Source organism: Pararge aegeria, chromosome 3, assembly GCF_905163445.1.
Source record: "Pararge aegeria chromosome 3, ilParAegt1.1, whole genome shotgun sequence".
Taxonomy (NCBI): Eukaryota; Metazoa; Arthropoda; class Insecta; order Lepidoptera; family Nymphalidae; genus Pararge; species Pararge aegeria.
The window spans coordinates 12,285,335-12,357,423 of record NC_053182.1 but is presented as its reverse complement, the minus strand read 5'-3'; the positions used below and the strand labels follow the sequence as shown (position 1 = coordinate 12,357,423).

Below are 72,089 nucleotides of genomic sequence, written 5' to 3'. Positions count from 1 at the left end.
AGAGAATTAATACGCAAAATACTTCTTTATTTTTCGTAAAATTATAAACGACATTTCAATTTTCACAATCGGCACAGCTAATGGCCAGTCGGTGCCAATGGCCTCGAACAGGCATTCGTGTATTTTTGTTTAAAATGGACAATTAGTTATTGTAAACGGAGTAGAGCGATATCGTTTTCATATCATATTTCAGTGGAGGGGAAGTATAAAGTAAACAAATATGATTACCCGTATGTACATAGTTACTGAAACAATCAAAACTCGCTTTAACTGTAGAGTAATTTTGAGCTACTCCTTACTTAATTTCGTTACATAATAATATGAAAAGCATGTAGAATGATTTAATAAGTTAATAACTGTAAGCTCACTATATTATGATGAAATTTTTTATACATCTGAGAAGAGTTTATTGGGCAAGGACTAATGCGGTAATTTTTTATTATAATACTGAGACAATTCAATCCATACTCAGCTTGTTTGTTCTTACTTTACGCCCTAACTAAGCAAACAATCGACCTTATCTTTGAAACAGTTAGTTGAAAGGCCGGAGAACAACATTTATCGCAAGATAACAATTGGGATACTACGTTTGTAAAAAAACCCAACGTGCTTGCCATCATTCTAACCAATAACTCCTGTGCTTTAAAAAATTAGCAACTGAAGCGATACTAAATTTAGAATATCTTTGTATTAAGTAGAGTAAGACAGTGGAATAGAGAGAAGTGGAAGAAATTCAATCTGTCGCCTATATTGATTTTGATCACCATCATGAACCTATTTACGTCCCCAGCATGGCTAGCGTGGACAGGAGACATTTTGTCCAACAGAAAAGAACAACATTTATCTTCTCCCAAAGTTTTATCCACTCTTGGAGCATGGGCGTACTGGTAGAACTAATATACAAATAATATACTTGTTTTTTGAACGGTGGTAAACGTTTCCTTTTCCCTGTTGCCGTGCTTTGGCAGGTGGACAAATTTTATTCCTTATCAGTGGGTATAATCGAGGGATACAATTTTGGTCTCTTGCATATGCTAGCCGTGGCATAGGGCCCCTCACATAAAGTAGGAAGGACTTTTGAAGCATCGAATCACAACGCTGCTTTAATCCGGGTTGGCGGGCTTTCACGATTATTATCAGAGATTTCGAGAAAGAGCTGGACACATCCAATTTCACACCTCGAGGCTGGTACTGTTGTCTTTTTGAATAAAAAAATAATTGGCCCGTTCCCGAAATTGAACTTAGCACCGCGTGAAAATTAAAAAGTTTTAAAAATATGTATGATATTAACTGCATCTGCATGAATAGCGCATTTCATTTAAAATACTTATAATTAAACTAAAAGTCAGTAATATTCCGAATGATTAATTTTAAACGTCATTCATTGTTTTATATAAGTATACTAGAATAATGCAAAATGATTTTATTTTTAGTTCGCCCGGCAATTTATTTCGGTGTACAAAAGTTCATTTATATTCATGGTGAAACATATCCACAAATTCATTTTTTCGACATTGATATATGAGAGGGCCTTGTACGCACAATTATAGAGGCGTGCTCCGATGATCCATTATACATTTTATACAGTGTATATACAAAATAACTCCAATTAAAATTCTCTGCATGGAAGCAATTACAGTTGGTAGATAAGTTTTTTATAAGTGAAATTCTTGTATATCGAAATAAAAGCCAACTCGATTTAAATATTCAGCAGTGTATTGTTTCTACCTTTGTTAGGGCTCCGTACAAAAACAACTATCCCCTATATTTTCCATTTCCATTGCTGCAGGATTACAACACAATACTTTTATTTAAGGCAAGCAAACGACAAATGTTGAGGTTTTGCATACTGTAAGCTATTATCCTGGGGACAGGCGTAGAATACTTTTTATCCCTGGAAAATAAACGATTAACATTAAAAAACTAACCGAAATGCGATGAAGTAAAAAGCTAGAAATATGAGGTCGGATTGTATTGGAAAATAAATGATCTTAAGTAAAGTGTATTTCAATATGTATGCTACAAGCTGTTGCCCGCGATTTCGTCCGCAAATTTTGTATTGCCCTGATATAAGAAGAAATTCTGGGACCACCTAAACCTATCAACAAAAAAACCTCAAAAGCGAGCTTGAGAAAATACCCTGTGGTGCCTAAGCCGAAAAGAAACCTACGTGTACTTTTCAAATTTCATTAAGGTCAGCTAAATCGTTCATACCAAACGATTGCTTAAAACAGACGGAAAGAGACACTTTGGCGTTAATTTTTATATTAATATATTGCTGATTATTACTATACGCGAAGTGCTGCTCTCCTAAATTGACCACCTTAACTCATCCTTCCCTCTTCCTCCTCCCACTGGGCTGGTTTATGAATTTAAAAGTTGTCGTCTACTGTCCCTGTTTAATTAGCTCACTTGTTTATAATAACTATCCTACATGCAAATTTCCGTGTCTGTAAAATGAAAAAAAAACCTCAAAAATGAGGACTTTCATACAAACTTCAAAACCCTGTTTTACCTCTTTACCCCATATTTGGATTAAATATTTTCTAAACTAAACTGACTATGTTTTAAAAGAAACCAATGTTCAAAATTTCAGGTTTGTAGACTTAATAATTAAAAAAAACTGTCAATTTTACCACCCGAAAGGGGAGATTTTCAAAAATAATTTACCAAGATTTTTATGATTTAAAGCTGATAACTTATATGCCGATCTACATGTTTCAAAATTCAAATATATAGGGCTTTCATACAAACTTTCATCCCCTATTTCACCCCCTTCAAGATTATTTTTTGAAGCAAAAGATAGTCTATGTCCAACTCCAGGATATAATCTATCTCCATGCTTGTTTTATTAACATCCGTTTAGTCGTGAAAATGTAACAAACAGAGTTACTTTCGCTTTTATAATATTAGTATGAATAACACATCAATAGCCTATAACAGTTCACTGCTGGACTAAAGGTCTTTTCTTAAGGGAGTGCTTGCCTGGTGAAGGTTGTCACCTCGTACGACACTTGGAAGGTTAGTGACAAATGCATTCTGATCTGCCAGCGCTATAATTACACAATATAAATAATTTCAATAATCGCCTCCTCGGCATTCGAATATGAGAAAGATCATACATACTAAAATTGAGTTTGAGTCCTAAATTCGATTTCCTATTCAAACATTCGTATTTACATAATAACCTCTTATAACCCTGTCTGGTTGGATGCCACTACGATATCCCCGAGCAAATATACACTAGTTTGCTTAGATATTGCTACGATATTTGAATTATGTAAATACCGGCAATAATGTCCGGCTTTACAAGATATTCGTTGTAAATGGGTACCTGTGAAACAAGCTTGTATCTAAATAACGATTTGTTTTCATACAAAAGTATAATTTATTCATGTACTTGTTATAAATCAGCAAAAATAAGGAACATCAACAGGAGAAGAATGAGGCCACAAACGACTATCGCTTAGTATATTTTATCTGCCAGAAACTATATGATTAGCGATACTAAAAATAATACAGAAAGGTGCAGGGATGCATTATTAGTAAATCACACGAATAACTACATATTATACATAAATAAAACAATTCCAATAATAAAGATAAAAATAAATGTACTAATAATATACAAATTTATTATACGAGTACTATAAATCTATACTTATTATAAAACTGTAACGCTCGAATTCTGAACATTGAAGATGTTTTAAAATTTTTTTGGATAGCCGAACTCTATACTGAACCCAAAACTGCAATGTAATCGTTCGTGTCTGTCTGTCTGTTTTTTTCCAGGCGGCGCATTACACTGTAACTAATGAATGAATTCAAATGAAACTTTGCACGATGTGAATTTCTACTAAGAGGCATGACATATTCGTAGGATACTCTTTATCCTGAAATTTAGCTAAGTTTCTTTGGGAGGGGGGATGAAAGTTTTCGACGATTTATTTGTATAACTCTGTCAAATGTAAACCGATTTAAATAATTATTTTTGTATTAAATAGGTTAAACTATCAGTTTACTTTTCCCCAAACTTCGTGAAGATATGATTGGAAATAGAGGACAGAACTCCTAAGCGGACAGCGGCAAACCCCTCACTTAATATTTAACGATACTGAATATGTAAATTGTTTCCACATTTATGTGGACTTCAGTACTACAACTAAGTAAAAAATGTTAGAAATGTTCTTGGTTAACCTTAAGCATATAAATCAACTAAGAATGCGATTTCAATTCTTCCTGTAACGATTTGTAAGTGATAGGAGCTGAGGCCGATGGATACCAAATTATCTTTCAAATTTCCAAAGATGGGCACCCATTCACTGACACTGACTTCGGTCATTGGGTTGATTATGCACTACTATAGAGAAATATGTAATGTCTAGTGCTCATGCCAAGCAATATAAAAGGTACATACAAAATAAATTAAGGATAAACGTCTGTTTCCTGGTGATATAGTAATAATGGTTATAATTTAAAATCAATAAAAAAATATAAGTTAGATAAAATAATTATATACATTTGATAGTTAAATCCGTCTTCATTGTATATTTAAAATAACTCATCTTTATTGGTTTTACGATCTTCTGGATCTACGTAGGTTGTTTTTTGTTATATGTAACTGAGAAAAGTAGCTCTCTATACTCTCTCTTATTTCAGGTCTTTATATGCAACCTAATTGCGTGTGAAGTGACTCAACTTGTTATTATTACAAGATTAATTAAATAAGAATTAGATACAGTCTTAGTAATAGTGTTCTAATTAATAGAGTTACAAGAATATACCTGTGTAGTTCTGAATGCAACTAGTGGTAAATTTACTGGCAGGATGCACAGCGTACGTAAATTGCCAATTGCAAATTACACGGCTTGTGTCTCACGTTTACTGTTTGATATGTGAGGTGTATCATTACCTAGAAGTTTCGCCGAATTAGGGTGAGTTATTAACTAGGATTGAATGCCATATTCTATGCAATGTTAGACACAAGGTATATTTCGGAATAGTAGAATATAGTTTTAGAAGAATAGCCGATAATGATTATCGACTATGAGTCTCCCTATATCAGAAAAATAGGCTGACAATAGAAACTGAATGTCTCTATTGACTCTTGTACAATAGCAAATACCAGCAACTTCACCCGCGTAGATTTTCTGATATCCCGTGAGATTTTCAGCGTTGCCTATTCCCAACATCAGAAAACAAGCCACAGGCTAAGTTGAAATTGGATAAAAATAAAAATATGAACCCATACCAAAGTATAACTTTAAAAATTAAATACTTTTGCACTTCGGGAGCAGTTAAAAAAAAATTTAACGCGTACTTCCTTATCTTTAACCGAATACCAAAATACCTTAATTGCAAAGATAAGGTATTTTGGCTTTCGGTTAATTAAGTTAATTAGATCTAAAAATTATCGCCAATCTTACTTCCTCTGTTAAACCACTATGAGGTTAGAAAAAAAAACTTTCTTAGTACAACCTAATAAGTAGAAAGCAGTTTCTTAGTAAAAATACTATCGCCATGATTTTTCTGCCGCTCAGCAGCATTGTTGCAATGCTGGGTTCCGGCATCACCCGTGCTATCATCTACATAACAAAGGAAGCTATTATTATAGCATGTCATTGATATGCAGAATAAAAAGCTTGGGTGAGAACACTGAACCCTGCGGAACGCCAGCATAACTGAGCTTACGGCTAAAGTAAAAACCGCGCCATCTAACCCTAACGACTAGAGAAAATTCTTAAATTATAAATTCCCAAATAAGACGTGCGTGTGTAACCGGTGTCCTAACTATAGGGCTATCACCGCTTCATTAAAATAAAACTTATTATATATAAATTAAAAAAATAATGCTTCAAATAAATATAATGATAATCTTGCAATTTGTATTCAAGAATGGAACCATACCCCGCGTTGTTAACTAAGTGATTTTTTCTACTTTGTTTGCGATATGTTAATTTGTGGAAATAATGCAACGTGTTTCGCTAGGTTTAATTTTCTTGAAACTTTTCAACTTGCTCTTTTCTTAATTTAATGCAACACTAAATATTTGCGGAAATATTCGAGACATAAATACGATATAAGAAGTGATTTACAAAATAACAAAAACTTTATCTACTTTCTTTTTAACTGTATTTATGAGCAATGCACAATATAAAAATAATCATGTGTTTATTTTCAGACTTAAGTACCATAACGGTTTCCTTTACTTATCCCACTAGATCAAAGTTTTTTTGGTTTACAATTAACTTTGTTTTTTCTATTAATCTTTGTTCAAAGTATTATTAAAGTAATAACTAATGCTTTTACAGATAGGTAGATAATTTCGCTCAGTTTTAAATGTTTCTTAATGTTTTTACTGTAACAAAAAAATAACAAGAAAACAAACTTTGAGAAACGAAACATAAGATAATAAAGAAAATCTGTTTTTGTGAGTTTAAATAAGTACTGATGCCTTTGATGTTTTCAATAGTTTATAAACAAGCATACTATATGGAAAAAAAATGGTTTTTAATTTCAAAACCGTTTTATTATAATCTACCTACATCTATCTCGCGATATATTTAAATGAGAACCGTAACATGAAGCTTACAAATTAAACACATTATATTTAAGTAGATTATAATGTATGAGGTGGGAGTTAAAGAATCTTCTTTCCTTGCAAATTACACTTTCGTCGAAATAGATCATACACTAACGACATTTACAATTTTACAGAGATATAAAGTTTGTAGAAGAATTACGAAATAATATTGAAGATGCATCCTTCAATATTATACAAACACCCTGTAAAAATATTAAATCAAAAGAAGCATATTTATTTTTCCATACAAACTTATTTTAAACAAGTGTTTACTTATGACAACCCTATTGAAGATAAAATACCGATACGCGGATACTTACATTACTCAACGCGTACCAAATGAAATGATAGGGGTCACATAATTTTCATTTTGCATGTGACATTAGGGCTCTTTCTAATTTCTTTCAGTAGAAACTATGTCAGTGGTTTATTCAAAAACTATTAGGTTTTCGGTTTCAAAGATAAGTGTCAGAGACAGTATATAATGTAGGTACCTCTAAAGCCTGTGAAGTATTATTTCAGTTTTATTATTATTATTTCATTTACATGTTGTATACATTATAAGAAGACTACCATCTTAATCATCAGACCCTATAGACCCAGTTCTTGTGAAAACGAATCAAACGGAACAAACGAACCCTAGTTCGGTATGGTTATGCCGGGTTATAATAATAATAATAAAACTCTTTATTATACAAAATAATAAAAAAAACAATACAGGGAACAGAACTTATGAACTAACATAGATTATGTATATAATTACAGTTTCTATGGCAACCTTTCGACTCATCATCAGATCAACTCTAAGTCATTATAATATTGCATTGTCATCCAATTTACATATACATGTAAAATTTAAGCTCAACCAGAAACTTCGAAATGAAATATGATTTCAGAGAGACATATGCCGGTGAAAAGGCCGAGTTTAGTAAAACTAAACAACTACTCGTAATTAAAGCCCGTGTCTTAAAGATTATTACGTTTATTTTAGCAAGGTTTCCTTTAGATACATCATAAAAGTTTTAAGCACAGAAAAAGGAGTAGAGTTTTAAAATACTTATGATATTTCGAAGTGTCACGTGTTACAAATCCAAGGTACTAAACGAACATGAGAAAGAAGTAGATTCCAATAAAATCCTCTACACTACGTCCTTTGCCGGATAAATCTAAAATCAGTACACCGTGGTAAATTTTTAAAATTGCAGCGGAATTCTATATTGTCAGCTGCCTGTATCGGAAAAATACATTCGTTTAATACCTACCTACTTCACTATTAATTTGTATTAATGCTTATAATCTTTGCCTTAGATCAAACTATTACCTCAAGTAAATAATATAAGTCAAAGAATTTTAATTATAATGAGATAAACGACCTCTTCATAATGGTACCAAGGCGAAAAAAAAATAAACGCTATAACATTCCGTAAATAAGTTAAGCAAACGGTTACTTACGAAAACGAATTTTCCCTACTAGAACTGCTACCTTACTATTTATATTAGGTAATTGTAGACAACTTTCTAAAATAAATTTTACCCAGCTCCCATCAGTAATGTTCGATGGTACCAAATTAGAATTCAGTAGTACTGTAAAAAATCTAGGTGTTACTTTTGACAATACTTTGTCCAGGGCCCCTCAAATTTCTCAATTGAGCCGCAAGACTTTTGGTGTTCTAGGTAAATTGAGGAGATGGAAAAATCTACTACCATTTAAAACTAAAATATCTCTTGCTCACACACTCATCTTACCAATCCTTGACTATGCCGATTCTTGTTACTCAGATTTGTCACAGCTGTTACTTAACAAGCTTGAACGAATTCAAAACCTAATAATAACATTTGTGTTTGGGCTTAGGAAGTTTGACCATATAACTCAACACCGAATTAAACTCCAATGGCTCACTATTAGACACCGACGAAACTATCATATTTTAAGTTTTCACATTACATTACACATATTGTTTTTACATTATTCTGTTTCATCCACATACTCCGACTTATCTTAAAGATCGCTTTACATTTCTTGGTGCTATCTCAATTCTTTCACTTACTCTCCGTTCTCAGAGTGACAATAAGCTGGAAGTGCCAATCAGCCGTACGCACTGTTACAATGAGTCATTTACTATCAAGGCAGTTAAATTGTGGAATGATCTTCCACGTGACATTCGTTACGCTAAATCACACAGTATTTTTAAGACTCGTCTAATGAATTATTATTTAACACTGTAATTTTGATTATTATATTCCACATTTACTTTCTGTCCCGATAACATTATTATATATAGTTTTAATATTAGTTATTTTACCATATAGTATTTTATTTTATTTTATATATGTACTGTTTTTGTAATTTTTGTAATTATTAATAGGTATGTATATTCTTAGAGTTTTGCGCATCTGTGTAAATTCACCAAGATTCGTTTAGCTGTGAAGTCAAGCATAGATAACAAAGCCTATTTTTAAATGCTGCAAGTTGTTTGGGATAGTAAGCATCCCCACATCTCCAGGATGTACTACATACTCGCTTTCGCATTTATATATTTGTTTTCTTTTTATATTAACAATTGACGAACTAAGCAGATGGCCTATCTGATAGTAAATGGGAAACCAGCGCCAGTAAACAGAACACCATTTCGAGGGCAGGCACCGAACACTTCCTGCAACGTGCGCCATATGTCCATCAACCTAAGGCATTGGTGTTAAGCCCTTTAGACCGAATCACAGCATTACAAAAATGCTGCTTGGCGGCAGAAATAAGCTGACGGAATTTCCCAGACGAGCTCTGCCACAAAAAGCTCTACTACTGATAAATGTAACTATCAAGTATTTGCGACGTATCTTAATCCGACGGCTCAACACATTCTCCCAGGCACGAAGCAAATTCAACGCTCAAATTTAATACTATGAAAGTCCGGTTACGCATGCGGTTGCCAAATTGGTTCAACGTCGTTTAACCAACTCAATCGATGGATATACGTTGTGAACGTGAAACCTCGTACCTATATCACACTTATATACATAGGGCTAATTGGGACAGAAACTCTCTATTGCACGTACACAAAGAAAACAAGGTTAAAAACAAAAGGTAATCTATATATATCAATACTTATAATAAATCTGTAACTGGAAGATTTTTGTGCATTTAATATATTTTGAAAATTTTGACTGGGGGATGCTTTATAATCGATACGAGTCCAAAACAGATTTTTATTTAATTTTTGTCTGTCTGTCTTTCTGTCTGGGCATCACGTGAAAACTACTAAACGGATTTAAATAAAATTTGGTGTAGTTATAGCTGATATTCCGGGTCAACATATAGGATATTTTTTATCCCGATAAACAGTAAGTTTCCTCCGGGAAATGAGATGATTTTTTTTTATAAATTTTACTTTATACCTCCGTTAAATTTGAATCGATTTTAATAATTCTATTTTTATTTGAAAGTGTATACTATTTAACATGTATTGTTTAATTTTAATGAAGATCTGATAAATATTTTCAGAGATAAAGGACATAACTTTTCACAGATAACAGCACGTCTTAAGGCATATGGGACAACGATCGAATGCATGCGTACCATCCTGGAATAGCTCATAGGCTTCTTTTTATCCCTATTTTATCGTTATTTTTCCAGCATTAGTCTCTCAAAATCCGCGCAACGGAGTTTGATTTTTTTTGTATAGGTAGTATCAATTAAGGTTATATAACATCACGCTACGAATAATGGCTACCATCATCAATGAGAAATGTTGCAAAAACTGCTTGCGGGTTTGCTAGTATGTAATAAAATCTGAAAAGGGTTATGGAATGACCGACTGATTCATCACGAAATCTCAGAAACTTTAAAGCCTGCTAATTTGAAATTTAAAAAGGAGGTTCCTTTTAGGTCGTATGTGTAATTTAAGAAACGGTTTGGGAAATTTCTCTCCCCCTATTTCAACGTAGGCTTACAGTATGATTCCTAACAAAAAATCGGCATATCTTAATGTATATATAAGTATTGCGTATGCGGTTTTAAACAATAATATTGTTACATTATTTTATGACCCTTCATTAACTCTGGTGAAACCACAAGGATCAGCAGTGTCCTTATAAACCATACAAGATGTTAAATGCACAAAATTTACCTTATATAATTTAAAATGCAATTGTGGCTTAGCTAGCGAACGCTTTAAACTGTGGCGCTCAGCAAAATGAATGGTCTTGGCGCTAAATCCTCGCTCGCTCCTTATGTAATCCGGACAACAAGTGATACACGAACAGTCTCGGCCTTAGAACGTGCCCAGGTGAGGTGATTTATGCGCGTAAAGACTTCTAACTTAACTTGCATCGTCACTTCTCAGTGCAGCGCTAACTTGCCATCGATACTGAATATCGCCATTTGAAATTCGGTATTACTGTATTTTAAGTATTTTCATTTTTCGTTGAACACTTTACTTAGGTACTATATGAGGCTATTTAATTTTAAAATTTAACATCGTCATCATCATCATTATGTACCCAGTACCCTCTAACAGGCCACTAGGGTACGGGTCTCATAATATATATTCAAAATGAGAAGAGTTTAGACTGCAGTCCACAAGACTGGCCAAGTTCAGATTGCTAGACTTCACACGTCTCGATGCTTTCCTAACCGTCAAAGCACGTGTTTTTTTTTTCTTTCCGACTTTCTTCTAATAAAGTAACTAAAAACAGACAGACGCGGCGTTTCAATAATTTTTTACTTGAATAAATTTAAACTTTTAGGTTTCACAACTAAAAATACTAAAGCAAAAATCACCTCGTCCGCGGATTAATAAGTGCATCCGTAACATAGGAGATAAGCACACGTTGTATCGTAAGGCGCTTAGTAAAATTAATAGAATCGATGTTAAATCCACGCTTACTCTCCGATAGTGTAATCTGACTCAAGTGATTCAGGAACGAACTCAGCTTTCTAGCTACGGAACGTGAAAACTTTAAGCTCACCTATAAATTTTAAAGCCTTTTCGCCGAGTTGGTAACTGACGTGAACTAATATAAACACATTTTAAATGCAGTTTGATTATTGACAGTAACTTGGTAGGTACATGAGGACCATTTATTGAGGTGAGACTTACTTGAGTATTTTAACTACGGATTTTGACGAACTGCTAAACATGGAGGAAGTTCCATAGGCAGATCTCTCAAATGAATTCATTGGTGTGGGTGTGTGTGTGTGTGTGTATGTGTGTGTGTGTGTGTGCGTGTGTGTGAGTTAAGAGTGTGTGTGTGTGTGTACATTTATTTCCATTTATTGGATATATGTTTATGGTTTCATGGATTTTTTGTAAACTTTAGAGCTAAGGATGTAGTACTGTCTCCCTGACAGCTTACTTCTGTATCTTTCTCTTCTAAGTATGTCTAATCTTTTGTTTACTTTGTTTTTATCATAGGTATGAATTATGTTTGCATTTTAAAACTAGCGATAGGAAGGGTTGACGGACTATACGTTTATATAAATCTGTTGTGAGGTATCTATAATTCTTTTTTGTTATAACTTACTAGGTTGCGAGGTGGTGAAGGGTGAAAAGGTAAGTAATTTTGTTTTATTAACGTTTAGGCTAAGTAAATTTTTTGTCAGCCCGGCCAGACCTTATATTAAGCATATTCAGTATTTTTAAATGTGTTTTCCCATGTATTTCAGTAAGACGGTATCATCTGCGGCTATAACTCGGAACAGGGAACCACCCATCAAATTCAATTTTAGTTACCATTGTCAAGCTTGGTAAGTTTACGATGTACCTGACTAGTCCGGTGCAAAACCGTAAACACGCCTAATACGAAAGCAGAAACGTGTCTCAAGAACACAGTCCCAACTTTACTAAACCTGCAGTCGCACGTCGCTTGGATTATTCAAACCTCCTGGTAATTTATGTTGTTGGATTACTTCAGAGTTTTATGAGAAAAAACATTGTTAACTGTTTAAGTCACTACTTTTTTACTATAATAGTATTATTATCTTATAAATACACGATCAGTTTGCATAAAATGCACTTGCCTAGAATAAAGACAGGGTGCGATAATTGGCATATATCACTAAAGATACTCATTAAAGGCTTTCTATTATAGTATCATTTCATTTCTGAAAACTTTATTTGAACTATTGTGTTAACAATTAGGTGCAAATGTTAGTATATCTTTGTTGATTCGTTTAAAGAATCTAATAGGTTTATTTTATTATTAAGGTGTATAATTAATGTAATGTAAATAATTAATCATCTCAAAATTGAGAATTGTCTTGAGCTTTTTCGGTGTTTTGACAAATATAGATTAATGAAAACTATTCGAGCTTATTATCAGATTGGTCCCATTAAAAGGCCTACACTCATTCATGAATTAATAAAGCTTCGCTGTTGACTATATGTATTTATATGTTTTTTACAGCTTACCTAAATATCAACACGAACGTTCAAAGCGAATTTTTTTATTGTTTATTTGTAAAAACACATTTTATTGTGTTGAGATTATGGCTACATCCGTAACATGGATTCAAAACACGCTCTGGTCTTAAAAGAAGCCCATCTTATATATTACTATTGGAAAATACTGTAGGTACTAGTATATTATGAATACTAAGCCAAATTTGCTGTACTCGCACTTGTAAAGTCAACACCTCCTGTGGATGCTCCGGTTTGGAGCGAAACGTGCGTAGAGAGTACATTGCTGAAGATCTGTTTGGTATGTAGTAAAAAGATTGAAGAAATTATTACCATACAGATTCTTCTGCTTTTCGCGCATATATGTAGCAAATTATGCTTTAAATTTTTATAACATATCATGGAATTCCGCAAAGAAACGCCTGCTTCTATACAATAGGTAAAAGTAATTTGGTTGAATTGCTTTAAAAGAGCTTTTGGCAGGGAACACCACGGGGCGCAGCGAGTACAGTTATTTTCATGAATTTTGCTATAGCAATCCATAAAAAATAGGCTTAAAGATGTTTTTGTGAGAAACCTGTAAATGCTATTAAAGTAACCATTTGCAGCTCCATCATGAAACCATTGATAAAACGTTATCATCATTTGTTTTTATATTTTCTACTGACCTATTCATAAGTTAAAATATGTTTTAGCATCGAAACATATTTCTTCATTATGATAAGAGAGCCGGTTCCGTCAACAAACTGTTCTACAGTTTGATGGAATTTTCGTAAAATATCTTACTGTAGTAATTGTAAAAATAACAGAAGATAGTTATAGATCATAAAAATTATGTATATCACCAATTGCCCCGGAACCACGTAAAGGGTGACCAACATATAAAAAACTTAAGAAATAATAAACTTTCACTTACATAATATTAGGAGGATAGGATGGTGCATGGTGTGCCCAATCCTATGTTTTAATGTGACGAATTATTTTCAAACAAACAGTTGAGATCATAAGATGGACTATCCTAATATCTCGAACAAGCATCCAATAATCCGAACATTCCCCTTAAATTGCTTTTCAACAGTTCAAACATTCTGTGCGGCGGAACAGGATTTATCGTAAACATGCGGTTTCCTCCCGTAATAGAGTCCGTTACCAAATCTAGGACGGTAATTTCACTGTTATAGATTGTAAAAGTTAGTCGTAGAATTACACCCACCTACTTCTTAAATTTTGATGCTTTTGGGCGGCTTGGGTGTAAAATTTTACTTTATTTTACCGCAATTAGATGCTATGACACGAAAGTATTACTTCATTGAAAGGTAGGTACAAAAACAGATTTCACCCTTAAAATTTAGTTACTTTTCTAACTAAGTAAATCCATGCAAATCACATAAATCCTTTACTCTATTTATGCAACACTTTTAAGTACTTATTTTTTTTTTTGTATATATTTATAAATATATATATATATATTTATACGTATATATTTATAAATATATATATATATATTTATAAATATATATATATATATTTATAAATATATATATATAAATATATACTACGACAATACACACATCGCCATCTAGCCCCAAAGTAAGCGTAGCTTGTGTTATGGGTACTAAGATAGCTGTTGAATATTTTTATGAATATAATACACATCAATACTTATAATATACAGATAAATACCCAGACAATGAAAAACAATCATGTTCATCACACAAACATTTTCCAGTTGTGGGAATCGAACCCACGGCCTAGGACTCAGAAAGCAGGGTGGCTGCCCACTGCGCCGATCGGCCGTCTAAATAATTTACGCAAAATCGGTGTTAACGATTAAAATTCAAATGATAAATAAAGACTCATAAAAGATGCAAATATATACTACGAATTGCAAATTTTCCGACATGATTTAACATACACTAACTGTAATTCCTATAACTTGATTTTACTAAAATTTATATTTATATTATAATTACTCAACGCAGACGCAGCGTACTGCTTCATAGTCTACACCTACCTCAATTAATCAGATACCAAACGTAAAATTTTGTTCATTATAAAGTGTGTAGTACCCAACCTGTGATATTAAGAACGGAGTATTTCGACATCTTTAAACAGCCGACTGAGGTGTGGTAGAATAATATACTTGATCTTGATCTTACTCTAGCTTTACCCACTATTTGAAACCTTCAATCACGCAATCATTGCCACTGTCTGATACCCGTCCCGAGGACCTAATTGCGTTTCGCCTTTATTGAAATACTTTGAATCTCCTATATAATATGACTGCATTAATAATGTGTGGCCTAACAGCAGTACTACATATTAGTTGATAGCGCTGGGTACGCAACGTTGACTCAAGACAGTAAATAGATGGGTGCCCGTCTTTGAAAATTTGTAAGATAATTTGGTATCCATCAATCTCAGCTCCTCCAATCACTAACAAAGAATAGTAATCGTTAAAGGATTAACCAAAACATTTCTAAAATTTTTTATTCAGTCCTTGCACTGAAGTCTTCCTCATGTGACAGCACTTTATATTTTTTTGTATTGTTAAGCCTTAAGTAAGAGGTTTGCTGCTGTCCGCTGAGGAGTTCTGTCCTCTAACTCTAATCACATTCATCAGATCTACTAAATTTGAGCCAAACTTAACTGATAGTAAAATCTATCCAGTAGAACAGAATTATTTAAATCGGTAAACATTTGACGGAGCTATGGTGTAAAATCGTCAAACACTTTCGTCCCATCTCCCAAAGGAAGAAATTGAATGAATTGAATGAATTTTGAGATAAAAAGTCAAATCGTGCAAAATTTCATTTTATTTCATTCTGTAGTTTCCGCGTCATGCGCGCCATGATACAGACGGACAAACAGATGCTACGATACGATTGAAAAAATTACAATTTTGGGTACAGTATCGGTTAGTCAGTAAAGAACTGACCAAAAAATTTTTTTTATTTTAATCTTCAATATACAGAATTTGACCTGTTACTATGTAGATGTTACCTTGGCATATTTTCAATGCTGATTTTGAATGACACCTACATGAATGAAAAACATTTACCTTGGAGGTATATATAAAATATTAGGGAAAAACATATGATTTCCTTTAGTATACGTATGATTCATACGTAAAATATTAAGACTGTTATGCTCTTAAAGGCTTTTCTAATAAGGAAGACTCCTTACCTACAATATTGAGGCACTTTCTCTAATAGATAAACATCACCCAGTCCTTGCTGGCAGTTGACGCGGTAATAGTTTTACAGCACACTATATCTATTTTTCATTTTGACAGCGGTAAATTTAATGCGTTTGCCAATATAAATAGTATTCTTATGCTTATAATTATATATTCTTCTCCTACTGCACGAGCCGCTTTTTGCAAAACCAGGGTTTAAATGTTTAAACTATTAAAGGTCATGCTGCTCCCACGCAGGCTCTACACAAAAGTTAGTGAAAAGCAACGGTTCTTCTTTTTAACGAGCTTCTAAATTTTAACCTGCGACTTGTTACTAAATTAGCTGTTCATGACATGACATTATCATATCAACCCATTACCGGCCAACTACAGGACACGGGTCTCTTCCCACAATGAGAAGGGTTTAGGCCGTAGTCCACCAAGATTGGTAGAATCCACGTACCTTTAGCATTATGGAGAACTTCAAGCATGCAGGTTTCGTCACGATGTTTTCCGTCACCATTTAAGCATGTGTTGAAATGAAAGCCGAAGTCCCACCCACTAGGCTATCTTAGTATCATTTCATTTTTCATTCTCCATGTTTACATCACAGTGTTTAAAATTTGCTGTAAAGATTTTCTAAATTAATACTAAATAGGTAAAAATCAGTGATAAGGTACGAGACCAACTGTATTATCGTGCTAGGCACGGTGTTGAACAAAGCCAACTTCCTTACGCCTTCCTAATATAAATAAAAACATATGTTACAGCTTCACATATACATTTATATCGTTGCTTGATAATTCAGTTCATTTTTCATGAGACTCCCAGGATAACGTTTACGCGGTACACTTAATAAGAATATCCCATACAAATTGTTTACTATATCCCCCTCTCTGTCATATTCCAAACGTGATTCTGTGTATTTTATAATGTGAAACCAAAGTATCAAGTGAGAATTAAACCTAGTAATTAAACTTAGCTTGTTCCTTAAAATCATTTTATGTGTAAAAAAATAAAGAAAGTCTATGAAATTTTAAACTAAAAAAAATTTGGCGCCATTTTTGGAGAAAATTTCAAGTCGTTTTGTCGAGTGCTCTAAGCTACTTATTATTACCAAGGAAAACAGGAAAAACAGAAATTATGCGCCGACAAAGTAACTTCTGTCTTAGGTCTTTAAAATCTAAAGATATTTTTCTTTATTTCGAATGTTTTTACGTCTTAAATTTATATTATTTACATATTGATGTATTATGTTTAATTCAAAATTTTACTCATTTAAGTTGGCATTCTATATAGGCCAACTTGAATAAGGAAGATGAAAGGTACTTTTTTTTCTCTTTACTGCACAACCGGCTTACAAAAGGCGGTCCTACCTAATGATAAAGCGTTTTCCACCAAATAACCTTCGAACGTGCGAGAAAGACGAGCAAAGGTGTGGCCAAACAAAAATATATATAGGTATAATATACGAGTATATATAATTTATAACTAAATTCTTATGTAACTTATATTATACTTAAAATAACTTTTGATGCGTACCTTAACATCGTTTTTTTTCCATTTCAGTGGGATGATAGTTATAACAGCATTCCTTTACTTCAAAATGAATCACCGTGGGTTCTAAACACACTTCATATAAGAAGCTCACAACAAACTAAGACAGGTACATTGTAAATGCGCAAGTATGTCTTTTTGTTTCTCCTTTCAACTTTATTTTTGGAATAGAGTTAGTTGTAAGGACGGAGAGTAACATAGACTACTTTTTAGCCCTAGAAAACGAATGGTTCCCTTGAGATTTTAAAATAAAAACGCTGGTGGCAACTAGTATTCTATTTTTATTAGGTTTTTGTTAGGTATCACTATCTCGCAATGTTACTCAATATTAATTAAATATTACGAGCAATTAATGCGCAAGGATTTTTATCCATTATGTTGTATTGGGATTTTATATGCTTAACCGTAAGCGTATAAAATCCTAATATAACATTAAGGATTTAAACATTGAACTTACGAAAAGATATTCTCAAGACTTATTGCATATCCACTGTATTCGCAAATAACCAGTAATAGACATCTTTTGTACAGAAATGCGTTCCCATTTACTGGTATACCTTTTCTATGCACTTTTTAAGATACCGTAGATTTCTACGCGAACTGCCCCCAGCTTGTCATTGAAATGTGCGCAATAGAGTTCTTTTTACGTCTTCCGTTTCAATTTTACGGTGCAATTTATATGCACTTTGTAGCAGCGGTCGCTCAAAAGCACGTCGCCCGGGCATTTATTCGTGAAGAGTGCCACTGTTTAACGTGTTTTTTTTCTACTGAAGAAGCATCTTGATGACGTCGTTCATAGTTAATGAGCAGCCAGTATCCGCCGAGTGTTATAGAGAAAATTGCCCTCTCTTTATATACCCTCTCTTACGTTCTCCGGTCTAGCGTGAAAAGCGTTTCCGACCGTATCTACGTTATTGTTTGCCGCCGGAATGAGTTTTCTTTTGCGGTTGCATACAGAAACTGGCCATGATGTCATGTTTAAGTGTACGTAAAACTACGTGTCTTATTAAACGCGGCGAAAAGCTCCATCACTGCAGTGCTCTCACGGTTAATAACGTGTTTTGTGTATAAAATTGTAAGCGCGTTCTTTTCCTTTTTAAACAAAACTTATTATTTTTTACATAAAGTAGTGCAGCCATTCTCAGCGGAAAGAATATTGATGATGACTTCCCCCGTCCTCACTATTATCACTAACCTTAGTGTTACAAACATCGTTTTGGAGGACCTAAGCACCGTTCGTCTTTTCAACTGTCTCCTCTCTGCGTGAACCCACCGATGGGGCATTAATAGGCTGAGAATGAATAAAATTATGATCGTAGATTGTTGAAAGGCCTTTAGCCACACTCATCGCATTTTTCAACCGCAGCCACAAGAACCGCGATTGTCGACCGCTTTGGACGTATTCTTAGCATGGCCTGTGATAAGCGTGTCTAATGCAGCTAATTCTGCCGTTGTCATTTACTTTTTCAATGGTAAAAAATATTTAACATGCACCTCATGCAGCTTCTTCTATTGCTGTGGGTCTTGCGTCTATCTTTGATCAAGTCTAGCATATTATATTTCAATATCATGAATGCCTTTATTAATCTCATACTCAGCAATCCTCATTTTATCGTCACTAGCCAGCAATCACGAGAGGAGACCCGTGCCGTGTAGTAGGCTGGTAAGTGACCGACCCACTAGGGGTGTGTCTCTTTTAAGAATGAGAAGGGTTTAAACGGAAATCCACTTTGCTGGCTAATTGGTACGGATTGGTGGAATCCGCATGCTTTTGAGAAAGACATGGAGAACTCTCTGATAGTTCTCCATAATATTCAAAAACACAAAAAGTAAGAAGTAGCTATGTGCCGAGGATCGAACTCAGTCCCAACGAAAGGGAGGCCGAAGCTCTAACCACTAGGCTATCGTCCCTCATCGTATCCAAAAATCATTTTATGACAAAATAATTGTACTATTTACATTTACGATTGCACAACCTTGCCACGAGAATGTATTTTAAACAATAATTACAAGGTTTAGCGAGACGAAACACTAAAAATAAGAATCCTATTGATATTGCGCCAACTCGGACACAAACATGGATCAGTTATCTATTTGTATACAGACTGTTGATACACACTCTCTCCCATCGCTAACTGGATTATGTGTTTCAATAAAATAATCGATTGCCATATAAAAGAATGTGAATATATTACGGGTGCCTCAATACAAAACGTGTGTAAAACTAATACTGTTCATTAATAAAACAATACATTGTGTTGTTAAATAATAATTATTATGAATTAAATATAGCTGCCACGTGAAAAGAGTAATACAGGTTGACGGTAGTAGTGGAAAATTTGTAAAATTACACGTGAATGACTGTGTTTGAAAATTTATTTTGTGTTATAATAATTGATCTTAGGTAATTTTTAATATACAACAACTATTGGCAAGACTCCCTTATTCCCGTGTAATTCTAATACATTGAGACTCATATGCTACTACCTACTACTAATACAGATTAGAAAAAAAAATACAGGTATTTAGAAGACAATTCAGAGTCAACGGCCTTTTTTCGTGACACGTGAGGTAGTAATATAAATGATACCCATCATACAATAATTTTTTAATAACATATTGCGGCTGTGAATATAAGTGGCATCTACATTTCAGATACGTAGTCGTTGTTGAATAAAACTCGATCGATTATTTTCAAACTGGACGTTTTATTGACGCATATTCTTGTTTAACAATTACACGACGCCCAATGATTAATGTGTTTTCTATTATATCAATTGAGGCGAGTGCGCATGCGAAGAATTGCATTATTAGAAGAACTATAACTGAGAACGGACAGTTTCATTAGCGGAAACAAGGCGACAGTTGCGTTTACAAAAAACTATGACTCCTGTGCGTGAAAAATAAAGTCGTGTCGAACCTTAAGAAATGTCGTGCGCGTCTGCAAATACCGGTATGTCAAAATTATTTTTTGTCTAAAAGAAGTAAAGTTTTGATTTATATTTTGATATTTTAAATGAGTGGAAGGTTAGAATTCCCGCTAGGGATTATTTAATTATGTTCTAACATTTTCGATCCGAATTTTCTTAAACGAAATCGTTGAGTTGTAACGTTAATTGATTAGTTTTCAATATAAAATCGATAGACTATGAAAAGTTTTGTAATTAATGTATGATTTATAAGTATTTTTTATAATCTCTTGAAGTGCTGTGTTTTAAAAAAATATACTAATAACTAGTATTTACATTACAGATCAAAATGTGAGAAATCTAAATAGTAGCAAAGTTTTGAAGTTGGATATTAGCTTCTCCAAAACGTGAGTAAGTATTAAAATTAAGCCTTTTAATAAAACGTTTGCTTCAAGGTGTTCTGCTTTTAAAAGTCTATTTTCCTTTACAGAGAGAGTGGTCTCAATAATAAATGGAAAGATGGTTTTAAAAAACTTGGCACAAATTTACCAACCATTTCAGAACTAAAACAATATACGGCTATTTTTATATGTGGTATGATTAAATATTAATAAATTAATTAAGCATAGCTTGTTTATAGGTACTAAGATGACTGATGATTTTTTTTTATGAATAATATACATAAATACTTATAACACCCAGAAACTAAAAAACATTCATGCTCATCACACAAACATTTTCCAGGTGTGGGAATCGAACCCACAGCCTTGTTCTCAGAAAGATAGCACCCCCAGCACCAATCGGCCTTCAAAAATTTACAATGTTAATGATATCCTAACAGACAAACTCAAAAAATCATCTAGCAACTCCTAAATTCTTTCGATTTGCAATTTAGTTCCCGTATGTTAGATGATAATTGCCTCGTTGATCGAGTGTTTTTAGCACGTTGGTGGACTACGGATCACGAAGTTAGGGTTTCGATTCTCGGTTCGGGCCAAAAATTTTTTAATAATGAAAAAAGTTATACGTTATTCAACGTCATGCTAAGAGTGATTAGTCAAATTCAAGCACTTTTTTTTGATGCGTACAGTTTAAGTTTCCATTGTAGATAGGAGATGGTGATTATTTCCAGTATTTGGTATCTTATAACATAAGCCTTAAGAACTAAAGCCACAATGATTCCAAAGTATGAAAGAAGAAAATTAGTTATGATACCTAATAAGTTAATGGATTGAGTAAGCTGATACTCTGTATCATATAAGTATACCATACACTGTAAACGTTTATCTATCTTTATTGCAGGTTTGTCACTATGGGGCACATCATGGTTCCTCTTGAAGAATTTAATACTGCCTGGAGGTTTTGTTTTCAACATAACTCTCCTGATAATAATGGGATACATCTTCGGTCACACTTTGGAAAGATACACAACAATAAGCCCAGTTGTCGGAATGACTTTAATAGGAGCTTTATGTAGAACCCTCGTCCCGGTAAACTTCCTGGAAAATCCAAATGCAGACGCGATAGATTTTCATCTTAGGTACAAGCTTTAAGAGCGTCACTTAGCTAGTTGTTAGAAAACATTGATCCGACTTATAAAGTTACGTTTATAAAACTTACTTTTTTCATGGAAATGACCTCAATGGCACTTTTTTTGGTGTATTTATGTACATGAAACCGATGTAGATTTTAAATATACAATATACATAATATTTTTTTCGTATATTTAAAAATAATTTATGGAAGTTTACACACAACCTCTAATATATATATACTTTTCTCAATTTAAAACATTTATTATTTTACCCTTTGTTTTGTAATCAACGACTTAGAATTGTTTATTAAAATTAAATATTCACTTCGATCGATACATCATCGTCAAAAATGCATTAACGACAATATAATGCTATTTAAATAATCAAAGAGGCATTCGATACGAACTACGTGGATACACAATATTACTTCGATACCAAACATTTCTGAACAGGTTTTATACTACTATTGGCGTAGAACCTTTAGTACTGGAATACTAAAAAAATGGATTCACAGAATGTCTATTACGTTCTTCCGTAACTTTTTAAATAGTTACCATTTGCACTAACACATATCTTTTTTCATAAAAGCTTGAAATTAATCATTAAAAGTAGTAAAAAAAAACTGAAACTTAGATTTTTTTTTAAAGTTATTTATAACTGAAATAAAAACAATTTTTGCAGACGAATCTATCCTGTTATAATTCTGACAAAGGGCCCACTCACGTGGAATTGGGAATATATAAAAAGCAATTCCGTGAAAGTTTTCTCATTGGCGACCCTTCCCTGGATCGTCGAGTGTTTGTCGACGGCCTTCTTTACTCACGTCCTCCTAGGATTCCCTTGGTACTGGGGTTAGTACAAGTCATTAATAAATAACACTATTCGCTCGGTATCAGGTGATTTGTATAAACTGTTTCTATAAAAAATAGCAAAGAAAAAAGAAGAGAAAAATAACGTGGGTAAGCAGTAACGGCATTCTGAAAGCATTAATAAATCGATACGACTCTCCGATTTACAAGTTGTACTCGTATATTAAACTCTACGTAGGGCTGCCTGGACGCAGAAATTTTAATTTATAACTTTTTTAATATTGCATATTAATATTTAATGTAAGTTTTTTTTTTATTTAGTTTAGTTTTTAATTGTTCTGTTATGTTATAGTTTAGTGTGTAATGATAGGTCATAGATACCAAATAAATAAATAAATAACCGTACAAAGCGTAATGACTTATTTGGACGTACTCTCCTACAAGTAGTTTGTCTCGTTGCTTCCAATTTCCAGATTTTTCGCGTGTTATAAAATAATGTTTTATCCGAAAATATCTGTTTGTTGTTTCTTGAATTCTTATCTCTCGGTTTTGTACCTGTATACTATGATATTAAAGAATTTCACTTGTTGGCATGTATTGAGCATTTGGGCATCGGCCAAAAACTTAGTACAGCTAGATTACATTATTTAAAAAAATAATGCACATCTATTTGTCAATATTAGAAAGTCTGCAATTTGCCTAATTTCTGTAAATATATCTAAGATTACCAATTTTTAAAAATCCCCAAATCTCATAGGTCAAGATCTTGATTTATTGTTTCATTATAATTAGATATTATTTAGTTTTAAATAGTTTATTTTATCTATATTTTAAAGAAACAATATTACTAGAAATAAATGAATTTATTAGATATTATAAAACAATAAATTCATGACTTGCATGCAATAATGAAGAGTCCCTTACGACACCCTGTAAACTCCGAATACTATTCTGAATTAATTATAAACACAATAAAAATTTAAAACAATTAAAGAGACTTAATTGACTTAATACATTCTACTTTATAAGTCAATGGAATTCATATTTTGTCAGGTCTTCATCTCGGTGCCATATTAGCTTCAGTTTCACCAGCAGTTGTTGTGCCTACAACCAATGCGCTTAGTGCTAGAGGACTCGGCCTAAAGAATCAAATAGCCCTGCTAGTTGCAAACGCTGGTGGATTAGACACAGCTTTTACTGAAGGCATGTTCGGGGTCATCAACAGTGCAGTATTCTACCAATCGGCTCCCGTTTATAGGATAGTCAAGGTAATATTCAATAACCCTTTTAGTTTTAATACTCTTAAGTACTTCACACCAGCTTTACCGGCGAGGATTCTAGTTATTATGTTATCAGTAACCAGACGCAATTTAATACGATCTCGTAAAGCCAATCTTAATTAAATATTTCCGTGGTACTCGCCTAGAGATGAGAAAATTGGATTAAATATGAGGGTAATTTTGAACGAGCTTAAGCACAATTTTTTGATGAACTCATGTTTTGCGTAGAATAATCTTTACGTTACGTATTATGTATTACTTTGGGGCTAGATGACGATGTGTGTATTGTCGTAGTATATTTATTTATTTTACTTATATTTATTTAATGTAATGTTTCATAGAATCGAGGCTTTACTTTACGTGTGCTATACTGCAATTTATATGAACCGTAACGACTAATATAATTCTAATATGTCTGCTTGTACATGTGACTACTAGGTATGTATAATCTGCTGTCATACAACATCTTTACATAATGTTACCGTTAACATAATCAGGTTCACAATGATTTACCACAGGTAGTGGTAAATCATTGTGAACGGAAAACGTAAACATTTGCTTGGACTTGGAAACGCACGTGATATTATAAATTCTATAATCTGTGTAACGATATTTTCTTATACGAATCGTATCTGAAATTATGCGATTTACTCATTTTATGGGTAGTTCTACAAATCGGGGAATTTTACGGGGCTCACCTTACAGCTCCTTTATTTACCAACGAATAGTTTTCGGTTTAGAATATTAATAAAGTTCAACTCTTATTTTTCTTGGTCGCTGAAATCACCTAGATTGCTCAAGCGAAAATTAGCAATTCAAAGACGTAAAAGAAACAAAGAAATAAAAGAGAAGGATTACATTAACAGAAAAATTGTGTAATTTTATATGCAACTTTCAGTATAATTTTACTATCCTGAACCTACATGTTCTCACTTCCCTGTCCATCGAAAATAGAAAAACCGCTATAAAATCGATATTTACCATAATTTGGTCTGGCCCGTTAAATATTGGGTATATTGTAGTGAATTATCGGTCTCTGGTCACTTTTTATACAAATTAGTTACAAAAAATGGAGAGTCACTTAATGGGCCAATTTAATTCCACCGTGAGTAGAACTACCCATATATTATATTTTACTTATTATTGAAGATTATTTTAATCGTAAATGTTATTGTTATTGTGTATTGTTTCGTAAGCGTTGGTTCGGTAATTAAAGTTTAGCGCATGATAATTTCATCTTAGGTAAGCGATATTGCTCTCTGTCAGATGGACTGTCATGGAGGGAGAGTCAATAATCAGTTGTATAAACTCGTATCTTTAACTTATTTCTACAAGGCATACCTACTGCTCTAATCGTATTTCATCTGGCATCATGACTATTTTTCCATAAGGAAAAAAATAGTTTCATCTTTGCCCTCGTCGGGCGAAAGATCGCACTATTTTTACCTATTTGTCCCTCCGAGGGGACAAAACACAGGGAAATAGAATTAAATTACAAAAAATACCTGCAAAAAGCTAGACTAACTAGGAACTAGACTAAAGGAAACTAGATTTAGTTAATTTTAAAATAGTGTGTTTCTTACATCTAGGAACAGTAATTGTAAAGTTAACATTACTGATGTATCAGCCAATATACATAGGTCCAGTGAAATGTCATTAATATAAGAAGACTATTACGTTGACAAGTATATTATTAACAAAAATAATATTATTCTAAGATAATAATATGGATTTCGTTCACAGGCTTTACTCGCAATATTCGTCGGTATCGGCTTAGGAGTGACATGGGGAGTGTTGGCTGATATATTGCCGGACCACAATGATTTGTACGCTCCAACAATACGAAGTCTCCATATTTTCTCTGGGGGCGTTTTAATCATGTATGCCGCTGGTTACTTCGGATGGGGTGGCGTTTGTGAGTACCTACTCCTAAAATTAGTATAAGCAATCAAACATCAATGAAAATCTTCGTTAGTTAGTTTTACTTAAATTCAAATTAATTTATTTGCATAAAACAAGGCAAAATATTGTACATAGTGGCAGTCTACGACATGCAAATCTTAACGTATCTATGTTAATTCATTATACACTCAACTGCAATTATAGTTAAATTCAATTCAATTTCAATTCTTGTTTATGGCTTTTGTCTGTGCCAACTGGGCACAAGGTACTTCGCCAATGTCTTGTAGATGAAGAAGGCACGAAGGAGATTGATCGGTGAAACTAATGAAAATTATAGTTAAATTAATAAAAAATATAATTATAACAATGTCATATGCACACTTGATTATATTTGTTGTATGTCAAAATCTAAAATAGCAAAAAAATAAAAATCCAAATTAATGTTTTGAGACAAATAATTATTTTACAGCGTAATAACAATTATCAACCAACCAGTCATGTAATTTAGCTTTGAACTTCAAGTACGGTTAATCTTTTACAGTTAGTTGTTATAAATACATTTATTTTAAATCATTTATTTGAAACAACATTACCACTTATTTCGAAAAACTCACTTCGATATCTCTTTACGCAGCATGCTGATTCGAAGATGTATATACCAAGTAACGTTAAATATTTTAGTGATAAAAAGAGGGTTTGTATGATTGCATAGGGTCTTTGTTGCATATGGCTCTAATATACTTTTATTGGAAAATAAAAACTCTGTTCACCTCAAAATAATGAGCCAATATTATTATTAGATTTGCGGCCGATTGCCGCATTGGGCATTGGGCAGCGACCCTGCTTTTGTGCATGTATGAAGTGCACGTGTCGTAGTAGGTATATTTGTTTATTTATTTATAGTACCATTTTTAACTACTCGCCATGTGGTATTCACCTCTCTAAATTAGACATAAGACTGATTAGATCTTTTGGCTTTTGATAAAATTATTTCCATGTTCAAAGGTAACAAGGTTGTGGGTTCGATTCCCACAACGAAATGCTTGTGTTATCAACTGATATTTTTCAGTGTCTGCGTGTTTATCTGTATATTATAAGTATTTATATATACATTACTCATAAAAATATTCATCAGTCATCTTAGTAATAAATAATAAAATAATAAACAATAAATATACTACGAAAATACACACATCGCCAAATAGCCCCGAAGTAGGAATAGCCTGTATTATGGGTATTAAGATGACTGATGAATATTTTAATGAATAATTTACATAAATACTTATTTATAAATTATATTTAACACCACATTTTCCAGGTGTGGGAATTGAACCCACGGCTTTGGGCTCAGAAAGCAGGCCCACTGCGCCAATCGGCTGCAATACTTAGTACCCACAAAGCTTATTTTGGAGCTAGATGGCGATGTGTGTAGTATCGTCGTAGTCAGTGGCGTGCACTGGATTGCTTACCAGGGTATGCATACAGCAGGAAAATTGCATAAAATGGTAAAAATCTTCCTCTAATACGGGCTATATTTAAATTTTAGGGTATGCAGTGCTCTTGTGCATGTATGAAGTGCACGTGTCGTAGTAGGTATATTTGTTTATTTATTTATAGTAACATTTTTAACTACTCGCCATGTGGTATTCACCTCTCTAAATTAGACATAAGAGTGATTAGATCTTTTTTCTTTTGATAAAATTATTTCCATGTTCAAAGGTAACCCGCTAAATATTTTTATGATAGCGAAAAGGACGCATCTCACTTTAACAGCCTCGGGTCAAACACTTAATGTGGGTACAGCTTATCTGTGGAGTGTTTTCCCAAGGACAATTTTATGTCGTCTTTTTACCCGTGACATCGAAGAGGAAATGGGTAAATTCTTTATTCCCATACACTAGAAAGAAAATGAATCGTAAGAAACGTTTTCATCTTCTTTACCGAGTAAAAAAGCCTACCTTTGAAAGCAAAGTGGTTATTCCGTTAACAAATAAAATATATATCTGATTGTTTGATTGCAATGTTTAAGCTTTATTTCTTATACCCATCAAAACGATTGATACCTAAATAAGAATAAAACGGATGGGTCACTCTTAAATCTTAATACGTATTTACGCATTAATACGTAATGTCGTCGCTAAAACGCTTTAACTTTCTATCAAACTTTAGGTTTGCTAGTTAGTGGATATTAGTTAGTGTATAATCACAAAAGCATATAATCGAATCTTATTATTTTCTGAGAACTATATATAATTGGCAAATTGCAGGTTACGAACAAAAACCTAATTTGCGTCTTCCTTAGAGAGTTGAAGCGTTCGTTGTAGGTATCGAATACGTGTTCAGTGTTTAAACGAGTAGGTATTATGAGACATAGGTTTGGTAAAGGTTCTTTCGTTATTAATAAAATCCCTAATATTCCAAATGTTTACCTGACGGTTTGAATAAGAGAAATGAGATGGATACTTGAATTTGGCTCGTTTATTATCGTTTACTGAAAGTATTATATCTTTGCACTACTACCTACTTATTTGCGATATCCAAAATCTTCTAGAGTAGCGCGGGTGCTTAACCACTAAAGATTCACTATCATTAATAAAAAACGTATTTTTATAACTAGATGTGCCCTACAGCTTCGCCCGCGTAAATACGGGACGCAGCTTACAGCTTTATAGCCTACACCTACCTCAATAATTCAGATACCAAACGTTAAGTTTTTTCAATAGTACTTAAAGTGCCAAATATACAAACCTGTGGTGATATTAAGTACTGATAGTATTTAAAAAAACGACAGAGGTGAGGGCGAATGAGCGTTCGTTCGAGCGAAACGGGCGTTCATGCTCTTGAAGAAATAATCACGCACTATTTGAAACCTTAGATTACGTGATCATTGCCAATCGCAAATACTCATACCAATGACCTATTCCCGTTTTGCCTTATTTAAAATACTTTGGATTTTCTTTATAATAAATGATTGCATTAGCAATATTTGGCTTAACAGCAGCACTACATATAAGTCGATAGCAACGTTTAATCGCTAAAATTGCTTTGTTAGTTGATTCATATGGTAAAGGTCAACGAAGAAAATTTCTAACATTTATTTTTTAGTCATTGCACTTAAGTCCTCATAAATGTCGCTACACTTATGCATTCACTATTTTAAGTGAGTGGTTTGCTGTTCTCTGCTGAGGATTCTGACCTCTATCTCCAATCAAGTTCATCAGATCTTAAAAACCGAACTATTTAGGTAAATTCGTTAACATTTGATGGAGTTGTGGTAAAAAATCGCCAAACACTTTAAACCCTCTCCCAAAGGAGCTGAGCTGAATATCGGGATAAAAATTATCCTATGTCCTTCCTTGTAATATGAAACAAAATCGTGCTAAGTTATAATTTAATTAAAAAGTTATGAGCCGCCATGACTGACAGATTGAAAAAATTACAGTTTTGGGTTACAAATACCCAAAACTGTAATTAAAATACTGATTTAATGTTCCGGTGCGATGTCGCGTAGAAACCAATTAGGAGTATGACTCCCTCTAAGCTTACAATCAGTTGAGATTGCAGCTAAGGATTAACTTATAGTGGAATACAATAATAAAAAAATACATTTACACAAATTCCATTTTCAGTAACCTATATATATATATATATATAGAACGCCCTCCAAAATCGCCCTTTTAAAATATCTTAGTTAGACCTATTTAGTTTTTATTGTAAGACGAATAGATATAGATTAAAGGAACGTATCGAATTAATCTGTTAAACATAAAAAGCTAATCTGTCTAGCCTTGGTAAATCCAGCTGTCCGAAGTTCCATACAATGGTCACGTGGGCTACGTGTTCAGACTTTTAAAGGTACTTTTTAAGAGACGGTAATTTTAGAAAAGCACTTTTAGTTGTAAAGGATCCTTATTGGATTGCCTCTTACGAAGAAAATGTTAAGTTTACATTATTTTTGGGCGACTCAGGACGAGTTCAGACGGTTTCACCAGACTAAACCAGAAGAAGGTTTTTCATAAATTTTTACTTTTGTACGAAGCAACGGATAAAGGACCTCGGGTACTAAAATGCTAAATCCAATAACGACAATGCAAGTACCTACCTCATATACATGACATTTACGCGATGATGTTATAAAGATAACCTCATTTTTAAAGGAAATGCACCTATAGGCAAACCTAAATAAACTTAAGTGGCAAAACCTATCTAAATACAAAAGTAGATCCAAATTCTTAGAGCGGTTTCCGATATACTTTATTTTCTTGAATATATATAATTTTTTTACGTGTATACACTTTATATATAAATATATATTGAAGAATGTCAGGTTTTGATTTATTTATACATATAATAAAATCGTAGGTTAGTCGAGTCTGCAAGGATTTTTGCAAAAATATAACTGAGATACGTATGAAATAAGTAAAAGAATGTTAGTTAGAAGTAGCCTACTAGGCTAAAAAATGCTTAATAACTAAAATTGATGTACCATTATGTAATTTTTTTAATCAATAAGTATTTTTTAAAGAATGGCTTTGGTTTTGCGCTGGGGAATGCATTTATGCATACCTTCCGAGGAAGGGTATGTGTGACTCAATGACGCGCCGCAGTACCCGCTAAACCCCAGCGAGTGTTATGTGGTTTAGGTGGGAACCTCGATGCCAATAGAAGACTCATTTGCGTTCACCGACGACTGTTTTTGGGTGAATAAGTGGGTTACGTTTTTTGGTGAGCTGTAAGAATAAATCATCATCATCATCATATGAACACATTTCCGGCCCACTTCAGGGCACAGGTCACCGCCCACAGTGAAAAGGGGTTACAGCCGCAGTCCACCATGCTGGCCTAGCGTGGATTGGTGGACTCCACACACTTTTGAGAACATAATGGAGAACTCACAGGCATGCGGGTTTCCTCACGATATTTTTCTATATTATTGAAGCAAATGATATTTTAATTGCGTAAGAACGGATAGAATAAAATAATATGTATGGGGTTTTTTTCAGAATATAAAAATTGTTAGTCAAGAGCTATGTATCCCTGTCCCCACAAAGCGTAAAGCTTGTACTATAGGAGTTGAACAATCAAAATACGCTTTTTTCATATCACCCCTTATATTAATAGTTATAAAGAAGCCTTGTAACAAGTGTTGACCGTATATGACTGATTAGCTAGTATACAAATAGAATTTTGATTAACCAATCCGTAACTGGAACCTAAAATCAACAATCAGACTCTTGAAGTGAGTGTTTCAAGCAATTTCGGGAAATTAGATACAAGGTTGAATGCTTGCAAAGCAAGCAAAGTGAGCTCATTACGAACCTACTATTTACAGGCTAAAATTACCAATTTGGGAATTTACGCTATATCATTATGAGGCTGATCACTTGAGGCTTTGTTAATTAGATACAATGAAATACTTCATTTTCTAGTTAAGATTTAAAGTATTAAAACCATTTTCTATCATGCTCGTGCTGAGCGCAGGCCTCTTCAATCATATGAGAGAAATATAGAGAGCTAAGCTTCAAGGCGAAAATTTCTTAACATGAAGAACCCGATAATAACCAGATATTTGGCCCAATTCAGGAGTCAAACCTTAAACCTTTACCCGTATTCAACCATTCGAACCACTAGACACATTGAAATACTAAGATGGAATGAAATATTCATACTAAATTGTGAATTTAGATCCCCACATTAAATGTCGCCTCAACACAATGTCGTGTCGTATCAAGCATAATGTTATAGATCTAATAACCACAATGTGCAAATACCTCAGAGATTGTAGTTACATATTTAATAGTTAACGGACACAAAAGCAAAAAAAAAAAGATTTAAAAAAAAAGATATTATATTTTGTGTAACTCCTTAAGACTGTAACATAAGAGTATATCAGCCTTAAAAGGAATAAGGATACAATAAAACATAGAAAGCAGGCCACTATATAATTTATACCCGTTAACTAATCTTAACGTGTCCTTATAACATTTTTGCGACCTCTACCGCTGTATAGCTGATAATTATCTGAATGGGAACAAGTGCACAGCGCTTCTTCACATGAAGTATGATACGCCTTTATCAACCTTCGCTCCAATTAGAACCAATCAACGGTAATGTTATATTATGTACACAAGTTCCACCAGACTTGATTCCAGGAATTCCTTTAATTAAGTTCGAAACAACCGCTTAGTTCTAAATACCTTTCATTTCAGGAAAACAATATAGGCAATATCAATTTTGTCACCCTTTGTTTGCTGTATGGGGAGCAATAATAATGCTTTATATTGAACTGAACTCTATCAAAGGGTTAAACGGCTTATTTTATCTAGTAGCTAAATTTTCAACCCGTCGAAGCGATTAAGTGATATTTAACAAATAGATTGTTAAGTACATTCAAGATTTGATAATTAATGCGCATATATACATTGTTATATGCAACCAGTTCCATATTGCCAACAAACAGGTAACGCGAATGATTAATGATTTAGCGCTGTGTCGGTGTCACGTAGAAACATATTGGGGTACCCATATATCAGGTCTCATCACATCGGTTAGCTCACGATTCTATCTAAGATAACCTGTCACTTTTGAGTGATTCTTCGGAGAACTATAGCGCTGTTTCCTGCCCAACAGTCGTGTATTCTATTACCGCCAGGTTGAACTCTCTGCTTTGAGAGAACAATCCAACTCCTATATTTCTACCAGTAAAATACTTTGGACGCTAGAACTTCATAGCCAAAATGCCCATGGCAATTAGCGGACACCGCTCTTGAACCATCCGATCAAGGGAAATTCTGCCCTGCCTGCAAAACGACATCCAGAGCCTAAGCAAGTACCTACGTCTTTAAAGAATAGATGAAAACGCTACGAAATTTGATGAAGTTAGCAATCAGTCGAACATCGATACCCACGTAAATCCCGTTGACTCGCCGTTCAATCTTCTTGTAATTAGGTCCGACTGTGTAAGTTTCCATTTTCATATGTCCTAGTGCAAAGACTATGCTAGAGTCTTTGCACATCGCCCTCACAACTCTGGATGCAGGACACTCCGATACAACCTCTGCACAGCGTCATTACTGGTTATATGGGTCTCATCCACGTTCCCAAGAGTGCATGGAATAATCCCTAGTCCAACAGATGCAATAACCCAACCCTAAGTCGAGGTCCGAACCTTATACTCGTAGGAGGTGCCCTTAGATTGACGTTTCTGTGACATGGTGTCGTTCTCTAGGGATTAACCTTGAGCAAAGCTTCGTGCCCGATCCAGCACCGGTGTTGTTGCAATGGAGGTGGAATAGTTGCTATCAGGTACAAATAAACCGAATCAACATCAAGAATGCTGAAAATTCGTGTCTAGTGTTTATAAATGAATAAAGTATTATCATAATATTAAACTTCAATAATTATAGTTTGTTTTTAAATTTTTGTTTCCCGTAATTACCATTCTTCTCATTGCAGCTGGTGTAGCTGTGATGGTATGCGCATTCGCAGCAGGAACGCGGTGGGCACGACGTGACTGGCCAATCAACAATAACCCTGTTGCCCAGGTGTTTAATCTTCTGTGGAGGATCTTTGAACCCATGCTTTTCACGCTTAGTGGGTATTTCTTGGAGGTAATAACTAGTATATACTTACAACCTTGACGTTTTAAAAATGTTTATATTAGGCCTATTTTAAATAAATGGATTTGCATTTTTTTATAAGTATAAATAAACTTGTAGTATAAACTAAGCTGCATAAAATAAGAAATTCATTCCAGGCTAATTGTATATCTGATAGCTTTCAATAAATTCAAATTTAATACAAAACAATAGCCTTAAAGTAAAATCTTATTAGGTATAGTATCAAGGATTACAATAATGGTAAAAAATCTTTGGTAGAATTTGCTAACTAAATTTGCGAACTATTAATTTGACTGCAAGATGGTGATAGCAAAAAGAACTTCGGCTTAGTTTTTAGTGAGCTCTTCTTAGAATAGGGCGCACTTTCATCCCTCCTGGCTTTAGTTTTAGGTTACCAAATTTTGTTATAACCTTGACCTTACGTTAATGGTGACATATAACATGTATGAACGCTTCATAAGTGCCTGTGACATGTAACAAACATTTTTCAAATTTGAATAAACATGCTAAGTATATAATATACTAATGCATGTCTAAGCCCTTAAAAACCAAGAACTGTGTTGTTTTATCTTAGTCTCGTTTCAACTGTAACGATTCTAGTCGTTATACATTTGTCAATAGTCATTATACGTTTTCATGAAAGGTTCGTAATGCGGAGATCGACTCCTTTTATGTTCACATTATTTGCAACAGTATTCACAAGAATTCCCTATTATTTATAACAACACTGGCCATTTTTCATGCAAATATGTATTATAAATAGAATAATGCATTTCATAGAAAACCACCTGTAAAATACTGTTGGTAAAATTACTGTTGGTAAATACACATCATCAATTCGACCATTAAGTAAGTACAAAACGCTGACCTCAGATCATCTTCGTATGTCTATGCATACGACTGTAGTCTAAAATTGATTTACGTAGTACCTCGAGTAAACACTGCAGTGGAGATAAGGCATTGACTAATGTCGTAGACACATTGTCTCACTTAAGTGCGTACTCACATACAACTTGCGACAACGCCTGTGGAAGCGTCAGTGACAAAACAAATTGAATAGACCATGGTGGTATTCTAGGGTATATTACGTTTATGTAGGAAGAATTTTTTATGTAGTTGTAGGTCTATGTATAGCTTTATTTCTGTGATGATATTATTCAAACATTGTTTACTTTGTGTTAGATTTTTATTTATAAAAAATTTAAAATTCATCCATATATACATATTTTGGTACATTATAAATTAACGTTACTTGAAGCTCAAAGTAAATAATATGTATAGGATTTATAGTTAAGTACTCCATTCAAGCACGTAATTCTATAATTCAGGTAAAATCACGTCAGAATTTACGGTTATCTTGATCTAAACTCTTGCCTTGGGGCTAAACGTAAAATTCATTGGATTGGAAATTCCGGAATCCAATTCCAAATATCAAATGAACGTACTTTGAAATTGGTAATCCCAACTATTACGCTGGTATTGGATAAAGGCATTAATTTTCGCAAGTTCATGATACACGGGAAATAACAAGCTTTCTTTGATTTCGTTCAGCCTGAAGAATTCAGCGGTGAGAAAAATTGCAGCGGAAAAGTTTTAGTGTTTTTTCCATGCACGAGTTGGTACGTGTTAAACTCCAAGTGTTCTTCGTGTTGTTATTTTGGTCAACCTTTTGATCTTAGAATCGCACCATTATCTGATTCTTACGAATTCAGTAAAGAAATATCTCTTTATTCATTGTTTTTTTTTTTGTATCCAAGTAATCACATGTTTAACCGAAACGTTGGCAGGTAACAGAAATAACCGCGAGGGATTTCGGGCTGATTTTAGCTTGCATATTTTCTGCGCTTCTGATTCGAATGCTAACGGCTTTCTTAGTCGCCCTGGCTACTGACCTATCTATAAAAGAGAGTATCTTCGTTGCTATTACTTGGATACCGAAGGCTATAGTTGAGGTAAGTCCATAGAACTAAGTACATAAATATTAATAGTGTTTGAGTGAGTACACGTTGGATTCTCTTGAAACTTATATAAGTCCGCTTTATTAACCTACCTTTCTGTCGGTATTTATCTCTGTATGTTCTTTCATCCGTATACTAGCGCCCTTTTCATCAAATTGAAACGAATATTTAATAATAAATCATATTCCTCGGTAATTGACAATCTTAATCCACAATCAACGACATAAAATAAATAATTAATCCATACTTATATTGTATAAGTACGTTTTCAAGCGTTGCTTGAAAGAAGGAATATTCAACGAACACAACCACGAAAACTGTATCTGATAACTATCGTATTGATTTTTATTTCAAATTCCCTTATCTCTAAAGTCAAAAATCTGAAATAATTAGAGCTGAAAGAGGTTTATGTAAATATTACAGGAATAACCGAACGATATCCATATTTAACACTGTTTTAAAAAAAACAGCAATAGTCCTGTACAAACACACTTAATTATGCTTACCTGCAAAAGGGATAACCTTATTCTTTTGATTTAGGGGCGGTGGAGTAACAATTAAGTCAAATAAATAATTACTTATACGTTTCCTTCCCAAACCCTTTGGTGTACCTGTCTGAATTATACAAGGCCGGTTTATTTAACTGAACTAGACTATAAATTTAATGCATAATAGTAAAACTCACACAGTTCTATCTTTAATTATTTTCTATTATCAAATACTCTCTTTTTTTTGTAATTTATTAATGAATGAAAATGTTTTTACATAATTTAAAGGCATTCGCTCCAAATATATATTTCCGTCGTAATAATGACATTATCCTCTTAATTATTATACAAGACAGCGCTTTTGCATCTTTAATTTTTTTTCGGCTTAGCCGTCGGCATAAGCACAAGTTCTTTATTCACTCGTATGTATAGTATCTAAGTTAATCGTGTCGTAGTTAGTTTAAAAATAATTTAAATTCAGTAGTGTCATAGATAATTGAACCTTCAATTTATTTGATTAACACAAATTAACTTCGTCAATTGTAATTGGCGATTGCAAAATAATGTAATTCGAATGAATGCGTCTCCATACGCAATAATTGTATTTAAAATGTATGGCACTGCGGGGCATATTTGTGAGAGTGATAAAGTATTTCATTGTTAATTAACTAATTAATTAGCTGAATGGCTGAAGTTGACTTATTCTATATATCTCCCCATTTTACTGTCGACATAAAATGTAACTTTGCCTGTAATTACTTACGTGTTCATGGCAAATGGCAATATATGTATTTAGAGAGCCATTATGTTATTTATTCGTCAACTGTGAGTCGAAGATAGTTATATAAGATGAATAAAAAATATATCTTAAAATTATTTCCGGTATTCAATCTAGCATTTAATACACATAAATACATGAATATTTACAACATTTTCTAAAAATACTTTTCAAATGCGAGTCAGACTCGCTCATGAAGATTAACAATATATTATAGCACTATATTTTTTTTTACTTTTGAAAAAGAAACAAAAGGAGAGTACCAGAACAATATTGTGTTAGGAAAAAAAACTAACTGTCTATTTAATTTTATTTTTATTTCTTTTTAATCGAAAAATACAAAAAAATAAGTATTACATTTAAAAGGTGTAAAATATAAACTCTTACCGTTTTACCGTTACACCCTGCGCCGTAAACAATTATTGGTCTTGAATACAACAAGCCAAATTCTACAATTAAATTTATGTTAAACGAAACTAACTAATGATCATTAGCTTATGACAAATGGCAATAAATAATAAGTACTTAACAAAAATTTACAGCTAAATTTGGGTAGTATAAAAATAAGTACTTAGGTAAAAAAATTAGTTCAACGGGTACATTCCACGATAATATTTTGGATTTGTCGATATTTCGACCCAGTTGCATGTCCCGTCGTGACCACGATCCATGTTGATTTTTGTGTTGATTAACCACGAAAATATTACAGGAATAACCGAACGATATCCATATTTAACACTGTTTTAAAAAAAACAGCAATAGTCCTGTACAAACACACTTAATTATGCTTACCTGCAAAAGGGATAACCTTATTCTTTTGATTTAGGGGCGGTGGAGTAACAATTAAGTCAAATAAATAATTACTTATACGTTTCCTTCCCAAACCCTTTGGTGTACCTGTCTGAATTATACAAGGCCGGTTTATTTAACTGAACTAGACTATAAATTTAATGCATAATAGTAAAACTCACACAGTTCTATCTTTAATTATTTTCTATTATCAAATACTCTCTTTTTTTTGTAATTTATTAATGAATGAAAATGTTTTTACATAATTTAAAGGCATTCGCTCCAAATATATATTTCCGTCGTAATAATGACATTATCCTCTTAATTATTATACAAGACAGCGCTTTTGCATCTTTAATTTTTTTTCGGCTTAGCCGTCGGCATAAGCACAAGTTCTTTATTCACTCGTATGTATAGTATCTAAGTTAATCGTGTCGTAGTTAGTTTAAAAATAATTTAAATTCAGTAGTGTCATAGATAATTGAACCTTCAATTTATTTGATTAACACAAATTAACTTCGTCAATTGTAATTGGCGATTGCAAAATAATGTAATTCGAATGAATGCGTCTCCATACGCAATAATTGTATTTAAAATGTATGGCACTGCGGGGCATATTTGTGAGAGTGATAAAGTATTTCATTGTTAATTAACTAATTAATTAGCTGAATGGCTGAAGTTGACTTATTCTATATATCTCCCCATTTTACTGTCGACATAAAATGTAACTTTGCCTGTAATTACTTACGTGTTCATGGCAAATGGCAATATATGTATTTAGAGAGCCATTATGTTATTTATTCGTCAACTGTGAGTCGAAGATAGTTATATAAGATGAATAAAAAATATATCTTAAAATTATTTCCGGTATTCAATCTAGCATTTAATACACATAAATACATGAATATTTACAACATTTTCTAAAAATACTTTTCAAATGCGAGTCAGACTCGCTCATGAAGATTAACAATATATTATAGCACTATATTTTTTTTTACTTTTGAAAAAGAAACAAAAGGAGAGTACCAGAACAATATTGTGTTAGGAAAAAAAACTAACTGTCTATTTAATTTTATTTTTATTTCTTTTTAATCGAAAAATACAAAAAAATAAGTATTACATTTAAAAGGTGTAAAATATAAACTCTTACCGTTTTACCGTTACACCCTGCGCCGTAAACAATTATTGGTCTTGAATACAACAAGCCAAATTCTACAATTAAATTTATGTTAAACGAAACTAACTAATGATCATTAGCTTATGACAAATGGCAATAAATAATAAGTACTTAACAAAAATTTACAGCTAAATTTGGGTAGTATAAAAATAAGTACTTAGGTAAAAAAATTAGTTCAACGGGTACATTCCACGATAATATTTTGGATTTGTCGATATTTCGACCCAGTTGCATGTCCCGTCGTGACCACGATCCATGTTGATTTTTGTGTTGATTAACCACGAAAATCTTAGTTTAAAATCTTTAATTAAAAAAAATGTATAAGGAGTTACTTGTGGAGAGTTGATTGTGTACGCATCATTATACAGGTTGATTCTTTTTTTATTAAAATTTTGATTCCTAAGGTAATGAACAATTACAGCCACCCATACCCATTTGAAGACATAGGGCGATACTTTGTAGGATGTGTCCCTTGCATGCCCTGCAAAGTGTTGATCTGTTCATGGGCGATGATTTTCCACTCACCATGAGGTGAGGCATCTGCTCTTTCCGCTTACTGGAGACAATCGACGCAAGATGCATTTCAATTTGGCATATTTTTAAAATTGCTGTCTTGGTTTTCAATTATATTTGTTGATATATTAGCAATAAAAATCACCACTGTGTAAGTTTGAACTCAGCCCATTAACGTTTATGAGAAATAGCCTGCTGATAGACAAACCGACTGACAGCCGAGGTTTAGTAAGAGGAACGAAATGCCCGTTAGAAACTTTCGGGTTCGAAACCCTAAAAACGCAGACATCACTCAAAGAAAGTTTAAACATTTAACTTGTAGTAATTGTTATTTTTTTAACGTTTGTATTAAACACGCGATGGTGATTAATCGAAATAAATGAGTTTTGCCCATTCCAAGTCATCAAGAGAACACGTCACCGCTACTTATAAAAATCGGTCAAGTGCATGTCGGGCCAAGCGTAATACGGAGTTCCGTAGTTGCCCGTCACAAGACGCGGACTTAGAAGGGGACTTTTTATTTAATTCTGTAACACGCCAGGCACTCTCATTGTTATTTGAAACTAGACTACAAATTAATAGTTCTTAATATTTCGCGAACGGATACCTGAAAATAATTTCACAAGCCGGCATTATTTTTGAAACACCTATCAAAGCATACCCCATAACGTGAAATAAACAATACAACAAAGATAAAATCGTCCGCACTAGGCCGTCATACAGGGGAGGCACCGGTGCGTTCTTAGGAGATCCCGGAGCCTCCCTTCATCTAGTGAGGCCGGCCACCGAGGAGGTTTTAGTGGTTAGAGATTCCACATAACCCAATTTTCTGGAATTCGGGTATCTCGTAATCAGGAGATTTCCCCCCACCCCGTAAACAAAAAAAAACAAGGCAAAGGGAGATAGTACCCTAAAAACTTTATATTTCAAGATTTTATTTTACCCCTTCGGTCTTTTTTAGTAGTAGAGCTTTTTATGATAGAGCGCGTCCGGGAAAGTACTACCGCCATGCTTATTTCTGCCAAGCCGCATATAATAGCACTCGCTTAAGGTTTAAGACCTTTTATTTACCATTAATAAAAAAAAATGGGTAATATTTCTGGTCTCTGAAATTCTGCAAAAACCCTCATAAAAACGCAGTTCCCTATCTGATAACAAAAATCCTTGGTAAGAAGAAAACTAAACACTAGAGAAGTTCAAATAAGTGCTGTAACAGCTGTTCCTTTAATAACACTGCAGATGTTTTAAACTTTTAAAGTAGAAGTGAAATTTTCAACTTAAAACAACCTTAAGATTTATTAATAGGTACTCACCTACAATAATACGTTCAGGCAATGTTCAGTTTTACATAACTTAATTACAAAAAATGTCTGCACATCTAAACGGCGATTTTTTATATACTTCATTTTATAAAGGTTGTCATAGTTGTACGAAATCTATACTAATATTATAAACAGGTAGATTTTGTTTATGTTTCTTTGCTTGTACCAAATAGGCTCCGAAATTATTTGACCGATAATTACCATTTCTTTGCCAAAAAATAACTATACACGAATAATTTATTTAAACAAAAATGAAGATGCTTAAGAAAATTGCAATAGTGTAGCCCAAAGTAGCAATATTTTGCCTATAAAATTCATTACTTGTCGTGCGCTGAGGATATTATTGATGATACATAAAAATTGTGTACAACATGATTAAAGTATTTACCTAAAGTTATAACCTATAAAAAAATCGGAAGGAAATATATGGTTAAGTCGCATTAGCAACTTTTGTTTTCTAAAATTTTATTACACTAGAAAAATATGCTTTAAGAACAATAACAAACAAGGACGAAGTTGCAGGCATCAGCTAGTATTATACAAAATTAATACAATAATGTCGTGTACACCCGATAAATGGCGCCGAGATCTTAATTTGTTAATTTGTCAGCTAATTTACAGGGTTCCGAACCTCGTAGTGGAAAGTTGGCGCTTATATAGTATAACTTAATTTTCTGCCTGTTCGTCTGTCGGTTCGTCTGTAAAGGCGTTTTTATTTATCCTTTGAAAATGTCCGAAGTTATAAAGTTGAAACTTGTTCTATTTCTAATAACATTCTATTAAACGCTTACAGCCTTTATAAGTGTGTTGCATGCTGAAAGTCTTACTCAATAATTGCAATCAGTGCGACCAGAAACCTATAGAGTACTTTTTGATAACCTAAAATGTTAAATTAGAAAGAGAAAACCCAAGGAAAATCGATAATTAGAAGTATAAGAAGAAATAGGCGTAAATATTTGAAAGTAAGCTTCATTTTATATTTTAAATACGTGTTTATCTCTGCATATTTATTCATGTAATTTTATACATTTATGTAACTAAAATTAATAAATATACATTGTCTAACAAGATGCGAAATTTTCGATCGATATTTTACCAAACGATAGCTATTGACCAATTGTCCCAGTTTTGTAACGCTTTATTTGATCAACGTAAAATATCCCTAAATAACCCCATATCCGAATAACCGAATATTTCTACTCGGCAAAAGCACCGCAAAATAAAGATTTAATTATTGCCATAAGCGTGGAAGTCTCAGTCAACTCTTAAGTGCACTCGCTAATATGACGATAGAACACCCGCAGTCTCTGTGGTGCTTTATAGTTTCCAAATCGCTGGTTAGTTTTGTCCACAAGTCTAACTATCATACTAAACGATGCAATTTTAGGATATATAATACTCCACGTTTTCGAACTGTGTATGCACAGAAATTTAAGTGCTATTTAGGTAAGACTCTATACAAAAAATTAAATAAAACGCTTTCCATACATAAAATGAATAAATTTAATTGCAAAAAAGTGGTCACTAATTATTTACAAAGCTTAAACTATGTTGAAACAGAGGACTTACTGAAGCGTGTTCACTGAATAATGTTGTTGAATTCATATTAAGGCAATCACACACACTCACACATACGCCCCACACACACACACACACACATACACCCACACACACACCACACTCACATACTCACACTCACGTACACACGCAATCACACACACACACGCAATCACACACACACACACGCACACACACAAATTAAGTTAATTAGTTAATTAAGAATGCACTGATTTTGTTATTTTAGTACTTAATCAATATTAAGGAGGGTAGGTCGCTGATGCCTATAGCACAGGGTTACCTAAATTAGGCAGCAGAGACCGTCCATACTTTTTGTTTGTGTATTACTAAATGTAATCATGTTGCCACAATAAATAATATTTCAATTCCAATTTTCAATTATCGACTTTTCTCGTTAGAATAACTACCTAAATGAAATTCTTTACAAATAGCTAATGCTATACGGTAGTTCCGTACAAAAAAAAATTATGTTTACAAAAGTATTCAAAAAAAAAATTCAGTCCTACCGGTTCTTTGTTGAAGTATTAAACTTAGTCTTATTACCCATAAAATTCTTATCTCGGCAGTACTGTGCATCCTTGGATCTTAAATAGGTTAAATACAAGAATCATAAGAATATAATACCTCTACAAACACAAATAGAGTGAAGCAAAAGAAAATATTAAACAGTGATATTTTTGTAGATTTCAAATGTTGTCTGTCAACATACGAGTATGTCTGTATGATTCTTGTTCTTCCTTCAAATAATATTATGTAACTTTGGTATACAGCTCAGTAATATAAAGTCTTAATATGGCTACCTTTTGTTTTTGTGCGGAGAAGCCTGGATACCTCAAATGATGGAGCTAGAGGAAAAATACCTATCACCGTCGCAAAAAATATCCATGAGGATTTTTGGAGAATAATTTGTGTCGATCTACCAAGTCCAAGTTCCAACTCATAGCTTGGTGGCTAGGACACTTACCACAACCAAGCCAGTAGCTTTTCGTGCATCTGAGACGCACCGGGAAAATGGGGTGCCCTTGGGACGATAAATTTCAGTATTTTTTGCTCTTAACTTAAAACAGCAGAGGTCTTGTATAAATGGTCAGTCAAAAGTCCACCTAGTCTTCCGCAAACCACTTGACGCTATTAATTCATCGCAGAAGGGGACCACCTTCTCCTAAGATATGATCAATATCACAAAGCGGTGATAGCCTACTGGATAAGGCTTCGGCTTTCCTCTCTTGGAGACCGAGTTCGAACCCAGGCATGCATCACTGGCTTTTCGGAGTTAAGTGCGTTTTTAATTTAAGCAATTTAAATATCACTTGCTTTAAAGGAAAACATTGTCAGGTAATCTGCATGCCTAAGAGTGCTCCATAATGTTTTCAACGGCGTTTGAGGTCAACCAATACGCACCAACAGCGCGGTAGACGATTACTTTTGAAATATACTTGTGCACTCTACAACAGTATTTCGTTATTCCGTTACTCGTTATATATTAACTCTCTCGGACTCTCTATTTATTTAACCTTGTTTGCTCCTTTTTCGCTTAACCACAACTTCCCAAAGTGGTCCAATCATACCAACCTTCGCCGTTCTAAACGAGCCTTCAAGAATATATTAATTAAGTTAGTTTTAATGGCCCGAGACTTACTATACGACACAACCAAAGGCTTTCAAAGGACGTATGACACTCTGACACCACATTTCGGTCATCTGGTTGCAGTAGCAGAATTATTATGTAACCTATTTAAAAGAGGCCGAACTTAATAGTCAGAAGATCACTGTTATTATTCTTTTGCAGGCGGTACTGGTAAGAGTAGCCACGGACTCTTTATGGGCAGAAGGTTCCACAGCACAGGATAAGTGGATAGCCAAACAGCACTCAAATATCATCGTTATAGCTATACTGACAACATCTACTTTGGGTTCAGTGCTGACAACAACATTGGGGCCCATTCTTCTTTCTCGCGACACAAGGATCTCACCAGAAGGTCAGTTTTTCATGTGTTCTATATAAGAGATAAACTACATGTTGTGACTTTTAATTTTTAACGTAGATACTTATTATATATACTAGGCAAATTAATTTGAAACACGCCCTTTTTATGTTGCTGACGCGACAATATCACAGGCCCTTTATTTTAACATTTTCTTTATTGGTTTTTAAAATTCTTGTGTTCAATCCACGCAGAGTAACTATCTAGCTGTAGCTTCTTCTCCGCAGAAGCTGGTTTCTGAAGCGGTGGTAGAGTCGCAAATTAATTAATTTCGAACTTTGGCCTATTATTACCCATGTATTCTTTAATGTTTTGGATATTAATCTATTCCAAGTTCTATGTCTTATTATCTGTGATTGTAACAACTTGGTGAAACGAATACATATCAAGTAAAAGATAACATTATTTTAATGGAATCCTTATATATAGATATTGAAGTGGTTTTCATGAAAAAACATTATTTTTCTTGTTACAGAACTCAACCGGCCGCAGTCGCCACAATCCTCGGACATCGTCAGAACAAACAATACTCTTGACTCTTTCCAATATATAGACGCGCAATAAAAAGTTTAAAATACCACTTGTTTTCATTTGTATCTCGGGAATTGGATAGAATGTGATAGAAAAGTTAGAAATGATAAGAAGTTTACCGTCAGAAGTTTGAAACTCTATTTAATAATAACAATATAATATAATTTAAAATTTTAGTTTTTTTACGTAAGTTGCGAGAAGCATATTTTTGTTTACTACTATCATTCAGTTTTCTTTGATAGATTATCTGTAGTTAATAGTTTCAAAATATTTAGTGATTAAAAAAAGGTGAACAAAATTTTTTTTTTAATTATTTAAACAAATTTATAGCGTAAAATAAACATCAATCAATAATCAATACATGCCAGTGCCAGTCATATTGTATACAAATCACTAAGCTAAACAATATTGACAGGATGGCTCTCATTTATATCTGTTCATTTAACAGAATTGGCACCAATAAAAAAATGCATGCATAAGATGACCTTATCACAAAGATATAAATATATTTCAGTCGTGAGACACTTTTCATTGAGAAGCAAATACATACATTGTCAGAAAACCTATAACTAAAGGTGGGAAATTAAAGTAATCTATGCACCACCCGTTCTTTAATGTTCTAATCATCAGTTTAAATGTTTCAGACATTAGTTGCTGCATTATGACTACGCAATTGTTAAATACGTGGCAAGACATCCGAAAATGAAAAAATCGTTATCAAAAATTTTGCACGACCTTTTATTGGTCTACTAGCCATGTGACTTCGCTCGCTCAAACTACTAGACGCCTCGTACTGCTGCATAGTCAACAACCTTCCTCATTCAATCAAATATTAAACGCAAAAATATTTTTAATCGTAGCTACTGGTACTCGTACAAACCTCTTAGGTTTGTATTTTTTACAGGTTTTTAAGATAATCGTAGCGATGCAACATCTTTCAAAATAATATTTAAACAAACGACTCAGGTGTTATTCTTGCTCTTGAATCTCTTATCACGAGCCATTTGAAATTTTCAATCACGCTAACATTGCCAATCGCAAATGACATAAAGGAAGTACCGTTTCGCCTTACTAAAAATACTTTAAATATCCTATAACAAATGACTGCAAATAGACATCATCATTATCATCAAATCAACCCATTACCGGCCCACTACAGAGCACGGGTCTCCTCCCACAATGAGATAGGGTTAAGGCTGTGGTCCCCCACACTGGCCCCGTTTGGATTGGTGGACTCCACTCAACTTTGAGAATGTTATGTAGATCTCTCAGACATGCAAGTTCCCTCACGATGTTTTCCTTTACCGTTGATGCAAGTGATATTTTAATTCGCACATAACTAAGAAAAGTTAGAGGTGCGTGCTGGAATTCGAACTCAGCCCCCGGAAAGTGAAGTCGAGCTTCTCCTATACGCTATCACCGCTCTATCTCTATCTATATATATCGCCCTATCTTCAAATAGTGCGTGGCTTTAGAGCATATTCAATATCAACCGATAGCGCTGGGTAAGCAACGTTGACCCAAGAGCAACGTTAACCCAAATCAGCAAATGAATCGGTGCCCGACTTTAAGTGTTTCAAAGAGAATATTTTATCCATCTGTCTCAGCCTATTACTACCAAATATTAGTAAACGCTAAAGGAATATTGTAAATCGCATTGTTATCAATCCACGTAGGACAACCAATAAAACCTCATTAAATCATGTATTCAAAATATGGCTTGTAAAATTTTAAGCAAACGCATTTTTTCTTTTTTTATTCAATAATTCGTAGTACAAGAAAAATCCTAATTTTGTGATGCACTCTTAATTATTTATGTAGAAGTTTATCAGTACTAAAAATAAAATTTCCTAGTGCCACTCCCGATCATATTGATAATATTTTATTAAGTTATCAATGCTTTATCTTTATTGATGTTCGAATTTATTGTTTTACTTTATTCTTCGGATTATTAGCAGATATTTATAGCGTGATTATACTGATAAAAACATCATAATTGACGTAGGTAAGAAACAGCAGTGACAGTTTAACTCGACTGTGATCTCACCCAATTAGTACTAAACTAATTATATAGAAAATTCCTGGTATGGGAAACAGGTATTTGGCATGACTATACTGGAATACTTAAACTGTGGTGCAAGAAAACGCCTTGTGAGGCCATTTTTTTCTTAACAGTTTGTAACTGGACCTACGCAGCACTACATAACTTTAGCAAACTTAGTTAAAGTTTTAAGGAAAGTCATGTGTGTGCGGGAAATACGTAAAAGGACAATGTATTATAATTTCTCAAGGTAAAAGAGACAAATGTCAATGCCAAATAAAATATATTCATAAATTGATATACCTACAGGTGCGTCCGCATCTTAGAACATGTTCTGAGGTCCGCATACATTAATAAAGAAATAAATAAATATAAATACGACAGTACACAGGTGGACATCTAGCCCCAAAGTAAGCTCAGCTTGTGTTCTAGGTACTAAGATGACTGATGAATATTTTTATGAGTAATAAACATAAATACTTATAGTATACAGATAAACACCCAGACACTGAAATATATTTATGTTCATCCATTCCAGTTGTGGGAATCAAACCCACGGCCTTGGACTCAGAAAGCAGGGTCGCTGCCGCCTAACATTGATTTGATAAATATAAAAGATATGGAATGAAAAAAAAATATTATTGTTCTTTATTTAAAATTGACCTATAGACGCCATAGTAGGTCCTGTAATCTTACAAAGCAACGAGCGCTTTACTTGTGTGTAACTAAACGGTGTAAATGTGTGTAAAGCGCGGGAGTTCTCATCTCATCTCAACAGCCCGACTTCCAAGCAATACACTAAGCATTAAAAAACAAGTATACTGTGTGTCATTAATGCGGCCGTGAGGACCCAAAAGTGAAAAATCTAAACTAAAAAAAGTTCTAAAATTAAGTATAGAGTTAAGGCAACTAAATATCTCTTTTGTTATCAAACAGTAAAACCTATCATGTATACTTTGGTTTCTATTAAAATTTACCATTGACACAAAACAGTGAAAACGCCCCGCACACGTCTTCCTTTACACCCGCGGAATGTTGCTAGCTCACAAACTTTTTCCCATTTTCCTATTTTATGGTAGAGGTTTAGAACATTAGAGGTAAAATACCACCTGTCACCTGCTAAATGATATGAAGTGACCAAGCGTTTGTTCGGGAAACACTATTAAAGAAGAGCGGTTTCCGATGTTACAATATTAGTTGTATACTTTACTTTATACTTTCATTTCATCCGTATTAATATTTGTAATTCAAAAGTGTGTCTCTGTGTGACATGGGTGGTAGAAAATGGCGAGGATGAGGCTCGTTTCGATGGTGTGTAGATAAGTAGGTAGATAAAATCTACTGGCACTCCTAGAAAAACTGCAGAGTTCTATATTTATCGTTACGTTCTAATTTTCTTCATATTAGGTAAAATAAACTATGCACACGTACTGGTTCGCATTCAAAAGTAAACCAGTGCAAGACAGCGATATATCGCGGTTTGCATCGTCAACATTATCTTTGTTTGCACCTAAAAGCGATTTTTTATACCTATCTATTAAAACTGTAGTAAAGAAGTATGCGAAACACACACTAAGTGTTGGAGGCAGCTAAAAACCTTAGCGACTGATGACAATTATATTATTCGGCTCGTATCGTGACTGCTTCACAGTGCAACATACTAGTACTTTGCCATACGCTCGGGCCGCCAGTGGCCATTTTAATGATTTTTCTTATTTCCTGTGGTCAAATTTGCGTGCTAAATTATTAAATTAATTCAGTGGGATTAAAGCCTAGATCTGTGTATATAAGGAAATGCAAGATAGTGAGTATTCATTATAAAATGTTTGCAAAATATAATTGCAATCATTTCGCCTTTTTTTTAAATTAAGAATGATTTAAATTGAATATGTTTTCATCACTTTATGTTTGATATCTTTTTAGTTTTGTGACTATTTTTGATATCTACTTTTCTTCGGTTTTTATTAATGCCATATTAACTATTGGTTTATTCTAAATTAACGATGGCTTGTCAAGTGAATATTATAGATATTATTTAATACCTAATGCTTAATCACTAAGATAATATTATAACAATAGTAAAGGATACAAAAACTTTTACAAATAAAATATTACAACGTTAATGCAATCCAAGCAATATACGGAACACCTGTAACGATTTAGTAGATTATTATATTAGGCGATAGATAAGTTTAAGTAAATTATAATAAAAACAGTCTCTTTTCAAATGAAGCCCAACGCCTCAAAGTTATTCCAACCTCCGGAATAACGTTGCATCTTGCCCAAACTTTAATCCATATTTATTCATGTTTTAAAACTTTTAAACAATTTATTATGATTTTTATTTCTTAACTTATTATTTAATTTAATGCTCGCTACAATATATTTGGTGCGGAAGTTGCTAATTAAGAAAAATATAAGGAACAAAAATATTAAGGGCACACAAAAATATTATTACCACTGACATCCTGTGGAACATCGCATAGATTTATTGTCCAAGTATGCATTACATGTTAGAAGATTTCCCGCATAATAGTTTTTTATACCTACCTAAATTTAAAGAGGTAATCAACAGGGATTTTTTATGTATTTTAGATAAACTAATAGGTTTAAGATTACAGTGTTTTCCTTTGTTCTGATTAAGCTATTGATATCTCTAGCTTACAAATTGATTAATAAAAAATATGATTCACCAAATTATCAACCATAGTTTGAGCCACCAATTTTTCCAAATCGGACGGTTACCTGGTTTTGATGGACCAACAGAGTGTAAAAATAAATACTATTATAACTACGCAATAGTGATTAACTAATGCTGTTTTCACATTATAACGTAGTAACCATGACCGGTAGTTCCTCAATAATGTATTTATATTATATACTAAGTAATTAAAATAAAGTTAAAATTATATTCACTGTATCGTAAATATTATTTTTTTTTAAATAATATTTATGATACAATTTACAGTGAAAAGAAATAGCTATAAATCTTTCCTTATTAAAATGAATATAAAAATATATTTATTTTTGAATCTTCTCATCAGTAACACCACGATAAAGTTAAGAATCGCGTCGCGATCGACATTATGAAAACTGTGCTTAATTTGCTATGCTCCATTTTTGCCCACGATCTTGCTTTTCACAGAGTACAATATAAAAATTATGCTTAACTTTCTCTAGCAAATAAAGCTTAATTTTCACAAATTTTATCAGATAAAATAAATTAAGGAATGTCCTCCTGGAGTTAGTGTATTACAGATTTACATAAGCATTCTTATTCTAAGAACAATACAAACTAGATTGGTCCTGCAGGAGTCTATTCCAGTTCATAAAATTCATATATTGTAACCTTTTTCTCTGTATTCTATAAATAGTCCATTTATTAATGGACGCGCGCCATCTAAGCACCAATCATTTATATAAATTGTCGCTTATTAATTATAATTATTACGCTGTTGCTTTGATTAAAACAATTGCTATTATTGACGTGTTTTTAATTTTGTATACGGTGTCGTTTTTCATCTATTGAGGCTATTTTTCAATAGAGGAATCAAGCGATATTCAAATCATCATTTCAGGTATCGCTTGATTCCGTAAATTCCGTTAATTTATAATTGTAGAGGAGTTTGTCGTAACATAAACTTGTGCTCGCGTTTATCTCCTGCGTAAGACCGACTTGCAAAATCAACCAATATTTTACACAACAACAAAATTTTTTTTGGACAGCATTAACGATTTTTTTTTCAATTTGTATCTATTTACGGACTGCCTGAAGCCTTACTTTATTTATACTAGTGCGTTGGACTAATCTGTCTTTCTGACTAAAACGTTCATTTTCTAGTTCCTTAATCCGATTTTTAGAAATTGTGCATTAATATAATTGTGTTTGAAAGAGGGGTTTATTACTGTATGTTTTTTTACAAAAGTAAAATATACATTGACACATATACTCGCATGAAAGTAACATTTGTAATGATGGTTTAGGGGCTTAATAAGATTTTCATTTTAAGCTTGAAATAATCGTAAATTTCTCATTTTTCTTATCATCATCATCTTCAGACCAAATTCCTTCAAACTCAATATTTAAAGTATTTTGACCTGACCTGTCATTTGTAATAAATTGTAATTAAAATAATTTGCTTAGTTATATTAATACTTTTAGGTCAGATCCCAATCAAGCGCAGACTTGTTATCAATATAAGGAAAAGTAAAAGTCGACTATCAGCGGCTAAACACTTATAAATTTGGTAAATTTAATCTTTATTTGGTTATTAATCTGATATCATCAAATTTATATTTAGCTGCAATACCGCGAGGCCTCTACGACTCCTAGTTTCTAATTTTTTGAACCTATTCTTAGAATATAAATAGAATTTCGTACTTTGATTAACGATTTTCATCTTTTTATATTCGACTCTATTAAATTTAAATAGCAAATTAGTTAAAGACCGGATGCAAGTTATTACTAAAATATAATTTATAGACTACATTTTTGTAGCCTGTCTTAATAAAATTTAAACAGTGTAACTATTCAAAGTAATCTTTATAAAAGAGAAAACCACCGGCTCTCTCACTGATAAATCACGAAATCTCAGTAACTATAAAACCGGTTAACTTAAAAATTTTACTAACACATTCACAACTTAAGTTTGTTTGTATGTGCATCGTACGGAGTATTTAGAGTTGTTTGCATCACCCTGTCGGATAATTATTGCAAGAGTGTATTTTTCGGATGAAATAGATAAATAATTAACGAGAATTTTCTGAATAAAACTAAAATTGTGCTGTAACACACAATTAGTCTCCCATGTGAATTACTGCGATATTCAAATCATCATTTCAGGTATCGCTTGATTCCGTAAATTCCGTTATTTTATAATTGTAGAGGAGTTTGTCGTAACATAAACTTGTGCTCGCGTTTATCTCCTGCGTAAGACCGACTTGCAAAATCAACCAATATTTTACACAACAACAAAATTTTTTTTGGACAGCATTAACGATTTTTTTTTCAATTTGTATCTATTTACGGACTGCCTGAAGCCTTACTTTATTTATACTAGTGCGTTGGACTAATCTGTCTTTCTGACTAAAACGTTCATTTTCTAGTTCCTTAATCCGATTTTTAGAAATTGTGCATTAATATAATTGTGTTTGAAAGAGGGGTTTATTACTGTATGTTTTTTTACAAAAGTAAAATATACATTGACACATATACTCGCATGAAAGTAACATTTGTAATGATGGTTTAGGGGCTTAATAAGATTTTCATTTTAAGCTTGAAATAATCGTAAATTTCTCATTTTTCTTATCATCATCATCTTCAGACCAAATTCCTTCAAACTCAATATTTAAAGTATTTTGACCTGACCTGTCATTTGTAATAAATTGTAATTAAAATAATTTGCTTAGTTATATTAATACTTTTAGGTCAGATCCCAATCAAGCGCAGACTTGTTATCAATATAAGGAAAAGTAAAAGTCGACTATCAGCGGCTAAACACTTATAAATTTGGTAAATTTAATCTTTATTTGGTTATTAATCTGATATCATCAAATTTATATTTAGCTGCAATACCGCGAGGCCTCTACGACTCCTAGATTCTAATTTTTTGAACCTATTCTTAGAATATAAATAGAATTTCGTACTTTGATTAACGATTTTCATCTTTTTATATTCGACTCTATTAAATTTAAATAGCAAATTAGTTAAAGACCGGATGCAAGTTATTACTAAAATATAATTTATAGACTACATTTTTGTAGCCTGTCTTAATAAAATTTAAACAGTGTAACTATTCAAAGTAATCTTTATAAAAGAGAAAACCACCGGCTCTCTCACTGATAAATCACGAAATCTCAGTAACTATAAAACCGGTTAACTTAAAAATTTTACTAACACATTCACAACTTAAGTTTGTTTGTATGTGCATCGTACGGAGTATTTAGAGTTGTTTGCATCACCCTGTCGGATAATTATTGCAAGAGTGTATTTTTCGGATGAAATAGATAAATAATTAACGAGAATTTTCTGAATAAAACTAAAATTGTGCTGTAACACACAATTAGTCTCCCATGTGAATTACTGCGCTTACACAATTATACACAAAGCAGATTTTTGCCGAATGAAACAACGCAGATAAAATCGAAATTATAATATGCAGGCAAATTAAATATCTCTATTGAAGCAATGCTTTGAAGACACTGTATTTCTTTCTCACTAACGCTTCCAGCACCGTAAGGAAAATACCCGATAGACGCGTACGCAACCCATCCATCGACGCAACTGATACTTGCGTTGAACATGGATCTAATTATTGAGGTTTTTATCCTTTCTTATCGGAAACAAAACGCAGAGCCTGCTTGGGTAAGATTGACACGAAGCCCGAAGGCCATATAATTAGTAGTTTTTGATCTTATCTATTGTATAGTGGATATCAAACAAACAGCAGGCATACTATGGTCAAAGAAAGCTCGGAACCGGGACTCCTGGAAACACCTGGAAGATGCTTATGTATAAAAAGACGCATTGACAAACTGAAGTGCGAGATATTAGTGATAATAATATCAATTATTCATTGTACAGCAATAAAGGCTTTATTTACTTACTTTATTTATTGTCTAGTGGATTAAAATAGATGGGATTGCCCTTGACTGCAATCTTACCTGGTGAAGTGATGATGCAGTTTACACCATACCCCTAATCGGTATTTACATGGCATCGTACTGGAACGGTTAATCACTTCGCAGTACGTCCTCGGTAGGGTGGAAACTAGCAATGGTCGAACCAGACCAGACCAGAGAAAATTCTGAAATTATTAAATTCCAAACGGGGATGCTGACAAGAACTGCTTAGCATGATACTTAAAGATGTCACAGTATTGTTTTTAAATACGGATATAAATCATCAACATCATCATAATAACAACCCATTACCGACCCACTGAGGACTACGGATTTTCCGCCATTCAATGAAAATTTAAATTATGGAGAACTCGCAGGCATGCCAGTTTCATCACGATGTTTACCTTTCCCGCTGAAACAAGTGATATTTAAATTGCTTTAAACACTCATAATTTTGAAAAGTTAGACGTTCGGTCTGGATTTAGAACCCGAGCCCCGAAAGTGAAGCCGAAGTCCTAACCAATAGGCTATCACAGCTCCATGTAAATCAATTAGTGCCTAATTAAACCCCTTATTAAATTCAATGACGCTAAATTCAAGTTGGCACAGAACACCTCATAGTAACCAATTTTAAGGCTTGTTGAAGGTGTGCGTGCGAATGAATAAATATTTGCTTCATACGATGGGAGCTCGCTGTTCAATTTAATCAAATCATGATAAATATATAGTTTAAACTCAAATGCTAACTAGCTGTTGCTCGTGACATCTTCTAATTCTGTATTTTTTATTTTAAAATCCTGCGTTTATTTTCCAAGATAAAATATTATTAGTGTGCTTTAATTACTTTAATATCACTTGCTTCGAGGGTGAAGGAAAACATCGAGAGAGAACCTACATTCCTGAGAGTATTATATTGTTCTCAAAGGCTTATGGAGTCCACCAATACGCACTGGGCCAGTGTAGTGGACTAGGGCCTTAATCCCTTCTCATTGTGGGTTGGAGAGACCCGTGGTGGAATATTGGGTCGATACTGATGATGATCGGTGATGATGATGATATGTCGTGGTATCTTTATCCCGTTTTCCAAAACGGCAAAAGAAATGAACTATTTTTTTGTACAATTTACATAATTAGTTTTTTTTTTATTTCTCTTTCTGAGAATTAACATAAATTAGTCAACATTTTGATAAGAGTGTATTTAATACTCTATAAGAACAATAAATTGATAAAGAAGTCTGAAGTTACGAGTAGGTACTACGTATTTACTTCCATGAGTATAGCGGATACAGTTTTATTTAGTTTTGACTAACAGTTACCTACGGGTTATTCCGCGTACGCGTAGTTATGTTTCGTAAAAACGAAATTCCCTATTCTACAATCCTTTTTTTTCGTAAAACAATACAGGGGAATTTAATTTTGAATCATTAATAAAAGCAGATTTTAATGCTCTATAAACAACATTATTTGCAAGAATGAAATGAAACTATTAATGACTAAAGATGTTTGCGAAACCCTCTAGGCGGATAAATAATCTACCTCTTAATTTCAAAGACATACAAATCTTACAATCATTAAACCCCCATTTCTCCGTTACTCTGTTTGGGAGTTTTAGGATCACGATGTTACATGCATGTTAGTTATAGCATGCAACATCGTGATCCTAAAATTTATGAACGCCCGCTAGAGCGTAGACTTGGATAAGCCGAAATCTACGCCCTAAATCCTTCTTTCTACTAACACAGTGACTCATAAGAAGGCTCAGAGTCACTCAGCAAGCAATCGCAAGCAGTCAATAGCAGATTATCTCTTCGTTACAAAATCAGAAATTATGAGAACCGTAGAACCAGAATAAAAGAACTAGCTTAAGAATTTGTGGGGCTGATGTTGCAGTGGGCGTTGCATATAGCTTGGAGGACTGATTGACTTCAGAGTTTCAGGGTGCCAGAAAGGCAATCCCACTGGAAAGCGTACTGTTGGTAGACCTCTCCACAAGACTGGTCGTTGGACTAACTACATAAAACAAGTAACGGGGAGTTCCTCTACTAGATGACACCGGAGCTGGTGAAAATCCCTACAAAAGATCTTTATCCAGAAATGGGCTTCAGATCATCACGGTGATGTTCATAATTCCTGTGGAATTAAGCTCGGGACATTAATAAGTTTAGATTGATGGCAAAAGCTACCATAATTCTTATCGACCTGGTTGAGTTTGGGGGAAGCAACGTTTTCTGATAGGAGCTTGCCGGAGCCCCCCAGTGCTGTGGTTTTGACCACAGGATTAAGTTTTTAGGGGTTTTAGTGGTTGTGGTAATGTTTTTTATCGCACACTACCGTATATCTTCCCAGGAAACTAGACGATGTCTCACTAAAAATAAAAATGTAATACAAATTAAAAAGCAAAAAATTTATATGACTCTCTACAATTTTTTTTAATCATTGATTATGAAATTGAATTGCAATATTTTCCAATAATTCCTTTCTCCATAAAATTATAAGTAACTAATGCCTTGGTAAATTTATAAGCATTAATTTGATATTAGAACTACTTCGTTGGTCTAATGATAAGCATGTTCAACTTTGAGTCCTAGTTGGGTTAGATTTTCGACCTCATATACCTATTGAGTTTTTAGTAAAATCCTCTCAGTACCAGCCTGGAGTTCGGAAAATGATTTTGTTTACCCTATTCCTCAAAGAGCACCTTAAGCTGTCGGTTTTGGGCTATCATCACAATAATATGATACTGAGGATCATAAATAGCCCACCTACCCCCATTGGAGTAGCTTAATGGGTATTACTAAAACTCTGTGAGACAGGAAAGTCTATGCCTACCATCTGTCCTCTGCTGGGCATAGGTATTTTGTAGAGAGTTCGAAATACCAGCGTCTTGTGCCGTTTGGGTCCAGCGGCTGTGCCTACCAGATTGACATTAATTGGCTAAGAATGTTGAGATATTATTGTAATGCACATTCAATGCCGAAGTTCAATAAAATACGTATGCGCGAATCATAAAAATAATAAGGATAACAAACCGCTCATTGTTGCGTCATGACCGTGAATGGTGCCCTCTGAATTGCGGGCAATTAAAGCGCGCAGCTAGAGATACGCTGAATTTTATCACAATGCCTTTCTATTAAATCCAGCCTGATTTATTTCAGATAAACGGGCCTCGGCAGTTATCGATAAAGGTGTCTATCTCGTACACCGGGAGGAAGCGAAAACGTGAGTAAGTACATCACTAATTAAACAACTCAAATTAGATTCTTGTCTCATATCTTTATAAGAACGCTTATTACTTACGTTTACCATTTAATAATAAATCAAACTCTCATGAACGAAGACGACAGTTTATTAACCAGATGCGTGCGTGCAGACGACATGGACGATAAAATGAAAGATAGTTTGTGATATATTTTGTGATCTTTAGTTCCAAAGTTTTGGATAAAATTCAAACAATTTTGAAAAAACACATTGCAGATCCATACAGAGCACGCCAACAGTCAGTCTAAATAAACTTACAAAAGAAGATGAAATTGTCAAGAAATCATCGTGGTACACTTCGAGCGTTCCAACTTTTGCGCATTACGTGACATTAGTTTTATTAGGTAAGTAAAAAATAAACACCAGTAGTGACAGCATCATTTAAATACTTTGATGGCAATTTGAAAGATATTCAACTGTAGTATCGTGGCCAACATCAGCTCAATGACTATTGAGGTCTGATCAAGTGACTTAGAGATTTGAGCCGCATTGAGATTTCAAGCTCCAAATCTCTCCCTTTCTCCTGTAAGAGAGGATCAACTCCCAGCAGTGATATGTTAGGACATGGAAGAAATGAGGATACTAATTTTAGTAGTAGCATGATTTTAGACTACAATCTCAACTGGTGTTAAGCGATGATGCAGTCTAAGATAATAGCGGGAAAACTAGTAAAGTAAACGGGTAAAGCAATTATATTAAAACTATACTACAAAATAATTTTGTAATGAATTTAAACCATTTGTAATAAATAACTTATACAAATTCCTTTATTCATCCATACAAATGTTATAAAAACGAACGTGAGTTATGTGGTTGTTGGTTTGTTATTGCTAACCATCCTATCTGAGTAACATATCGACTTGATTTTTGGTTTATAGTCAGTTGAAAGGGCGAAGAGTACCATAGGCTTTTGAGCCCAGGAAACAACCGTAAGATTTTTTTTAAATAGGTATTAATGGAACAATGCACTAGGTGAACTTTACATTAAAAATTTTAAAACTAGGTCAAGTAATTGTTACTTGATCAACAAATAAAGTACCTATGTCAAGACGTAACTAACTACTAAGGTAAATGTTAACGTAAACGTGAATAACTGGCTAAACGTAAAAAACACTGATAAGAAATGGCGGTATAGAAATATTTGCGTACGCGTTTAAGTAAACTTGCTATGTTGAAAGAATAAATACTGAGAATTTTGAAGTGAATAATAAGCAGTATTGATCAAGCAGAAACCATTGAGAATGACGTTCAGAAAGTAATTAGATGATGTCCAATCGAAGGACCATTTTATCACTAGATGTTCAAAGTTAGTTCTTGAATTAAATTTTATTTGATTTGGCGACTTACAGGTAATTAAATGAAAGAATAAACTTTTCTTAAGACACATAAATCGACATATTGAAAGTGAGACCATTTTCGCATAGTACCTTTTTGTCGTCTTACAACGGCTACCCACTACTATAATCATCCAGTAGTAGGTCACTTAACTATAATAACAATATCAGCAAAAGTAAATGATAATAACTCAAATAGTAACGTCTAAAAAGTTATTGTCATAAGAGCAAATAACTATTACGAAAAACGATCGACTATCTTATACCACGACTAATAATTAGCCTGCCTTTAGCCCTTAGAGATTCGATCACAAAAAAATATATAAAGATTTTCTATGATTCAGAAATTGGAAGACGAATCTTAGTCTGGGATCAACTTGTATAATATGCCTATGCGCCTCTTGTCAGCTGGCGGTGGGAATGCATTATATGGTGCGGTACCCGGACTGCTGGTGGTGTATTTATTCACCTACCCGCTTAAATTTTATATTGTGTTTAAAATTAGAGGACTGTGCAATCTCCATACAAACTCAGTGGAGTTTCAGGACATCAAGTCATCTACGGATACCTTATGATTGTAATAAATAAATTAAATATATAATAAAAAGTACGTACAAAGTGGTTTCAACGTAGATTGTATTTGTTTGGCTATGATTATTCAACATAGCAAATGGCCCACCTGATCTTTAAACTGAACAACACTTCGGAGGGCATGCAACATGTCCTACAAAGTGTCGCTCTGTACCTAGCAACCTGTGCCTGTTATTTCACGGGCAACCACGCCTTTGCTACTGCAACCCAACAATGCTAATAGGCGACAAAAAAAAGGATGGCGTTAGTTCTTTCCCGGACAGGCTATCATAAAAGCTGTATTATTGATTGATGATAACTATTAATTCAATGCAACAAGACTCACCCTTTTGCAAGTGCGAGCAACGTTGTGCGAAGGCGGCATCAATCACTGATCCAGTCATCAGCTATTTCGAAACTGGTAAAGTAAAATGAACACATTGGGAATATAACCTAGAGATTTGATAGATAAAGGGACTGTAAGACGATAAAAAAAGTTACCATGTACCGAAAGCTACTTTGCTCCTAATCTCAATCCAAACAGACTTACTGAACCTGTTTGTCTTAGTGTGATTTCAAAATGTGTGTATTCTCTAGCCGACGCCGACGAAATAGCTGTATTATTTGATCTATCTAGCTGACTACAATTCTATTGAAAACAGTTAACTTCAATAATGTAGACAAATTTAAAAAAAAATCTAAATATATTATACAGAAACAATAAGTATTAAAAATAAACATAAAGTAAAGTTGTGTTAGAAAACACAAAAAGAAAATGATGTTTTATACGTATAAAGACCAAACATCATTAGTAGCAAACAAAAAAAAAAATTACCTTTTTTAGTTGTCAAGAGTGGTATTGGCGACCCCTTTATATAACTTGCTCAGAAGGATAGTTTATTTAATTCTTTGCAAGATAGCCGTCTAACCATACAATATGACAAAACTCTTTGAATTTAAATTATTTTTTTCAAAAACTAATTAGGTCATAGTGTGCGAAGAAAAAATGGAAAATAGTATCATAGCAGTATTTTAACAATAACAGAAAATAAAGATTTATACCTGATGTTTTAGAATCCGTAGTCCAATATTGATTCACACTAAATAATATCAGGTTCATTCATCACAACACCTAATACTTGTTATTCACACAATTAACACATCAATCGTTTCGAATATCGGTATTCGAAACGTCTGATAATAAACCGACCCTTGCACTTATTGCTAGCGGTAGTGACCCACGAATCCCTTCGATAACAAGCCGTTACTTTTTAACTGTGGGTAGTTCTAGAAATGTATATATTGACCAGCTACATTAATCAAATACCTGTGTGCGGCAGTAGAACGATCGGTGAGACAAATATTCCTATCTAATGGCATGGAAACAAACTTTACAAAACCACTTCATGCTCAAGCAGTGCAAGATATTTATTAACAACTGGCTTAAATTCTGTTGCCTACTTGAAATTTAAATAAAATTGAATTTTACAGGATCCCTGACATGGGGCATCTTGTGGTGTGCATGGGGCAACAACTGGGCGTGGGATGGACAGTGGTTTCGCTTAGCAATAGTAGCAGTCATGGCCTGGACAAGCGGGCTCATCCTACAAGAGTTGACCACACTGCCACCAGCACTCGCCGCTTTACTCACGGGCATGCTTGCCCGCCATCTTGGATTTATAGACATGCGAGTTTATCCGCATATTGATGCATTTTTAAGGTAACTAACTTATTCATGGAAAGTACAGTTACTCGTGAACTCCATAAAAGTCAAAGTCAAAAGTCAAAAATATCTTTATTCAAGTGGCATAGGTGGCACTTTTGATGCGTACATAAGAATTACACGATGATGGCGATAACCACATTCGTAAACTTAAAACTAAATCTACGAGAGTTCCAAACGCGTCCTGGTCTAAGAAGAAGCCCACAGCAAACTTAGCCGGGTGTTTTTTTTTTTTGGTTTCACCATCTCACAATGTCAATTAAAATTATTGAAGAGCAACCTGATAAGAGCAATAATTTACACCCAAGCTTTTTTATCGATTACGTAGTCCTTTATACTACTCTTTTAATAGGACTTTTCTATAAGCTTACGTTTAAAAATGTATATTCATAAAATTTCTGTTATTGTACTAAAATTTCAATAAGTTTAGTAACTAACGTTAGAGTTACCATGAAAAAAGTTTCCAATGACCATTTGAGTTTGGAATATAAAATGATAGTTAAAATTAGGTATTATAGATAAATTAGATATAGTTACGTATTGGGTTTATATAAATCTACTGTTAAATATTATTTAGTACGTTTTTTCAGGAAAATATACCCAGTAATAATCCTGGGGAAAGGATCATTGTCTTGGGACGTTAACTATATGAGAGAAAACTGGTACCAGGTGCTTGCTTTAGGAGCGCTTCCATGGACTACTGAAGTAGTTCTTGTCGCAGTGTGCACGCATTTCCTTCTAGGATTTCCTTGGCTTTGGGGTATGTAAATTAATATTATTCACTTCATAAAATTCATCATTACGTATAATATTCTGATAAAAAATTCTGAGTACTAGCCCGGAGTTCAGAAATTCGTAGTTTCCGGCGAGTGTCTCAAAGAGCATGTAAGATGGCGATCCCAATTACAGTCACCAACAAGTAACATGTGATAATAATCGTTAAAACCCACAAAGCCATACATGAAAAGCGCAGAGGGTCTAAGCTCGTTCTACCTCTCTCCAATAAGAGAGAAGGCCTGTTAGGCCTGAGTAAGCCCTGCTATGTGTATTTAAAGTCCAATAATGGAGTGTATTTTGTTATCATCATCTAAACAACGCGGTCAAAATAAATTTATAATAAATAAATAAACTCCGACAATACACACATCGCCATCTAACCCCAAAGTAAGCGTAGCTTGTTTCATGGGTACCTACTAAGATAGCTGATGAATATTTTTTATGAATATAATACACATAATATACAGATAAGCACCCAGCCACTAAAATACATTTATGTTCTTCACGCACATTTTCCAGTAGAGGGAATCGAACCCACGACCTTGGACAAAGCAGGGTCGCTGCCCACTGCGCCCCCTGTTTTACATCTGAAATCTCTTAATTGTTATTTTTCATTTTTTGAAGAATACTGTGACACTGATTAATTCTTATAATTAATTTACAATTTGTTAAACTTAGTTTAGATATTACAGATTAATTGAAAAATTTAAACAAGAGTTTTATTTTTCAATACAGTGACGTGTATTGAAAAATAAAACTTTAGTTAACTGAATAAACCATCGTAATTCTCCTGTATAAATTGTGTTTAATTAATTAATATGAGCGAACACAAGTTCACGAACGATAACTAAAAAGGGTAATAACTTCTTCTAACAGTTTCCTTAGTTCTAATACGTTTTTTACTTAATTGCGATTTCAACCAAGCGCGGCGTACCATATTTTTTGGGTTTCCATGCCCAAAAGGTAAAAGGGGACCCTATTATTAAGACTCTACTGTCCGTCCGTCTGTTTGTATTTCAGTCTTTCACTAGGCTGTATCTAATGAATCCTGATAGTTAGACAGCTGAAATTTTTACAGGTGGCTCCCATAGTTACGGAAACCTTCGCACTAAGACTTCCACTAATTCTTTATTACTATTATAATGAATACTCCGTATTTGTGTTGATTGTAACCATATCCATATATTGTGGTCTGATGATAACAGATAAGACTAAATTAGTTTTTCTTACAACAATTTCATATTTTGATTCATGCTTTACATACGTATAACATATTCCGATTTTGAATATTAGATACATTTATATACATTCGCCTCTACAGTTCAAATGTTTTTACTTCAGTAAGGAACTTAAGAGGTTTTTATGACCCGTAATATTTGTTCAGCTCCAAATGTCGCCAACCAATATAAAATACGTTACACTAGAGTATATTGCTAAAGTGCCTCTCAACATTTGCTCTGTACGCCATAAGGGATATTTAACGAGAATAAAGCACCTACTACAAACGTATGAAAACAGTACGTTTCCTCGTAAATAGCGCTTAGTTCGTATTCTGCTCTCACATCAGATTTTCAAGTGTTAATGTAGTTTATACCCTACATAGTGTATATTATTATGGACACTCATGTAGGTACATGACTACGTAGAGGTTTCTATTTTTTAAACCTACCATAGATTTCTAAATAGGTACAATAAATAGAACAAAACTAATTCATATTTTCCTTGAATAATTTTAACATAAACTTGTTTGTTATCACGAGACAGATACAACAAGCTTCGACATTTTTACACAGTATATAAATTGGTTCACAGAAGAATAAATTCAGAAAAGTTTTTGTCGCAATTTCGTGTCCAACCCCAAATGCGTTATACACTGCGGATTGTATTTCACTAGATAATAAAATAAAATTTGTCACGATACACAACACAATGGGGTGCGATATACGCCGAAGCAGAGCCAATTCAATAAATTCTGCTATAGAACTGCTATTTCAAAAGATCTGAATGCATTTTCAATACACGCTGTGCCTTATAGGTGGCGCACTATTCATTTACATTCCACAGTCCACTATGCAGAGAGAGTCCCCAACAGGTTAATTTCAATCCTTATAATAACACTAGGTAGGACCTATTATGAAAACATAGCTCAATTTGCAATACTCCGCGAACAGCAGGAGATGGTGTAATTTATAATTTCTTCAATCCTTATACTCCACACCAAACAGATCTTCGGCAATGAACCCTCTACGAACGTTTGGCTCCGAAACTGGAGCATCGTCAGGAGATGTTGACTTTACAATGAATAATTGTTGTCTTAACAATTAAGCTTAGTTTTCATAATATTTTCGGGATTTCCGCAAATTAATAAGTATAGATTACTTTTGAATTATTACGGTATAGGTTAAACACTTTTGAATCGTTAAATCAGTCTGTTTGTAATGCAAATACAAAATTCATATTATTCTTTTTACATAATGAACTCAAAAAACTTACTATAGCTATAATTATAATTTTAAATAATATTCCATTTTTATTCAATAATTTCATTCGCGTTTCAATTTTTCTCTTTGGAATACCACAATGAGATGTAAATTTGAAAACTACGACAGAAATCATTTCTCGGTTTCTTACTAATGAAGCCAATTATTGTTACTACTTCTTTCATAATTTCAACCCTATTCAATTTTTAAATATGGTAATGATATTTTATTAATGTAAAATATCATTACCATATATAAAAATTCTATATATAAATATTTTTACGGCAAACTTTATTTGTTTTTCAAATCAACCCTCATCTTTACTCGATTACTCTATTTAATTTTATTAATTATGGCTAAAAAAAATTATGTACATAATTCATAATATTCTTTTTGATCAATATTATTATTATTACGGCAACAATCAGAAATTTCTTTTAAAGTACTTATCTTCGTAATTTCGGCCGATTTAATCATACATATTAAAATTTATTAAATATCCTAGATACATAAATCTCCAATCTCTTTGGTAACAAATACCTACACTACAGTCTACTGTAGTATGTGGCGTACTGTAGCAAGTAAGACGAGTATATAGATACCTACAAAATTCATGGTATCCATATTACCATGCTTGATTTTTATTCGATGGGTTATATTTATGTTAAGAGTATTCCTACTCTTTGGTTACTGTGAAAGTAATTTTTCACCATAGTCATAATAAAAACCGATGGCGATGGGTATAGATATTTTGGAGGCACTTCCTTCTTTCACGGTCACAGAAAAGCAATGATTAAGTAGGTATTTCAGTATATTTTTTGATTATATATTTAATGGGTCGTTTTTCCAGGTTTTCTACTGGGCTCCGTTTACGCATCTGTATCATGTCCGGTGGTGATGCCGTCAGTCGTGAAGCATGGCAAGAATGCCGGCGGGGAAGTTAACTGGCCGCAGTTAATATGCACGGCGGGGGGTATAGACACCGGCCTCAGCGTCGGCGTGTTTGGCGTTATTTTCACATTCATGTTTTATGAAACTCATGACAGCTATCGTTACATCAAAGTAAGTTTTTTTTTGTCAAAAATGAATATGTATCAAGACCATTTTCTCGTAATATCCTGATTTCCCGCTTTTACTACGGAACGTAAATAAATATTTCGAATATTAAAATAATAGCAAAATCTCACTCTGTATGTATCTTATTCCCAAACAATACACAGTTTTGAAGGTTTTCTGTTATTTAAAAACATAACAATAAACTGTAAAGCGTAAAATTACAATTTTTTGTGTTCGATTTGGTCCAAAGATATACATAATATTTTGTATGAACGGACAGAGAGAAACAAATAGCAATTTCATTCAAACAAACTAGCTCTTAGTTAATAAAACAAAAAAATGCTGCTAATTCAGTTTAAAAAAAATCTCTAAACTCAGCGGGATTGACAAGTCTAAAAATTTTGTTCCATAAGGAACTATAAACAAATGGCATTCGTTTTAGATCTGTCAAATTTAAAAATTATGTAAGAGTTAATTTCAACTTGAATGGACACCAATCTCTATTGAACATAGATAAAAGAAAACCTTCTCATACAGCAAACAAAAAAAAACATCCATAAAAGTATAACGTCTCATTAAATGTAATATTCATGTATTTAAAAAATCAAACTCAAAGTCAATTTGAGTCGCACTTTTGGTGCTTTCATTACGTACAAAAATTGATAGTAGTGAAATAAAGGCTATAACTTCATACGTCAACTTGCGTCGCCCTCAAACTATATAACTACAAAACTCAAAAATAATATTTATAATTTATATTAATATAGGCAGCATTGGGACTAATCGTTGGCGTAGCACTTGGCATCGCGTGGGGCACCTTGGCAAAGTTTGTGCCGAATTCAAAGGACTTCTTTGTGACAGAACTGAGAGTTTTATTCGTTCTCGCCGGAGGACTTTTCGCAAACTTTTTCACCTCCTCCATCGGATGGGGCGGCACTGGTAAGTAACACTTTTATTTATTATCCAACAAAAAGCTGTAGCTGCTATAGTTTTCTATTAATTATTAATATAGTTCAAGGTTGCCAATTATAATACAGATATCTACAGATGTACAGAAAAGAATATAATTTACGTCGGATTTTGTAGGACGAAAAATATAGGTGTTCGTGTAAACTTATATTTTTGTCTTAGGACCATAACATATTCCTTAAAGGGTATAAATTTACTTTATGTATATATTTACTTCTGAGATTTTTCAATTGCCTTACTAATAAGCATTGAATATTATAGCTTTTTAGAAATTTAATTAGGTCTTAGGGGTAAATACATAGGTCATCATCATAATCATATCAACCCATTACCGGCCTACTACAGGGATAGTCCACCAGGCTGGCCCAATACGAGTTGGTGGTGAAGTCCACCAACTCGTATTGGGCCTTTTCTTGAGCAAATCTTGTACTAAGACTACTAGAGGCGGATGTACTGCGAATGCGGGTAAAACGAAAGTATTAGAAGTAAAACGATAACAAAGTCAATAAAGCCTTTTCCTTTCGTTTGTGTTCTATCATGTGAGATGTTAGTACCCGTGGAGGGATAATCCACGTAACCTGTTTCAAATAAGTGAAACCGAATTATTAGTCTAAATATGCAACTTAATACACTCTATTCAAATTCAAATTCAAAATTCATTTATTTCAAGCAGGCGGCTTTTGAAACGTCAAGTCTGTCTGTTTGTAGTGACTCTACCACCGGTTCGGAAGGCAGATTGTACCGAGAAGAAGCCGGCAAGAAACTCAGCAGTTGCGTTTTCCAACATCAAAAGTGTACTTTTTACATTTTAACATTACTTTTTCTATCTTGTAAGAGATGAAATCGGAGCCGGATGCTTCCAAGCAACCTTGTCATTAAGAAATTCATCAATTTTATAGTAAGCCCGCTGTAATGAATCTGTAGTATTAGCGTCTCACTGGCCGCTTTATTATTAGGAGAGAGGTATTTACAGCATAGGCCCACCAAGCTGCTCTGATGCGGTCTGGTGGGGTTGAACGACTAATATACCGATAAAAGGAGCCAACAGCTTAACGTGATCCGCGGAGCGGGAGTTGACACTGCCAATTTTCTCCAGGCTACAGAGAAAGCAGTTGTTAAGCAACAAAACCCAACACCTAACAAGCTTCGGCCCGAACGAGATCGTACCTAGCACCTCTTCGTAGTAAAATATACAAATTACTAGACCAACTAGACAGTTATAATACAATATTATAATTCAGCGGTAAATACTCGTATATGTGATATTGTCAGTACGCTAGCTAGCAAGGGTTTCGACCAGGATAGGTAGATGTTATAAAAATGTTTTTTTTTATCTCTCCAATACGAAATCTACACAAACTTTTTTTTTTCGTGTAAGTTATTTGAAAAATAATATTCTTTAATGCTTATCATCTCAGGCTTCAGGATTCCAGTTTGTATCCCGAGAAGTTCAAAGAAAAACCTAAAGGCAGCGCAGCGCTTTTGGGGTAAACATCTCACTGGTTCTATCAATAAACCTTTATTTAAACAGGTGTGGTGGCAGTGCTAGCTTGTAATGCGACGGCGGCGACACACTGGAGTAAGAAAGGGTGGAAACTGAACCAGAATCCGGCCGCAACGGTGTATCGAGTTTTGTGGTCAACCTGCGAGCCGGTGCTGTTTGCCTTTACGGGTACTTTCTTTGTGGTTAGTACAATGTTGTATACACAACCATAAAACTGTAGAGGTAGTTATTTACTTTAATACATTTACATTTAATATAATACTATTCATCAAACGTCTAGAAATAATAAGAATGTTATCAATTCATCGCCGCCTTTTCACCTTTTTTATATTTGTTTTCTTGTATGCTTCTTTGTCTCTTATTGCAATAAAGTAGTTCTATCTATCTATTTATAAAAAAATCTCAGAGATGAAGCACATAACAAACTATGTCGGGTCTTTGTTCAAAGTCAAAACTTTCTTCATTCAAACAGACCCACGCAAAGAACTTTTGATGCGTACCTAGAAACTTTTCCATTGGAGTGAGGTGATGGTGATAATTTTTCCTATTTGATAACTAAAAACTAAAACTAAACGAGAGTTCCGCACTTTGGAGAAAAAAAGAAATTCTCAAGAATTTTCATCATTTATTTAATACTTTATGGTAAAGCAGATTTTTTCTACACTTACGTTTAATTTATTAATTAATTTATCAAACGTCAGCGTATAGATAAAACTTTGGATTATTAGCTTACCGACGATTTTAAATTCACATCTCACAGTTGTCTCCTAAAAATAATAAATGAGGCATAATTTTATCTTATTTGTTAATAATTATAGTAATTCGTAATGGTTACACCACTTCACAAAGTTTATAATTTTGTTGAAGAGCTTATTGAGTTAAAGTTTGCAGTACCCAAGTTATATATTCAATCGATTTTCAGTTGCATAGTTCGATATCCGAGACGATGCTAATTGGATTGGGCATTCTGTTACTTTGTGTAACTGTAAGACTGATGATAACTGCGCTGGCGTGCTGGAAACTCACTTTGAAAGAGAAGATCTTCGTGTGCTGTACTTGGATACCAAAGACAGTTGTTGAGGTAAACTCTCATACTTTAATTCGAATTAAACCATAGTATTCGCCATTCATATATTCGCCATTCTCAGCCTATAAGCGTCCCACCGTGTGCAGTTTGGTTACAGCCGATCAGAATACAGTTGTCACCAGTAGTCCTCTTTCAACCGGTGTCTCACGAGGCGACTTTGGGAACATAACGGAGAACGGGTAGCAGCGTACTCTATGCTACTACTATCAAATACTGCAATCACCAACGCGTCTACTGGGCGAGGTGATTATAGGCAAACCCTCCCGTTGTGGAGGCCTTTAGTACAGCAGTGGACTGGTATAGGCTATTGATGAAACATCTCACTGCTGGCCACAGAACCTCTGGTCTTCAGAGAGATGGTTAAGAGTACGGTCAGCATTTACCGGCATCAACCCGTTACCGGGTATTCTTCTAGAACGAGAAGGGTTTAGGCCTTAGTCCACCACGCTGTCTAAATGCGGGTTGGCACATTGCACAACCCTTTGAAAACACCACTTATGAAGAACCCTCAGGCATAAAGATGTTCTCACGATGTTTTCCGGTACCGTTATAGCTATGTGAATTTTAATTACTTGAAACACAGAAACTCCGCAAAGTTAGAAGGCTATCATTGCGCCTAAGGTTGTAGCATAACTATTTATGCATTATAAATCAAAACTATTTATACATTTATCGGGTATAGGTAACCGAAAACGTAATTTTTCTTCTGAGGCCTTCAAGTTTAAACCCGATTAAGGATTAATAAATATTGACAATATTTTAGGCCGTTTTATGTCCGCTGGCAATTGACACCATATTAATGACGGGCACGCGAAAAGAAGAATTAGTTTACGCTGAGGAACTTATGAGAATAATAGTGCAAGCCATACTCGTTAGCACACCTATTGGTTTCCTACTAACCAACAACTTGGGGCCTATGTTGCTGAGTAAATCGCAACCAGAATGTGAAAGCAGTAAGTTTAAAAAAAAGTTATTCTTCTTTGATGTTAATCACGAATGATTCTATTTATGCATACAAATAAAGAAATAACCTAAACAAAAGATGATACTACGAATGAAAACTTCAAATCATTCATTGGTGACTAACTTCATCCTGTTGTATCTGTACGCGAAACTTTTCATTCCTAATAATTCTCATTTGTGACTAACTTCTCCCTATATTATATTCTATCATAACTTTTATTTAATTCGGAAAGTTTTATATTATCTATGGTTTTTATTCCTCTGCAAGTTATCCCTTGACTGCAATTTCACCTGCTGGTAAGATGATTAGAACCTGTTAGGGGTATGGTAGTTATATTAAGCCCATGCCCCTAATCGGCTTCGCCTCATCGTACTGGAACACTTAATCGCTTAGCCACAGCAGAAGCCTCCCACAAGACCAGAACAGAGAAAATTCAGGAATTAAAAATTCCCAAACGGGATCGAACCCGGGACCTCTAACTTGAATCCACAGCGCTCACCGCTGTGCAAAGGAGGTCGTCATCTGATTTTCATTACGCTCCAAAACAAGTATAACATCAAATTGTATGCAATTAAAAAAAAACAAGCATGACTACCACAACGCACAAATATTCATATTTCAAAATGGCGCTGTATAAATGCCTATTCTATTTTTTCCTAAGAATCATAGCCACTAGGGTTAACATAAGGTTAACAAGAGGATATAAATACCAAATCTGTTCTGTGTGAACAAACAAACTCAGAGACATACGTTTAACCTGGTAACATTACACTTTTTTGGGCAGTTAAAAGCTAAGGAATTAAGCGAATAGTAACGCCAAGTCTATGCAGTTTTGGTTATGATAGTTATTATGTTTAAATTATATGATGTTATTCGTGTAACTGTTACACACACATACACGTAAATATTAAAAAAATGGAAGCCTGACAAATATTTTTTGATTCTCTGTGCCTCATGTATCAAAATCACGAACAGATTCTCATTGCTTATCTCAATAAACAATCCGTCTAACATCAAAAAACAAGCTATGGCTCTATAACGAATATCACAAAGAAAATATATGGTCATAATATTTCAGAAGCAAAAAGAAACATCAATAGGTAGGGGAGGTAAAGTAGCACTGATTGACGTGCGTTATCCGCTATCTTACGAACGGCTTTCCCTATTTTCAGAAACCGAATCAACAAAAAGAAAATCAAATGGATCTGTTAGCGAAGACAGCAGGTTATGAGCTTGGAAATATTGGAAGAACAAACAAACACAGCTGTTTTTTTTTTAATATTTAAGAATGTTACAAATGCAAACGTATTAGTTAATCTTAGTCAACTTATGCCAAACATAATTTTAGTTTGAATTGTATTAAAGTTTCTAGTTAATAACATAATAAAATAACAAAATATAGCTAATAATGTGTACTATGTAGAATTTTTTTTTATGAAAAATTTTGATTTTTATGCGTGTATAATACAAGTTTCTTTTGTGTCTGTGGGTGCGTGAGGCACTCTTAAATGTGTACGCTAGGATGTATTTGTGTAATCTATTTTTGAATCATACATCATAGACGGTCGATTGGCGCATTGGGCAGCGACCCTGCTCACTAAGTCCAAGAAGTTAAATTTCGCATATGACCAGAAATTTTACCAGAAACCGTCAAACATAAGACTTTTGTTGAATTTAATACCAACGAAATGACGATGACGACTTCCCTGGCGCAACGGTAAGCGGGGTGAATTCAAGAAGGAGGTCCCAGGTTCGATTCCCGGGAAGGCAATTTGGGAATTTATAATTTCTGAATTTTCTCTGATCTGGTCTGATGGGAGGCTTTGGCCACCACCCTAGTTAGTTAGTTACCACCCTACCGACAGAGACGTGCTGCTTAGTGATTTAGTGTTCCGGTGCGATGTCGCGTTGAAACCTAGTAGTGGTATAACTACATTTATTGATTATTACTTTTTAGATAAAATTTGTTGATCCTTATACTTTGTTTTGTTTTTATCTTTTCCTCCTTTATTATAGCAAAATATTTGTTTTATAATAGTACTAGAATTGCTGTCAGGACTCGCCATAAATTACCATTTGTATACATCTTGAATATAGTGATATTATTTTAATTTTCGAAATAAAAGAATTCAAAACTTAATTTATTTCAAGATCGCCTCTGTAGATGGCCATGCAGTTATTCTTTTTCAGTATTTCTTAGAGACGATAGCGTAGAGGATAACTTTATCACTTAGAGTTCATCAGTTGTGAAGTAATCTTGCGGCAACACGTTTTTATTCAAAGGCATGTAAGTAGAGGCCACCAATCCCAACTGGCCCAGCGTGGTGAACTTCGGCCTAAACTCTTCTTCTTTAGGCAGGAGACCTGTGCCCTGGAGTGGGCCGGTAATGAGTTGAGATGATGATGATGATGAAAATGAAAAAAATATTTAAGAGCACTTTATCTAAAATTACCCTAGAAATCATATAAAAATAGCGTGTATACCCTACAAGGGACTTTTGTACAATTCGCAGATAATATGAAGATAACGCTAATTCATATCCGTTTCTAGTAATTCGATTGTTTATATCCGCTTAACTCTGAACAAAGGACCTTAAACTGTTACGAAAATTAATCATAAGTTTAAAAAAATAGATTTATGTATTTGCTTGAAAAAGGTCAATGGCTATTAGTTTCGCCATTGTTATCATTTGTTGGGTCCGTTTTTTGACGCCTGATATATGGGGTCTATCCATCCAGGGATAATAACATCTAACTGTATGTGGTATGTTATATTAATATAAAAATTGGGGACATTATTTTCAAAACTCCATGATATA

The 72,089-nt window shown here is 33.7% G+C and overlaps 1 protein-coding gene across 1 annotated transcript; it reads left to right on the top strand.

Moving 5' to 3' along the window:
• The first annotated feature begins 20,095 nt into the window (after positions 1-20,095).
• On the top strand, positions 20,096-71,046 carry LOC120636988. The gene is made up of 23 exons (XM_039908567.1): positions 20,096-20,284; positions 20,369-20,666; positions 20,966-21,029; positions 21,113-21,216; positions 21,925-22,162; positions 22,839-23,008; positions 24,020-24,234; positions 25,990-26,161; positions 33,604-33,758; positions 35,555-35,719; positions 44,160-44,349; positions 44,831-44,912; positions 48,704-48,731; positions 56,704-56,771; positions 57,023-57,150; positions 60,202-60,430; positions 61,024-61,193; positions 64,541-64,752; positions 65,514-65,685; positions 67,247-67,401; positions 68,142-68,300; positions 69,070-69,259; positions 70,443-71,046. Exons 2-23 carry the CDS (start codon positions 20,642-20,644, stop codon positions 70,499-70,501), a joined length of 3,150 nt encoding a protein of 1,049 aa, XP_039764501.1. The 5' UTR covers positions 20,096-20,284; positions 20,369-20,641; the 3' UTR covers positions 70,502-71,046.
• The last annotated feature ends 1,043 nt before the right edge of the window (positions 71,047-72,089 follow it).

Coding starts and splice junctions, on each gene's coding strand:
- LOC120636988 (XM_039908567.1), top strand. CDS start 20,642: ATGTCGTGCGCGTCTGCAAATACCG. Junction 22,163..22,838: donor GCGATAGATTTTCATCTTAG/GTACAAGCTTTA, acceptor CAATTTTTGCAG/ACGAATCTATCCTGTTATAA. Junction 23,009..24,019: donor AGGATTCCCTTGGTACTGGG/GTTAGTACAAGT, acceptor ATATTTTGTCAG/GTCTTCATCTCGGTGCCATA.